The sequence below is a fragment of the Scyliorhinus canicula genome, chromosome 1, assembly GCF_902713615.1.
Source record: "Scyliorhinus canicula chromosome 1, sScyCan1.1, whole genome shotgun sequence".
NCBI lineage: Eukaryota > Metazoa > Chordata > Chondrichthyes > Carcharhiniformes > Scyliorhinidae > Scyliorhinus > Scyliorhinus canicula.
The window spans coordinates 50,570,832-50,642,920 of record NC_052146.1 but is presented as its reverse complement, the minus strand read 5'-3'; the positions used below and the strand labels follow the sequence as shown (position 1 = coordinate 50,642,920).

Genomic DNA, 72,089 nt, shown 5'->3' with positions numbered 1-72,089 from the left:
GTGCCAATCGGTGCCACGGTTACCCAGAACGGCACTTTGCGGCCGTTTTCACGAACGGTGAGAGCAGGTGTGTTGCCGTTCGTGAAAACGGCCGTAAAGGCCTGGGAAATCGGCCCATCGGCTAGGGGAGAATCGCTGCTCGCCGTAAAAAAACGGCGAGCAGCGATTCGTGTCGGGGGGGCGGGCGTGAGGGGGGGAGAATAGCGGGAGGTCGGGAAAAATGTCGGGAAGGCCCTCCCGCTATTCTCCGACCCGTCGTGGGGGGGCGGAGAATCGCGCTCACCACATTTACCGGTTCCCCATTGTCCAACATGCTTGTAATGTCCTCAAAGAATTCCAATAAAATTAGTTAAGCATGACTTGCCTTTCATGAACACATGCTGTGTCTGTCCAATGGGACAATTTCTATCCCAATGTCTTGGTATTTCTTCCTTAATGATAGATTCAAGCATTTTCCCCACAGCAGAAGTTAAGCTAACCGGCCTATAGTGACCCGTCTTTTGTCTACCTCCTTTTTTTTTCTTTGTTTTAATAAATTTTGAGTACCCAATTTATTTTTTCCAATTAAGGGGCAATTTAGGGTGTCCAATCCACCTACCCTGCACATCTTTGGGTTGTGGAGGCAAAACCCCCGCAAACACGGGGAGAATGTGCAAACACAGTGTCCCAGTGCCGGAATTGAATCTGGGACCTCGGCCCCATGAGGCAGCAGTGCTAACCACTGCACCACTGTGCTGCTCTCCCTTTTTTAAACAGTGGCATCACATTTGCTGTTTTCCAATCAGCCTCCCCGTATCAGCCTCCCTGTACAGGCGCCGGAATATGGAGACTAGGGGCTTTTCACAGTAACTTCATTTGAAGCCTACTTGTGACAATAAGCGATTTTCAATTTTTCAATTTCAATCTGTTGGAAGTGCCCCAGAGTCCAGCGAATTTTTGTAAATGACCACGAGCGCATTTGCTATTTCCCGCGCCATCTCTTTTAGTACCCTGGGATGCATTCCATCAGGCCTGGAGACTTGTCCAACTTTAGTCCCATTAGTTTGCACACCACCACCTCCTTAGTGATAATAATCGTTTTTAGATCCTCACCTGCATAGCCTCCTTGCTATCAATTATGGGCATGTTATTTGTGTCTTCCACTGTGAAGACTGACACAAAACAGTTGTTCAATGCCTGAGCCACTTCCTCATTTCCCTTGGAAACCAGTGCTGAATGGGACTCACCCCGATCTCTGAGACGAAGGGGATGAATCCCAAACCCTCAGGTCCATCAGGAATCTGCACATTAGAGTGAGACCAATTGGCTCGCTCTCGAATACAGATTTGCCAAAAGGTGATCCCGTCCACAATAGGCGGGATTTACATTGCAACGTCTCGCAAGATCACGTTAGAGCTCACGAGGTGTTGGGAGCCGGGTAGATCTCAGGAACGGGGTTCTCCCAGCTTTCATCGGTAGCGCTGTGCCATGGTGAGCCGGCCCTTGGATCGCGCCTGAAGAGTTATTTTAGTGTTTCTTGCCGGCATGTTGTGTGAGAACCCGACCTGTATTTACCCACACTTAGAGCGCGATTCTCCGGCCTCGTTACGCTCTCGCTCAAGCGAAATGAGGCCGATGAATATTGGGAAAGGCCAAAAATGAGAACCGCACCAGGTGCCAAACAGTTTGCGATGCAACCGGCCCGCTCCTGTAGGCGAAATCGGGATCTCACGGTAGCGTGGCTGGAAACCAATTATCACCACTTAAGCCCTATTTCCATGCAATTAACGAGAGCCACCCCATATCCTACGGACTCCTGTTATTCAGCGGCCTCCCTAGCAAATGGTCACAATGCCGCTGATTAGTACTCCTTTTGAAAAATGTGAAACTGGTGGAAGGGCTTCAGTGGTGAGCCGAAGAGGTGAGTAGCCATCTTTGCTCACAGATAAAGAGCCCGGGATGCTGGGCTTGCTGTCCCTGTGCTCGGCTGGGGGTGGCCCTCCACAGGGGTGGGCCGCCATAGGAGGGTGGGAGGGAGGTGCTGGGGTGGCAACCGGGAACAACCGTTGGCGGCACCAGCATGCCGAGCACCGGGAAGCAAGCGGCAATTCCTGCTCGATGCAACACTTAGCAATCTTTCTGGAGAATCATGCCCTGATGTCATTTTGGGCACGTTTGGCGTGGTGTTTTGCACTGGCTGTAATGGCGTGATCACAATCTATATTCAATCGCACTTAGTGCAAAAAACGAGGCCCCACGAGAAACCCAGCATGCCTGACTCCCTCGCTGTCTGATTTGCCCGACTCACAACTCAGCTGGATTCCGCCAACTTCCACATGCCAAACGAAAATTTTAAAAAAATTATTCTTTCACCTTCTGTGACTTCAAACTCACTTTATACAGTAAAGTATCCTTTTAATGGAATTAACAGCTTCATGACAAACCAAAGTTTAAAAAAATATAAATATATCTTCCTTTCATTTTAAACAGATTTATAAATGCTAAGCACTAATAATATCAAATGTTAACCACCAAAAAAATGCCTCCCAATGTCTCCTGCCTCTGCTGGACTGAAAACTATCTGTATAAATAAAAAGATGTAAAAACTCACCAAAACTCCAGTTAAGTGACCCAAGTTAGCGTTGCAGCTGCATTTTTCATTCAGCAGCGCAGGGGAAAAGAAACTGGCTGGGAGTTTGAACGCCATGCACTGTAGCGCGTGTGCCTGAACACCCGCACTTTCAAGTCGTCACACCGCTCATGCACTGTGTACCAGCGACTTAAGTCACAAATACTGCAGGAGGTTATGGGCCATTACTTTTTTTATTTAAACACAGTGTGGGAGCACAGAGGCAAGCCTTGGGCCCAGCCCATCTCTGCACCCGAAAAGCTCCACATTAATTTCTGGGGCCCCGACTTTCTATTTCAGGCTGATCTCGCCTCTTGTAACCCCCACCCCGCCAACCAACTGACCAAATCTGAGATATGGGCGAAATTTTTAAAGGTCGGATTCACTGAGCCTGGAAGTCTCCCAAGACTGCAAATCTGACCCAGGGATGAACACTGGGACCTCTAGTCTGGTTCCGGTTTATACTGTCTTAACTAGATGAGCCTTTGATGGATTGGATATTTTCAGTTCTTTATCTTTGAGCAACCCAGCTAATAGTCAAAGAAACATATTTTTTGCAAGCCTTCTCTGGGAGAATTTATTCAACAATGATGTTTAGCTCTGAGAAGAGTAAAGTTACAATGTCCTGTAACTTTGTCAGTCCAGCAGAAATTGCAAAGTATTTTTGTCGTGTTTCAACCAAAGGTATCACCCGAAATGACACGTTAGTGTGGTTAGCACTGTTGTTTCACAGCACCAGAAACCGGGTTCAATTCCCAGCTTGGGTCACTGTCTGTGTGGAGTCTGCATGTTCCCCAGTGTGTATGTGGTTATCGTCCGGGTGCTCCGGTTTCCTCCCACAAGTCTCAAAAGACGTGCTTGCTAGGTGAATTGGACATTCTGAATTCGCCCTCAGTGTACCAAACAGGTGCCGGAGTGTAGCGACTTGGGGATTTTCACAGTAACTTCATTGCAGTGTAATGTAAGCCTACTTGTGACAATAATAAAGATTATTATAAAATATTTACTTGGGAAATGCACACAAGGGATGCGAATGGATTTGGAAAAAATCCTGACAAATCACCAATATCATTGCTGTGTTGGGGTTTCGTTCGCCACTCATTGAATGGCTTATGTATTCAATTGCTTCTTCACTAAATATTGTGCTATCAGCACCAAAGTACAGAAGGTAATGCTGTTCAGCACCCCAGGAATGCTAAATTCAACATAAAAATCATTTGTCTGAACCAGAAGCAATCTGTTATTCAGAAAAGGTGTGCTGTAAATAAGGTTTCAGAGTATTGAAGTAATTGATTCAGGGTTTTTTTTTAGTGATACATGCTGGATAAATAATAGCTATATATAATAGATAGGCTGACAATTGTGTAGGAGTGTCTGTAAAATGTTGCCATAAAACCCAAGAAAGAAATTTCAACAGTTTGAACATATCACCTGAATCCGAGATTGTGTCAGAAAGTGGGAAGCAGTTCAGTACACTATGTCATTTTATTTTTTTTATTTAAAAAAAAAACACATTTTATTCAAACTTGTATAAAAGTAGGTTACAGCAAATAAACACCCGGGAAACATTCTTCCCAACAATCAACTATACAGTTTGTACAGATTTTTCTCCTTTTCCACATCCCCCCTCCCCATCACCCACCTCCCCCCCCCCCCCCCCCCCCCCCCCCCCCCCCCCCCGCGACGAACAGCTCCTCAAACACAGTCACAAGCATACCCCACCTTTTCTCAAACTCACCTGCTGAGCCCCTTAACTCATACTTTATCTTCTCCAACCACTGGAAGTCATACAGGTCACCCAACCAAGGTGCTACCCCCGGTGGCGATGCCGACCGCCACTCCAGCAAAATTAGTTGCCGTGCAATCAGAGAGGCGAAGGCCAAGACATCAGCCTTCCTCCTCTCCATGAGCTCCGGCTTCTCTGAAACCCCAAATATCGCCACCAAAGGGTCCGGGTCCACTCCCTCCTCCACTATCCTGGCTAAGACCGCGAACACGCCCGCCCAGAATCTTGCCAATTTTTCACAACCCCAAAACATGTGCGCATGACTCGCTGGCCCCAGCCCACACCTCTCACACTCATCCGCTACCCCCTGAAAGAACTCTCTCATTCTCGCCCTGTCATATGCACCCTGTGTACCAACTTAAACTGTATCAGGCTCATCCTTGCACAAGAGGTGGTCCCGTTTATCCTTCGCAGTGCCTCACTCCATAATCCCCAATTGATCTCCATTCCCAACTCCGCTTCCCATTTCTCCTTGATCTTCACCACCCGCTCGCCTCCCTGCTCCCCCAGCCACTTATATATATCCCCAATTCTTCCCTCCCCTTCCACATCCAGAAGCAGCAGTCGCTCCAGCAGGGTGTATCCCGGCAATCTAGGGACGCCTTCCAGACCTTTTGTGCAAAGTCCCTAACCTGTAGATACCTGAACTCACTGACCCTCGGCAGCTCTACCCTCTCCCTTAGCTCCTCAAGAAAGGCGAACCCTTCCTCCAAATACAAATCCCTCACCTTGACCAGTCCCACTTCCCTCCACCTCCTGTATACACTATCCATCCCCTACGGCTCAAACACATGATTCTCGCACAGCAGCATTAGCACCGGCATCCCTTCCACTCTAAAATGCCTCCTCAGCTGATTCTAAACCGTCACCGTGGACTGCACCACTGGGCTCCCTGAATACCTACTCAGAGCCATTGGCAATGCTGCCATTACCATCGCCCTCAAACTAGACCCCTTACAAGATTCCTCCTCCATCCTAACCCACTCTACCCCTTCTCCTTCCCACTACCGTCACACCTTGTCCACATTCGCCGCCCAATAATAATGAAGCAAGTTTGGCAATGCCAACCTCCCCCCCCCGGGTTGCCTCTGTCTCTGTAGCAGGGTGCTCCCACCCTCGGCACCTTCCCCGCCCATACAACGTCAGAGATGATTGTGTCCACTTTCCGAAAAAAGGACTTTGGTATAAAGATCGGGAGAGCCTGAAAGATAAACAAGAACCTCGGCCTAAGGTTTTCACCTCTTGGACCCTCCCTGCCAACGTTAAATGCAGTGTATCCCATCTCTTAAGATCCTCCCTGGCATCCTCCACCAGCTTCGGTAAATTTCACTAATGGAGCCCCGTCTATTCCCTCGCTACCTGAATCCCCAAGTATCTAAACCTATCCCTCGCTACCGGAAATTGCATCCCCCCTAAATTAGCCCGCTGTGCCAGCTCATTCACTGGGAATATCTCACTTTTCCCTACATTCAGCTTGTACCCCGAGAACCCTCCAAACCTCCCCAACAGGCCCATAATCCTTCCCATACTCTCCAACGGATCCGAGACATACAGCAAGAGGTCATCAGCATAGAGCGACATTCGATGCTCCCTCTGTCCCCTCATTATCCCCTGCCACTCTGCCAACCCCCTGAGAGCCATCGCCAATGGCTCTATGGCCAGCACAAACAGCAGCGGCGACAGCGGGCACCCCTGCCTCGTACCCCTGTATAAGTCAAAGCTTTGTGAGCTCATATCATTCATCCTCACTCTCGCTCTTGGCGCCACATGCAGCAACTGCACCCATGCCACAAATCTCGGCCCAAACCCAAACCTTCCCAAAACCTCGAACAAGTACCGCCACTCCACCCGATCAAATGCTTTCTCCGCGTCCATGGACACCAGCACTTCCGGTACAGAGCTCTCGATGGATTCATCACCACATTCAACAGCCGTCTTATATTACTCACGAGCTGCCTGCCCTTCACGAAGCCTGTATGAACTTCTGCAACCACCCCCAGTACACAATCCTCCATCCTCCCTGCCAACAGGGGCAGCACGGTAGCATTATGGATAGCACAATTGCTTCACAGCTCCAGAGTCCCAGGTTCAATTCCGGCTTGGGTCACTGTCTGTGTGGAGTCTGCACATCCTCCCCGTGTGTGCGTGGGTTTCCTCCGGGTGCTCCGGTTTCCTCCCACAGTCCAAAGGTGTGCAGGTTAGGCGGATTGGCCATGCTAAATTGCCCTTAGTGTTCCAAATTGCCCTAAGTGTTGGGTGGGGTTACTGGGTTATGGGGATAGGGTGGAGGTGTGGACCTTGGGTAGGGTGCTCCTTCCAAGAGCCGGTGCAGACTCGATGGACCGAATGGCCTCCATCTGCACTGTAAATTCTATGAAATAACAACTTAGCCAATACTTTCACATCCGTGTTCAATAGTGATATGGGTCAATATGACCCACATTCCACCAGATCCTCCCTTTTTTTGGGATTAGTGTGATTACTGCCTGCTTCATCGTCTCCGGGAACTCCTCCTTCTCCAGTGCTTCATTAAACGCCCCCAACAGATGTGCTGCCAGGTCCTCCACAAATTCCTTATAAAATTCTGCCGGGTACCCATCCGGCCCAGGTACCTTCCCGACTTCATAACCCTGATACTATCCAGCACCTCCTTCAGCCCCAGGGGCTCCTCCAACGCCTGCCTCTTTGAGTGGGGTTGCACCTCCAATCCCCTCTACCACCCGTCATCTTCCCCATTTAACTCCTGCCTCTTTAATTCCACTCTGTACCTAGCCCATCCCAGATGGCCCCTTTCTTCGCCCTCCACCCAAACAAGGACTTCTCCTGAACTCCAGGTAGCCTTCTCCAAAAGCAAACAAACAGATGTTAAACACAAACAGTCCCATAAAACAGGAGGGGGGATGGGAACTATGTCATTTTATAATTATATGTTGTCTGTAACATACTCTAATGAAAAACCTGGCATCATCACCACTCACAGAAACTCATCTAAAGTCAGCTCAATGTCACTAAGAGTTTTGCTACATTGATTTATGCCCATTGTGATTGGCAATAATGAAAGTAATATGGAAGGAAAACTCACATTTGTATATCACAAAGCATGGCAAATGTTTATCAGCAAGTCATTCAATTGTTGGTTTCATGAAGATTCAAGCATTTCTCTTGTCATTTATAACATAATTGGAACTACTCAATTGAATAACCACCTCATAACTCACTGCTAACCATCTCTTAACCTATATATATAGTTTTCTGCATATAGATGAGATATTTACAGCTAGATATATTTGAAAGTGCTTATCCTGAAAACTACCTGAAAAATCAGTGCTGAAATGGTTAATGTCTGTATAAATCCTACATGGAAAACAACACTTGCTCAAAAGTCTTCAGTTGTCCACATGCTCTTTTGAATAGGAGATGATCTGGAAGTCAAGCTGTCTACTGATCAATCAAATACGATTCCCGAGGCTTGTCACTGCTTTATTGTCTTCTGTCGATGGTTTCACCCCTCACCCACCCCCTCCTGTTTCCAGACTTCCCTTAATAGCATCCTTTTCACTGAAACAAATTGTCCAGCCGTTAGCTGCACCTGAGGGCTTTTAGCGTTTAACAAATAGTCTTTTAATTTTCAGCAGAAGCACCAGGGACCACACCAATCAGGCATCCATCATCATCAGGACCCTTTTGGCTCTCTCTCCCAGGAGTCCTTTCACCGTGAAGCCTATGCAAACAGCTCACCACAGATGATGAGTAAAACCGGTTCAGAAGTAAATATGGTAAATGATAGGGTGACTTTAACTGTGAGACACAGTGCAAATTGCAAGTTCAGAAATCAAGCAACTATTCTTAATTATTAGTTAAAGAACATCATGCCATTTTTACTCCATATTTCAATTCTGCTATGAAATTGGAAACAAATCCTTTTCAAAAATTATTCAAGGTTAAAAATACCGACAGAAAATATATTGGACAAAATGTTTCCTTTTATTATTCATCCTGTAGCCTGGTACCAGATCTTTGATTCTACAATTTAACAGAAAATCCCTTTCTCCTTTCAAAAAACCTCGGTTTAAAAATAAAAGGTAGTAAAATCACAAATAAATTAAAGCTAGTTTCAGTGAACCAAAACAATGCAAATCGAAAAGAGGAATTAGTTAGCTTATTAAACATCCAGAAACATGGCTGGATAAAAGCGCACTACAATGGCTTAACAACAGAAAAATGTGCGTATCAATAGCAAGAGGAATAATAAGGACGGCAAGAGATGTTTATATTCATGCTATACTTTACATGCCACAGGACATTTTCATTTGTCCTGCACACGGTTTACATCATCATTTTTTGTGTGTACAAGCTGGGGCTCACTCCAATGCAGAGTTGAATATGGTGGGCGCGATTATCCCCTACCCAGCAGGGCGGACGGTCTTTTGGAGAAGGCTACCTGGAGTTCAGGAGAAGTCCTTGTTTGGATGGAGGAGTGGGGGGAGAGGTCATTAGGATGTGCCTTTGGGCAGGGGCAGCCGCGCCAACAGGTTATGCTGGTGTACGGAAGTGAGGTGCTGGGGCAGAAGGCCAAGAGGCATGGACCACTCCGGCGTTGGGCCACCCGGAAGGTGCGGAATCTTCCACACCTTCAGGGGCTAGGCCGGCACTGGCGGAGTTGGCGCCATGCCAGTTGACGTTAAAGGGCTTGGCGCCGCGCCAACCGATGCCGAAGGCCCTCCGTCGCAGCGTGGGTTGGCGAATGCACGGGAGCGCCAGCATGTTCTGGTGTCATCCCAGCGCATGCGCAGGGGGGTTCATCTTCGCACCAGCCATGGCGGAGGTCCCCAGCAGCCGGTGTGGAGGGAAAGAGTGCCCCCACAGCACAGGCCCGCCCAAGGATCGGTGGGCCCCGATCGCGGGCCAGGCAACCGTGGGGTCATCCCCGCGGCCAGATCCCCTTGCGCCCCCCCCCCCCGAGGACCCCGGAGGCTGCCTGCAGAGCCAGATACCATCGGTAAGTACCAGGTTTAATTTACGCCGGCAGGACCTGCCTAAAACGGGCGGCCGCTCGTCCCATCGTGTGCCGGAGTATCGCTGGAGGGGTGGGGGCGCTGCTAGCGGCCTCCGACCGGCGCAGTGCGATTCCCGTCTCGGCCAAAACCCCAGCACCAGACAATTTGGCAGGGGTGGGATTACCACAGCCCCCCCCCAGCGATTCTCTGGCCTGCCGGTGGATCGGAGAATCCCGCCTGGTATCTCAGTAGATGGCCAAATGGTTTCAAATCGCGGGCTTGCTTTGGAACCACATAATGAATGTGTAAATGGTGTTATATCAATAACTACATAATAGTCAATGAGTGTTAACTTTTTGAATTCAATGCCGTAACACCTGTTGATTAATAAAGAAGTGGCGTGTCACGTACATTAATTTAAAAAAATTATTATAACATGCAAGTGACACCATTTTCATGAAAAGTACTTTGCCAGGTTTGCAAAGATAGGATATGCTTGCAATTGGTTCGCACTGGCAGTCTGGAGAAAATTAGGCACCAGTGGCAATCCTTGCACCAGAAATCACAGGCAGGAGGCCCACATGATATTGGTTCTCCAGTCTCAGGAGATGAGTGAGTAGTTCACCAGTGAAGAGTATTTCTTTTTCAATAAAAATTTAGAGTACCAAATCCTTTTTTTCCAATTAAGGGGCAATTTAGTGTGGCCAATTCACCTGCCTTGCACATCTTTGGGCTGTGAGGGTGAAACCCACACAGACACGGGGAGAATGTGCAAACTCCACTTGGACAGTGACCGAGGGTCGGGATCAAACACTGATCCTTGGTGCTGCGATGCAGTAGTGCTAACCTCTGCACCGCCATGCTGCCCTCCAGTGAAGAGTATTTCAATGTCTCGACAAAGCAGCCCTCAGATAGATCCGGGTGGAAACAAGGAGGTGGAAGGGAGTAACTGGGAGATGAAGAGGGTCGGCGATCAGCAGTGAGGAGGACAATGATCAGGAGAGGGAAGGCAGGTGTCAATCAGGTAGCCTGTCAAACATGCATGAAAATGTTTTACGAGGGTACATTAGTACAAATAGCAATTCTGTTTGCCTCAGAATTTTTGGAAAGTTGCAGGCATTCTTACAAATTTTTGGAGGAGGGGAGCAGGGGGAATTCCAATGTCTCAGTACTCACAGGAAAGTGTTCAACCGCATTTGACGTCAGCATTCCTCCCAAGATGGTAAATTCATGCACTTCAAATCAAATGAACCTCAAGACCTATAGCCTTTAACTTTGCTCTCTGCTACATTTGCACAATCACTGGTCCAGAATCTGCAACAAAAATACTGGTGAATTTAATGACATACATTGCGTGTAAATTATCAGCAGCTTGTAGGAAGAGACATCCGGATGCTCCGGTTTCCTCCTAAAGATGTGCAGGTTAGGTGGATTGGCCATGCTAAATTGCCCTTAATGTCCAAAAAAGGTTAGGTGGGGTTACAGGGATAGGGTGGAGGTGTGGGCTTAAGTAGGGCATTCTTTCCAAGGGCCAGTGCAGACCCGATGGGCCAAATGGCCTCCTTCTGCACTGTAAATTCTATGATCCCATGAATTGCAAATTGTCATCAATTGCTGGATGATTTGGAAGCAAATGTAGCTGGTCTGATCAGTAAGTTTGCAGACGACACAAAAGTTTGGTGGAGTTGCGGATAGTGAAGCGGATTGTCAGAGGATACAGCAGGATATAAACTGGTTGGAGTCTTGGCGGAGAAATGGCACATGGAGTTTAATCCAGACAAGTGTGAGGAATGCACTTTGGAAGGTCCAGTGCATGTAAGAATTACACAATAACTGGTAGAACTCTTGCGAGTACTGACAGGCAGATAGATCTGGGCGTGCATGTCCACCGATCACTGAAAGTGGAATGCAGGTGGATAACATGGTCAAGAAGGCATACAGCAAGCTGCCCTTCATCGGTCGGGGTATGGAATATAAAAATTGGCAAGTCGTGTTGCAGGACCTTAGTTCGGCCTCATTTGGAATACTGTGTACAATTCTGGCCGCCACACTACCAGAAAGATGTGAATGCTTTGGAGAGGGTACAGAAGTGTTTTACTAGGATGTTGCCTGGCATGGAGGGCATTAGCTATGAGGAGAGGTTAGATAAACTCGGTCTGTCCTCACTGGAACAACGGAGGTTGAGAGGCGACCTGATAGAGGTCTACAAGATTATGAGTGGCATGGACAGAGTGGATAGTCAGGTGCTCTTTCCTAGGATAGGAGAGTCAAGTACTAGGGTACATAGGTTTAAAGTGCGTGGGGAAAAGTTTAGAACAGATATGCGAGGCAAGTTATTTTACACAGAGGGTGGTAAATATATGGAACGAGCTGCCTGGGGAGGTGGTGGGGGCAGGTATGATAGTGGCATTTAAAGGACAGCGACACAAATAGATGAATATGGTGGGAATGGAAGGATGCAGACTCCGTAAGTGCAGACGGTTTTAGTTTAGGCCGGTACTATAGTCAGCTTGGAGGGCCGATGGGCCTGTTCCTATGCAGTATTTGTTCTTTGATTTGCACTGTTCTTTGTTCTTTGATTTGCACTGCTTTGCTGTTTCATTTGTCAAAGTAGCAACTCGCCATCTGATTCTTGTGAGTTTCAGGAAGTTATTGCGTTTGCAGATTACTTGTTCAATTAAAGTCATCATGGAATATGCTCCTGCAATCCCAATAACTCTCTTGCGCAGAAAGAGAACAATTTAAACTATGGAATCTCATTCTGACAGGCAGTGCGTTGTTGGTAGAGAATTGAAAAATTTAATATTTTATTTTTTTCTTATCTTTCCTAGTTGCTGCATTTTTCTCTCTCTCCTAACCCGATCATCCTGTCACTCTCTCTGAGGATGAGTTAAAAAAAATTTAAAATTTAGAGTACCCAATTTTTTTTTTCCAATTAAGGGGCAATTTAGCGTGGCCAATCCACCTACCCGGCACATCTTTGGGTTGTGGGGGTGAGACCCACGCACACACCGGGAGAATGTGCAAACTCTGCACGGACAGTGACCTGGGTCCGGGGTCAAACCTGGGTCCTCAGCGCCGTAGGCAGCAGTGATAACCACTGTGCCACCGTGTCGCCCTAGTTTAACATTTTTGACCTCTGGGAGTAGGGGTTGCACGGTAACACCAAGTTTCCCAACATGACAACATGTGTGTGATATCATTGATAGGTTCCTCACCTGGAATTCAGCCTGACAGACAGGTTTGCATTCCAGTCAGGCAGGAAGTGCTGGAGAAGAAAGAGGTCACAAGAACAGGAAGGTACAACTCCCAAACCAAGCAATCCGATCTTGGGCTTGCAGTGGGAAGTCAAATACTAAGAGAGGGTCTGAGCTCGGTGGAGGTGGGGGGAGGGGGGGTGTGATTTAGAGATTGTAGGACAAAGGAGGTCAGGGTTGGGTGTTTGGGCTCAGAGGCCTGAGAGATCAAAAGTAAAAGGGTGATGTAAAGGCCCTAGGGTGAGGGGAGTGGTTGGGAAAGACCAGCAGCCTGGGGGGAGACGTCGGAGGGAGATCAGATGGGTAGGGGGTGGTGTCAAATCACAGGCGATTGGTGGGTTACGTACAATGGACCCAGCGTATAAGTGGAAAAGTATTAAGCCCAACAATGCTCACCTTCCTTCAACTGACAACTTCCCCAAGGCTCAGGAAACGTGGCCAGCTACAGCTATTCTTTCATGGGATGTGGGCATTGCTGGCAAGGCCCTTTAGCTGAGTGCAGTTAGGAGCTAACCACATTGCTGTGGGTCTGAAGTCACATGTAGGCCAGGCTGGGTAAGTATGGCAGATTCCCTTTGTGAACCAGATGGGTGTTTACAACAATCAATAGCAGTTGTCAAGGTCACTATTATTGAGACTGACTATACTGTTCAGATTTTGTAGTTGAACTTCCAGTCCACCAGCTGCCTATGGTGAAATTTGAGCCCATGTGACCAGAACATTAGGCTGGGCCGCTGTATCAGGGTCCCAGGTTCGATTCCCGGCTGGGTCACTGTCTGTGTGGAGTCTGCACGTCCTCCCCGTGTGTGCGTGGGTTTCCTCCGGGTGCTCCGGTTTCCTCCAACAGTCCAAAGATGTGCGGGTTAGGTGGATTGGCCATGCTAAATTGCCCGTAGTGTCCTAAAAAGTAAGGTTAAGGGTTGGGTTACGGGTATAGGGTGGATACGTGGGTTTGAGTAGGGTGATCATTGCTCGGCACAACATCGAGGGCCGAAGGGCCTGTTCTGTGCTGTACTGTTCTATGTTCTATGTTCTATATTACTAGCCCAGTAACAATACCCTACGCCAGCATCTCCCCAAATGGTTCAAATAGCCTCATTATAACATTTAAATTGCCAACCTGCTTCCTTGGAGGGGTTGGCTGACTAGCACCAGAAATAATTGGGATGGAGGGAGGTTGGAGTCAGGACTCATTTTCTAATACTTTAACCTCCCATTCAATCCAAATTTGTTCATTCTGAGGTTAAAATTGCCTCTTCCATTTCTCCCTCTGGACCTAACTTGACTCTTATTTCCTCACTGTTGATCCTCTTTTTATTTCTCAATCCTTAAATGTTCTTGGCTAGAGAGACAGAATGTTGATCCTGTTATTCACAAAGGTCCTGAATGCCCAATTGCCCTTGTCGAACCAGTTATCAGTATCAGAAACTTACAAATCATTTTCGAGTGAAGAGTGAGGGAAAAAATGTAATGAATGGGGTAGGCAACGAGATGCCTCTCTCCAGAAACTTCTGGACCATTGACTGAAGCAATGATTTACTAAAAGCAGGGTTTTAAAAGCTGAAAACGTTCCTGCATATACAGTAATAATAACAATGTTACAAAGAAATTTTGTACACAAGGCATATTTAACAACAATGAATTGAGTAATTAAGACAACAGAAAGTCATGTCCTGCTGATATCACTATGCTACCTTAGCCAGCACGGTAGCATAGTTGTTAACACAGTTTCTTCACAGCTCCAGGGTCCCAGGTTCGATTCCCGGCTTGGGTCACTGTCTGTGCGGAGTCTGCACGTTCTCCCCGTGTTTGCATGGGTTCCCTCCGGCTGCTCCGGTTTCCTCGCACATCCAAAGATGTGCAGGTTAGGTGGATTGGCTATGCTAAATTGCCCTTAGTGTCCAAAAAAGGTTAGGTGGGGTTACGGGGATGGAGTGGAGGTGTGGGCTTGGGTGGGGTGCTCTTTCCGGGGGCCAGTGCAAACTCAATGGGCCGGGTGGCCTCCTTCTGCACTGTAAATTCTATCTCTCTAAAAAGGAAGCTCGTGCCCCATTTCAAGATTATCAAACAATGGTTTGGTTTAGGTGCAAAAGAAAGATTTGGGAAGGTTTAAAGGTCAGTAATAATGTTAAGGATGTTGCTTTGCTGCACAAATGCATTTTGAAAGATGTCTTGTTGAGACAGTGAAACGAGAACAAGCTTACATCTCTCTGCAAAATGCTTACATCTCTCTGCAAACGGCATCATAGCATGCCAAAGAAATACCCTGCAGGTACAGGAATTCTGTCAGCAATTAATGTTTCCATTTTAGAATTATATGAGATGTTTTGAGAAGAATGGCAGGAAGTGTGTGAAAATTCTGACATTTTCTTGAGGCTGATTACTAATGAATTAGTCAATGCATGGCAAGTTACCCTTTGTATTGTTTACCACTACTTCTGAATATTTTAAAAGCATTTTGTTTCCTTATAATACAACTTATAACCTGACTGTACCAGCAGGCAGAAGGAATAATGTGCAGGATGCAAAGTGTTAAGTGGAGGACTGCTTTTATTCTCAAATATTGTAATTTATCCAACCAATTCCAGAGTTAAACAGTAAAGTGACATTCTGGGGTCAGGAGGGTTAATTATTTGTTTACATTCAGCTGTACTCCCCATTTACTAAATTGTGTGTTTGATGGTCTTTTACTCAGTAGCACCCTGTTATTTTATTCTCCTAATTTTGTTTGGTAGGAGGTTGCAGCACTATTTAAATTGTCAAATATCATAATTTTCTCATTGTATGATAGCCTTTAATTAGAGGGTACTTCATTTCCTTTAGCGCTACTTCCCTTGTTTACAAACAGCTTACTGTAAGGTTAGAAAGAGAGTCCCATTACTATACAATCTTTACTTGTAAGACCGTTGTAAAATGCACCATTTCTAATACTATTCAGGAGCAAGGCAGCACAAGCTTAGACTATTGAAAGAAACAAATCTATGTTGCCGTTTTAATTAATGCTTCTGTATTGCATTTCAGGGAATAACAAAGTGGTGAACAACATATCTATGTGCGAAAAGCTTCAATGGAAATACAGTTTTTTTTTAAAGGACATGCTTCTGATTTATCATTAAATATATAAATTCTGACATAAAATTGATAGATTTTTAAAAAATGTAAGTTAGACATCAGCTCACTACTCCAAGAATTAAAACAAATTTAAGATGTTCTGTTTGGAACATCGATGAAAGGATGTTTTCTCCATTAATTCATGACTATGGCTTTCAGTTATTAATTTTCACTGAAAAAAAGCAAAATTGTACAATGCAACCCCAAATTATAGGGAAAAGATACTAAAGGCCAGTGTGAAATACACAAGCTGGACTTATTCCATCATCATAAACCGGCACTCCTAATAACAATAACAATCTTTTCTATATTGTAGGCAAGGCCACGGGTTTTCTCTTTAGAATCACAGAATATCAATACAATTCACAGAACCCTATGCAATAAAAATGTAAGTTTAGTTATTCAGCCACAATAACCAATTTGACCTCCAAATGACCCATTCATAAAGTGGCATTGTCCAAAAGTGCCTGCTTTGAAGCTATACATTGCGACAGGTTTATTTTGTGGGTTGTTCATTATGGAAAAAAACAGGCATTTTCACACTTTTCATTAAAAGAGAAGTTTCCCCAAAAAAGGTATTTCAACAACAAGCTGAAATTTTATAGAATTCGCACTTTGACTTTCACAAGTGCAGGAAGTGGCGTAAACAAATCTGTGTGAAAATTGCTATGAGGATGCTTCACTAATAAACAAAATAAATAAGGGATACGCTGAAGTCATTCTGCTGCTAATAGAAAATTTGTTAAAATTGCAAGAGGACATTTGTCTGTCTGATTAGCACTGGCTGTAAACTCCATTTCTATTCTATTAAAGGTAAATAATTGCCTTATTGTATGTATGCATTGCAAACGCAATTGTTTTATTTAAAGGGAAACCATGGGGTCATTCGCTGCATATTAAAACAGATTTGATAATTAAAATTATTGCTTCACAAATGAGATAAGATTTTATGCCATTGAGCTTATTGTTGTTGAAGGCTTGCAATGCATCTAAATGGCTGTTTCAAATCAAAAGTGTCCAGCTCACCAATTCCCACTCAGAACCTCTATTTGCCTTTTTTTTCCTGAAAGCAGGCAGCAATCAATTATTTCATCAATACATAATTCCATCAATCTGTCAATCTTTTAAACACCCCTGTCAATAAGTCAATCAAAATGTGTTGACAAATTAGAAAAATAAAATTAAATATTTATGGCTTGTTTGAGTCTGAGGGTTTTTTTCTCAAACCATGCCAACACAATTACAATTTTCTGGAAAGGCTACATTAACAAACAGGTCAATTCAGCAGCTCATACTGCACATTCTCGAGAATGATCACTAATGGTTGAAGTCATATCGCCCAAAGGACAAAGTAGTAGTGTTAATATGCCGTAAATGTTAATGGAGACTTTAAACAACCATTAAACTCTTAAATTGATCATAAGAAACGCTTTAAATTGTATGAAGTCAATTAATCTTTTCTGGACCTTGAAAGAATACACATAGTGCAAACAGTACAATTCAATGTACTCATAATAGGCTTTTCCCAGTAATTAGACTTTATTCCTCTTGTGTGTATAATCTAATAATAGATCTTAAGTTTGATACATTTATCAGAAATGTGACCATAACTGGAGTGGTGATAAACATCAGACATATACTGATACTTCAATAGAAATATTTTCTTGTGTACAATGTAATCTCTCACCACCATTTTAAAGAGTTTAAGAGCTTAAAAATACAATCTGCAAACTCAAGAACCCAACCAGTCTAGTTATTGTCCTCAACAGATATTGGTCAGGTAAAAAAAAAAGGGCTTGCATTAATATAGTGCTTTCCATGACTACCGGATGTCTCAAGGTGCTTTACAATCAATGAAGTAGTTTTGAAGTGCAGCCATGAACTTTTACAGCTGGCATGTTTGGGCCTCGCGCAAATAAAAGAGGGAAAAAAATATAAAACCAGCAATTTACCACAGGCAAATGTGTTGCAGAACAAATAATAATTTGAATTAATATATTGCCTTTATAATGGTCAAGGGACTTCACAAGATGGGGAAGGAAAATGTAAAATGCTGTGAGGTGATTAGGGGAGATTACCCAAGATTTAGGGGAGATTACCCAAGACAAGGTCGAAGCACAGTAGCACATCGGTTAGCACTGTGGCTTCACAGCGCCAGGGTCCCAGGTTCGATTCCCGGCTTGGGTTACTGTCTGTGCAGAGTCTGCATATTCTCCCCGCGTCTGCGTGGGTTTCATCCAGTTGCTCTGGTTTCCTCCCACTACTCCCGAAAGACGGCTGTTAGGTAATTTGGACATTCTGAATTCTCCCTCTGTGTAACCGAACAGGCGCCAGAATGTGGCGACTAGGAGCTTTTCACAGTAACTTCATTGCAGTGTAAGCCTACTTGTGACAATAAAGATTATTATTATAAGAAATGCATTTTGAGAAGACTTTTGGAGGTTGTGTCAAATTAAGCAAGTTGGATGTATTTTGGAAGAGAATTCTCAAGTATTGTACCATTCTGGATGGATGCTGTGTCAGTGAAGGTGGGAGAGAATGTTTGAGAAAGTAACAGCAATCCAAACTCCGACGAGTGGAAGACTCAAATGGGAGTGTAAGGATAAAGAAAGTGATGTAAGATATTGTGGACGAAGAACACAGGAATGTGTAAATGAGGACATGATTTTTAAAGTTGATTCTTTGAAGAATGGGGAGCCAACTAAGGCCAGGAAAGAGAGTGATTATAGATAAGAGGGGCTTAATATGGGATACAATGCAAATTTCAAAGTTCTGGATGAGTTGGGGGTTTAAGTAGGCTGGAACTCAGAAGACAAATAAGAGAAATTGAACCATGAGACAATGATGAGATGAAAGAGAGTTTCAAGTGTGGCTAGTTAGGGATGAAGGCAGATGATTGCAGAGCATTTTCCCCTGAATGTGCAAAGTACAATCTCCAACTTCCATTGACTCAAATGTTGTTGTCAATAGTGAACAGTGCTAATCATGAAAATGCCTGGTTAAGTCAAGTGTACCAACAATCTTCTACTCATCATCGGGTTGTAATCCATCGCAAACCACTATCTTCAGGAAAAGAGGATGAAGAAGATTTAGATTTAGAAGATTTAGAACAGTACAGCACAGAACAGGCCCTTCGGCCCTCGATGTTGTGCCGAGCAATGATCACCCTACTTAAACCCACGTAACCCGTATACCCGTAACCCAACAATCCCCCCATTAACCTTACACTACGGGCAATTTAGCATAGCCAATCCACCTAACCCGCACATCTTTGGACTGTGGGAGGAAACCGGAGCACCCGGAGGAAACCCACGCACACACGGGGAGGACGTGCAGACTCCACACAGACAGTGACCCAGCCGGGAATCGAACCTGGGACCCTGGAGCTGTGAAGCATTGATGCTAACCACCATGCTACCGTGAGGCCCCATAGAGAAAATGATTGGGATAGTTGGAGGGGAAATTAGTGTTAAGGGTTCCTGAGGTAATGTGAGGTACAGTTCATTTTGATAGTCTTGTTTTCCTCCAGTTTTCCCTCTTCGCTTGAAGACATTACAGCATTACTAAATTATTGTTCTGTGGACTCCATGGGTGGGATTCTCCGACCCCCCGCCGGGTCAGAGAATCGCCGAGGGGCGACGTGACTCTGGCCCCCGCCGGCTGCCGAATTCTCCGGCGCCGGGTATTTGGCGGGGGCAGGAACCGCGCCGTGCCGGTCAGGGGCTGTTGGCAGCGGCCCCCCCGGCGATTCTCCAGCCTGCGATGGACCAAGTAGCCGCCCGGTTTAGGCCGGTCCTAAAGGTGGCCTGGCCCTCGATCAGAGCCCACCGATCCGCGGGCGGGCCTGTACCGTGGGGGCACTCTATTCTTCCGCGTCGGCCGCTGTAAACATCCACGATGGCCAACGCGGAGAGGAACACCCCTGCGCATCGCTGGATGACGCCAGCACATGCTGGCGCACCCGCACATGCGCCAATTCGCGCCCGCTGGCAGAGGCCCTGCGATGCCGGTTGGCGTGACGCCAAACCCCTTCCGCGCCAGCCGGGCGCGCAATCTACTCCAGCGGCAGCCTAGCCCCTGAAGGTGCGGAGGATTCCGCACTATTGGGGTGGCCTGATGCCGGAGTGGGTCAAGCCACTCCTTTGCGCCGGATGTGCCCGTCCCGCCGATTTTTGAAGAATCACACCCCTCGTGTGAGCCCAGGCATGAATTATCAGCAAACCTTTTGATTGCAGGTGTCAAGTAGGAGGTGAAACCATCAAAGTCTGTCTATGTCCTAACCTAATGTCCACACCCTTGCACTTCCATTACTGAGATCAATTATCATGCCCCACTTGCACCGATTGAACAGTTTAGGCTTATACTCGCTGGAGTTTAGAAAAATGAGAGGGGATTTGATCGAGATATATAAAATACTAGGAGGGATTGATAATGTAAATGCAGACCAAATATTTCCCCTTGTGGGGCAATCTAGAATAAGAGGTCACAGGTATAGGTTGAGAGACAGTAGATTTAGAATTGAAATGAGGAGGAACTACTTCTCGCAGAGAGTGAATCTGTGGAACTCGCTGCCCCAGAGTACGGGTGGAGTCTGAATCATTAAGTGGTTTCAAAAAGGAGATAGATATATTTCTGATTTTTTTTAAATGGGTTAAAGGGATATGAGGAACAGGCAGGGAGGTGAATTTGAGACCAGTAAGCAATCAGCCATGCTCTAATTGAATGGCGGAGCAGGCTGGAAGGTCTTAATTGCCTACTTTTGCTCCTAATTCCTATGTTCCTATATTCCTCTCTAAAAGCTGCCTGATATCAAGCCCTGGCACTGGAGCTGACACTGTACAGCTGTTCCACATGTCTTTCTATGAATGAACTGATGTGACCTCATAATGCAAGATTAGCTCATTTAAAACTTTTCTTGATGATCCCCGCACAAAACAGGTGATGAAGGTGGAGCATCGAAGCCAGTGAATGGGTTTCTCATACTGAAATATGATGGGGTTTTTTGTTGTCTTTATTTTTGCAAACCAAAGACTTCTTTCACATTGGGTTATTCAAGGTCAAAACTATTTCACAAATGGCCTTTCAGTCAACAGAATTACACCATTCAGCCCCTCAAACCTGCTTTACCATTCACTCCGATCATGGGTGATCCATGCCTTAGTTACACATCCCTCAATACGCTGACCTAACAAAAATAGTAGTCCTGTTATGTGGAGGGTCTCTGATTTGAAGATGTTCAATGAGGCCAGGAACTTTGCATAAAGAACATTGAACACATTAAAGATTACGATGCATCTCTGATAATGCAGGGAGCCTGTGTACAATGAATTCTAACATATCGGGCACCAACCTCCCCAAATTCAAGCCATTAGCGAATGCACTACAAAGGTCAGCACATTACTCATTTTGTAATATGTAATGAATACAGAGATTCCATGGAATAAACCACAGATTCTAAACTTGCATTAATGATTTTTCAAGTCTTTTGTGAACATTATGATCTTATCAAGGACATATAGCTGCTGACTGAAAGATTGAAACATTTGGAAATATCCGATATATCCATAAAAGAGCATGTTTAAAGGCTAACAAATCCACGTGAATGAGTTGAGCACTCTAATCAACTGGTTTAAAGGTGTTTAATGATACCACCTGAACTCCTCACTTACATTATAGCTCTCTAACTCACTTCCAGGTATCCATTATTCTCCATTTAATTCCTTTGTTGCGAGTTATTACTGTGCCACAAAACTATCAGTCACAATAATAGTGTGAAGTGGCATTAAACATCATGGGCGGGATTCTGCGCAAATCGTCAGGGCGGGGAAAAGAAAGCGCAAACACTGGCAGGACCTACTCCGGCGTCGAGCCGCACCAAAGGTGCGGTATCCTCGGCACCTTCGTGGGCAAGACGGCTCCGGAGTGGTTTGCACCGCGCCAGATGGCGGGAAGGGGCTTGGCACCATGCCAACCGGAACCGAAGAACCTCTGCCGGCCGGCGCGAGTTGGCGCAAGCGCTGGAGTGCTGGCGTCATCCCCGCGCATGCGCAGGAGGGGTTCATCTCTGCGTCGGCCATCGCGGATCGGTACAAGGCTGACACGGAGGAATAGAGTGCCCCCGCAGCACAAGCCCGCCCACGGATTGGTGCGCCCCCAATCGCAGGCCAGCCCACCGTGGGGGCACCCCCTGGGGCTAGATCGCCCCGCGCCCTCCCCTCCCGAGGACCCCGGAGTCCGCTCATGGAGCTGGGTCCCGCCAGTAGGGACCAACCTTGATTTACGCCGGCGGGACCCTCGTTAAACGGGTGGGACTTTGGCCCATTGCGGCCCGGAGAATTCGGTTGGCTGTGCAGCTAATTTGTGATGCAGAAGCATGGCTACCAGCTCGGGTTTGATTCCTGTGCCAGCTGAGGTTATTCATGAAGGTCCTGCCTTCTCAACTTTGTCCCTTGCTTGAGGTGTGGTGATTCACGGGTTAATTCACCACCAATCAACTCTCCCACTCAAAGGGGAAAGCTGCCTATGGTCATCTGGGACTATGGTGATTTTACAAAGTGGGAGCCCCATATCATGGAATGTCATTTGAAGTGCTCAATACAATAGTTGCTTTATCTTGGCAAGATTCCATTTAAAATCAGCAAAGTACAACAATGGAAGACAGTAGATTTTTAAAATAATTGACCATACCAAAGGTTTATGATAGGAAACAATACAGTTCAGTAGTACATGTACAATGTTGCAAGTTAGACAGAGCAAATACTGTTAGAATGAATGTGAGGATTTTCAGAAAATATCAAGTAATTCTGTAGAAAATTAAAGCAATGTATTTAGAAAATCATAATAATGCTTATGTTTATATTCTTTGTGCTGCAGATTATTATACTTGTTTGTTCTACAATCCTGTCTACATAGATCCCAGTATTCTTCCAACTTTTTTATTATTTTACTAATGTTGTCTCGATTTTGAAAGGGATGATTGCACGATCACTATCAGTTCTCTTTTGAAATCTCCTCCTGTCAATTCAATCCAATTCATCACATAGCAATGATGTATATTCTTGATCCCAAGTAAAATCCTTTTTGAGTACTGGACATCATTCGTTATTTGCATATCTGATTTAAATCCTCACTGCTTCATCTTTGGCCTAGGTTAAAAAAAAAGTAAAAATTTTATTTTAAATTAGTCGGAACAGACTGGCAGAATCTGTATAGATTACATAAATCTTACTATTTTCTGCTTCTTGGACATGCTCAGTTAAAGTTAAGAGAACATGGTTCAAATATCTGTGGTTTGTTAAGCAAACTGCGTTGCTATAACTTACCTTCTCTAACGTATGAGTGCATATGTGATGAAATTTCCCATGGAACGGCTGTAAATTTATGACACTCTCAAAGAGTCTGAACCAGTACTTGTTTTTAGTACTTTCCCCTGTCCTCTACCTCTCCCACATAAGCAGTTGTCCTCCACCCAGTAATCAAGCCCACTGCATGAGTCATGTTCAACTCCCTTTCACTCATTTCCTAAGTTGAGTGTCATTCCCAAATGTCGTCTTGTGGTAGAGACTCCTGAAATAATACCACGAAAAACTGCCACAGTAAATGAACAAAATGCATGTCTGGGCAATCATTTTTTTTTAAATTTAGAGTACCCAATTCTTTTTTTCCAATTAAGGGGCAATTTAGTGTGGCCAATCCACCTAGCCTGCACATCTTTGAGCTGTGGAGATGAGACCCACGCAGACATAGAACATAGAACATAGAACATTACAGCGCAGTACGGGCCCTTCGGCCCTCGATGTTGCGCCGACCTGTGAAACCATCTGAAGCCTATCTGACCTACACTATTCCATTTTCATCCATATGTTTATCCAGTGACCACTTAAATGCCCTTAAAGTTGGCGAGTCTACTACTGTTGCAGGCAGGGCGTTCCACACCCCTACTACTCTCTGAGTAAAGAAACTGCCTCTGATATCTGTCCTATATCTACCACCCCTCAATTTAAAGCTATGTCCCCTCGTGTTGGTCATCACCATCCGAGGAAAGAGACTCTCACTGTCCACCCTATCTAACCCTCTGACTATCTTATATGTCTCTATTAAGTCACCTCTCAGCCTTCTCCTCTCTAACGAAAACAACCTCAAGTCCCTGAGCCTTTCCTCGTAAGACCTTCCCTCCATATCAGGCAACATCCTAGTAAATCTCCTCTGAACCCTTTCCAAAGCTTCCACATCCTTCCTATAATGTGGTGACCAGAACTGCACGCAGTACTCCAGGAGTGGCCGCACCAGAGTTATGTACAGCTGCAGCATGACCTTGTGGCTCCGAAACTCAAAACCCCTACTGATAAAGGCTAGCACACCATATGCCTTCTTAACAGCCCTATTAACCTGGGTGGCAACTTTCAGGGATTTATGTACCTGGATGCCGAGATCTCTCTGTTCATCTACACTACCAAGAATCTTGCCATTAGCCCAGTACTCTGCATTCCTGTTACTCCTTCCAAAGTGAACCACCTCACACTTTTCCGCATTAAACTCCATCTGCCACCTCTCAGCCCAGCTCTGCAGCTTATCTATGTCCCTCTGTGTCCTATAACATCCTTCAGCACTATCCACAACTCCACCGACCTTCGTGTCATCTGCAAATTTACTAACCCATCCTTCTACACCCTCCTCCAGGTCATTTATAAAAATGACAAACAGCAGTGGCCCCAAAACAGATCCTTGCGGTGCACCACTAGTAACTGAACTCCAGGATAAACATTTGCCATCAACCACCACCCTCTGTCTTCTTTCAGCTAGCCAATTACTGATCCAAACCGCTAAATCACCTTCAATCCCATACTTCCTTATTTTCTGCAATAGCCTACCGTGTGGAACCTTATCAAACACCTTACTGAAATCCATATACACCACATCAACCACTTTACCCTCATCCACCTGTTTGGTCACCTTCTCAAAAAACTCAATAAGGTTTGTGAGGCATGACCTACCCTTCACAAAACCGTGTTGACTATCGCTAATCAACTTGTTCTTTTCAAGATGATTATAAACCCTATCTCTTATAACCTTTTCCAACATTTTGCCCACAACCGAAGTAAGGCTCACAGGTCTATAATTACCAGGGTTGTCTCTACTCCCCTTCTTGAACAAGGGGACAACATTTGCTATCCTCCAGTCTTCCGGCACTATTCCTGTCGACAAAGACGACATAAAGATCAAGGACAAAGGCTCTGCAATCTCCTCCCTGGCTTCCCAGAGAATCCTAGGATAAATCCCATCTGGCCCAGGGGACTTATACATGGGGAGAATATGCAAACTCCACATGGACAGTGACCCAGGGCCAGGATCGAACCGGGGTCCTCGGCGCCATGAGGCAGCAGTGCTAACCACTGCACCGCTGTGCTGCCCACATGTCTGGGCAAACATGTTTTTATTTGAGTACTCAATTCATTTTCTCCAATTAAGGAGTAATTTAACATGGCCAATCTACCTACCCTGCACATTTTTGGGTTGTGGGGGCTAAACACATGCAAACACGGGGAGAATGTGCAAACGCCACACGGACAGTGACCCAGAGCCGGGATCGAACCTGGGACCTCGGCGCCGTGAGGCAGCAGTGCTACCCACTGCACCACCATGCTGCCTGTCTAGGCAAACATGTTGAAAAACAATTCTCCTCAAGCAACACTTAGCTCAGTATTTTAATAAGTAAGAAACTAACTACAATAACACCCAGGTAACCATGCTCCCAAAGAATATGTTGGCAGATGAAATGATGTCAGGAGGAGAATTTCCTTGGAGGACAGGATGATTAATTTTCTGAAGGAGGCCAAAATTCTCTTAGTTCGGAATGGAAAGGAAAGGTTTTCAAGGGGCATGAGTAGTGCTGGTTTCCTGGAGGTCAGGGGGATTTCTTTCACTGTGAGTAGCAAGTTTTTCTTAATAGAGCAGGAACAAAATCTACAGATAAATTGGAAGGCAGCTTTATTAAAGATCGACAGAACAGTATTTTGAATATCACACCTCACAGAGGAAAAGGTAGTTGAGCAAGACCTCCAAACAGACAACTTAGTCAGAGTTTCATAAGCAGAATGCGTAAAATAGAGCTCTAAAGAATTGGGAGATAAGAGCATTGGCAGATATATGGAACTGCAGGATAGTAGTGAGTTGGATCGCAAGGTTGGAAAAGAACAAAAGGTTCTGCGCATTGTGTCCAGGTCAATTTCAAATATCTGTAAAAACTGTTAAATCTTTTGGAGTACTTGCCAATTCTTCACACCTCTATGGAGGAAAGTACGACCAATTTTGACACAAAAGATCAATTCTTTTATAGTCTACCATTTTTTTCCATGTTTGAAAGAGGTGGATAACAGATAACAGTCAAATTCTCTTTTGAATAATTCAGTTGAACCTGCCTGCACCACTCTCTTGTGTTGTGCATTCCAAACCCTAACCACTTGCTGTGTAAAAAAGTTTCCCTTCCTGGGCCCTCTTTTTCTCGACCCTTTCACGAGTGAGAACAGTTTCTCCTTAGACACTCTGTCCAAACTCCTCATGATTTTTAACACCTCTATCAAGTCTCCTCTCAATATTTGTTTCTCGAAGGAAAATAGTCCTAACTTCTCCAATCTCTCCGTCGCTGAAGTTCCTCATTCCTGGAACCATTCTCATGTTCAGTAATCAGAAGACTGGTGGAATGAATAATTGGAACCAAATGGTAAATTATCTCTCTGAAAAAAAACTTAACAATTGACAGGCTACACAATATTAGGGAAAGCAAATTTTGAAGAAATTAGGTTGGTAATTGACAGGAAAAAGCCATATTCTTAGTGTGCCTTGACCTCCAGAAACACTGCACAGGAAACTTTGCTGCAATAAAGGTCAGCTGGTAATAAAAGCAAACTGGGTATGGAATAGTAAATAGCTAAAGGGAGGGGCACACTTGAGATTGACATTGGATGATAGTTGACTCATGGTTTAACATGTTCAAATCGCGTGACTTAGCAGAATGCTGGGTTATATTGTGAAATCAGGGCGACAAGGTCTATGTCATTCCCATTGCCATGGAAATGGGCTTTGAGACGGGAAGAGACTAAGATATTCCTGAAAATGTATGGGCAAAGTTAGTCTGCCACGACCTGGGAAACGGAGAGCAGCAGGTGCTGTGGTTCAGCAAGCAGACACATGGGAGGGAGCTCATTCTCAGATTGAGAGACCAAATTCATGAGGAGTTCAAATGAGGCTGGATGATTTGCCTAGCTTTCACTAGAGGAAGGATCTCCAGGGGGAAACATTCACTGTGAAAGGTGTGGTAAACCCCTGTATTGTATTGTACTGTTGTACTGTTACATGCCTGGGCTTATCCCTGCTGGGTTCGAACAACTGTAATATATAATATATGTATTGTGGTAAACTACCACTGTATTATATATAATGTGGTAAACTACTGCCTGCTGGCTCCGCCTCCCCTCGGGCTCGGTATAAAGGTGGCTAGTCTCCACCGCTGCCTCAGTTCGGGATCCGAAGCCAGGAGGCTTTCTGTTTAGTTTATTAAAGCCTTAGTTACATTCACCACTCATCGTGTGTTCATTGATGGCATATCAATTTAATAAACTAAACATCTAAGATGAATTAATCACTCAAGCCTGATCGCCTGGAGCTGGACCCACAGGCAGCCGTCGCCACTGCAACATTCGAGCACGGGCTAAGCTGCTTTGAAGAGTACCTCGGATCCTTCACCGAAGACTTCACCAACCTCCAAAAGAAGCAGATCCTCCACGCACGGGTGAGTCCGCAAGTCTTTCTTCTCATCAGGGATGCCCCCTCGTACACTGAGGCGATAATACTATGTAAAGTCTGCAAACAAGGTGTATGCTAGGCACCTTCTTGCCACGAGACGACAATGCCCTGGGGAATCACTAGCAGAATTCCTGCGTACCTTGCGGGTACTCTGCCGGAACTGTAATTGCCAGGCGGTATCGGCTACCAAACAACCGGAGCTGTTGATCAGGGACGCTTATGTTGCCGGCATGAAATCAAACTACATGAAATGAAATGAAATGAAATGAAAATCACTTATTGTCACAAGTAGGCTTCAAATGAAGTTACTGTGAAAAGCCCCGTGTCGCCACATTCCGCGCCTGTTCAGGGAGGCTGGTATGGATTGCTAAAAGTGGGTACACTCGGCCTCCCAGAGACAGTGCAGCTCTCAAACTCTCTGGAGGTGGCCTTCCAGAACATGGAGGCCTATACCTCCGACCGCGCGGCACCCTCGTGGACCTTGTGGGCGCCGCCATCATCCAACCCGTGTGCAGCGCAAGCCTGTGCTGCACAGCAGCCCGCCAACGCCGGAAGCCCGAAGTACTACTTTTGCGACCATGGTAATCATCCCAGACAACGCTGCCCTGCACGGATCAGTGACTTGCAACAGGTGTGGGAGGAAGGGCCACTTTGCGAAAGCCTGCCAGGCTCGATCTCTCTCGAAAACTCCTAGGTCCAGCAGCGCTGCCTGCTGCCTGTCGGGGCCGCCCTCAGCTGGCGCGCCACCCGCCATGTGCGACCTGTGGGCGCCGCCATCTTCACCGCCATCTTCAATTTCGCCCGCCACGTCCGACCCATGGGGGCCACCATCTTTGATGCTATCTTGCAGTTCATACCACTAAACTCATGAACCTCACCTATAATAAGAAAAAATGCGTTTTCCGCACAGCCTGCTTAGCCATCCTTGGCTACGTTGTGGAAAATGGAGTCCTAGGGTCCGACCCCAACCGCAAGTGCCTCCTCCTGGAACTTACCTTCCCCCACTGCCCCAAGGCCCTGAAGAGGTGCCTGGGGTTCTTCTCTTACTATGCCCAGTGGGTCCCCAATTATGCGACAAGTCCCGTCCACTTATTAAATCCTCCGTTTCTCCCCTGATGGCTGAGGCCCGCCTGGCCTTCAACCACATCAAGGTAGATATTGCCAAAGCCGCGATGCACACTGTGGACGAGTCCATTCCATTCCAGGTGGAGAGCGATGCATCGGACTTTGCTCTGGCCGCTACCCTCAGCCAGGCAGGCAGGCCCGTGGCTTTCTTCTCCCGTACCCTCCATGCCTCTGAAATTCGACACTTCTCCGTCAAAAAGGAAGCCCAAGCCATTGTAGAAGCTGTGCGACATTGGAGGCATTACCTGGCCGGCAGGCGATTCACTCTCCTCACTGACCAACGGTCGGTTGCCTTCATGTTTAACAATACACAGCGGGGCAAAATCAAGAACGTCAAGATTCTGAGGTGGAGGATCGAGCTCTCCACCTTCAACTATAATATCTTGTATCGACCTGGGAAGCTCATTGAGCCCCCAGATGCCCTATCCCACGGTACATGTGCTAGCGCACAAGTAGACCGAATCCGGGCCCTCCACAATGACCTCTGTCACCCGGGGGTAAACCGTTTTTTTCACTTTATCAAGGCTCACAACCTGCCTTACTCCATCGAGAAGGTCAGGACTGTGACCAGGGAATGCCAGCTCTGCGCGGAATGCAAACCGCACTTCTATCGGCCAGACAGAGCGCACCTGGTCAAGGCCTCTCGCCCCTTTGAGCGCCTCAGCATCGATTTCAAAGGGCCCCTCCCCTCCGCTGACCGGAACGTGTACTTCCTCAACATTGTTGACAAATACTCAAGATTCCCCTTTGCCATCCCATGCCCTGACATGACCTCTGCCACCGTCATCAAGGCCCTGCACAGTCTTTTCACCTTGTTCGGGTTCCCCACCTACATCCATAGCAAGAGCGGCGAATTGTGTCAGTTCCTGCTCAGCAAGAGCATCGCCTCCAGCAGGACAACCAGCTACAACTCCCAGGGCAACGGACAGGTGGAGAGGGAGAACGCGACCTGAAACACCATCCTCCTGGCCATACAGTCTAGACGTCTCCCAGTCTCCTGCTGGCAGGAGGTCCTCTCCGATGCGCTCCACTCCATCCAGTCGCTCCTGTGCACTGCCACCAACGAGACCCCTCACCAGCTATGTTTGCCTTCCCCAGGAGGTCCACGTCCGGCGTATCGCTACCGTCCTGGCTGACAGTCCCAGGGCCCGTCCTTCTCTGGAAGCATGCGAGGAGCCATAAAGCAGATCCCCTCGTCGAGAAGGTCATGCTCCTCCATGTCAATCCACAATATGCCTACATGGCTGGCACATCATGACGGGCGGGAGGACACAGTCTTCCTTCAGGACTTGGCACCTGCAGGTTCCCCAGCGACCATCACCACCACCCCCGACCCTACACCATCTCCCTCCACCACTACCCAGCTACTTCAAGGTCTGGCACCCGCAGGCCCACTGGCGACCATCACCATCACCACCACCCTCACCACCACCACCCCCCCCCCCCCCACCCCCCCCCCCCCCCCCCCGCCCCCCACCTCCACCGACTCAAACACTTGGTGAAGAAGAGGACGACACACTCCCGGACACGCTGGTCTTGACACTGGTGCCCACACCACAGCCGGGACTGAGGCGATCACGGCAGAAGGTCAAGGCCCCCAACAGACGTCCACCTCACCCCCGCTGGGCTCTTTTTCAACAGGGGGTGAATGTGGTAAACCACTGTCTTGTATTGTACTGTTGAACTGTTACATGTCTGGGCTTGTCCCTGCTGGGTCAGAACCACTGCAGTATATAATATTTGTATTGTGGTAAGCTGCCACTGTATTAGATGTGATGTGGTAAACTACTGCCTGCTGGCTCCGCCTCCCCTCGGGCTCGGTATAAAGGTGGCTAGTCTCCGCCGCTGCCTCAGTTCGGGATCCGAGGCCAGAAGGCTTTCTATTTAGTTTATTAAAGCCTCAGTTACACTCACCACTCGTCGTGTGTTCATTGATGGCAAATCAGAAGGCAATTATGAGATTAAAAGTTCCCAGGCTGAGAAAGGTAAAGAACAGAAGTAAACCCTTGGGAGGTAATAATCACCTGGGACTGGTTACAAGGAGAATTCAATGTCTAATTAAGGGACAGTGCAGTGTATTTTATGTAGTGTGTTTTCAGTGTACAAAAGAAAAAGGATTCTTTGGTGGGGTTTAATGTAAAAGTTGCCTCTAACAGCTGTGTTTAGTTATGGTGCTTTTCATCTTTTTTATAATCAAAGTCTTGAACCATGAAATCCAAAATCCTTCGTTCAACTATTAACTGGAGTTTCGAACTTGCGATTTTTAAAGTTATCAGTCTCCACAGAGGTTGTAGCAGATTTAATTTATGATTTAATGGCTTTTCCTCTTTGGATTTGAAAATGAATGTTTTTGGCACTGTTGCCTCATTGGTAGTTTAGTTATAAATCAGAACACCAAGATCAGATAGTATCATGATATAAATTAATGAGAACAAGCATTTAAATGTCATAAGCTTAATTTTCACCGAAAGACAGTAAAGAGGGTTTTGGCTTTGTTTTCAGTTCAGAAACCTGCTTCCAATGGGAAACTAATTAAAATTCAGATTTTTACATGGGTGAGCCCTTAACTGAGGATCTATGGAGACTGATTCCTGACTAATGAATGGCATTGGGCAGTTTCTGAAAGCTGGATGGCCAATCAGAGGCCTTTCAGATTCAGAAACACACTTTGCCACGGCACAAGGTAAGTAAGTTGGACGTTGTTTCAACAGGAAGGTTTCAGGAATGTTTTTTAAAATGTTAAAAGAAAAAGGCATGAACTTCCACGCACATTCCTATGGGGGAATCCTTCTACAGGATGGTCTTTGGCTTTCCGCCCAGTCATGCAGACAGGGAGGGCTGGCACCTTGATCTGACACTGGGTGTTCATTGTAAGGCAATTGATCTGCTCCTCTTCACATCAGAAAACTGGACTGGGAGATCGAATCTCCTAAATGTACCATTGACAGGCACTTAATGAGGTTAGATACCTACCTGCCTTACGGGGGCTAGCTTCAAACACACCTCCCTCAAAATAGCCAACACCAGGAACAACATCTGACAACTGACAAGGCAGCCAGCATCGGTATTTTCGGGAGCCCCCTGCCTCTGTTCCTGCCTTCAAGGCCCCAAAGGTTCAGCCTTATATGTTTCCTCAAGGTTCAATGGAACGTATTTACATAGTCATTGAAGATAACAGGCTTGAACACCTTTGTAGTAGAGCTATGGACCAAGCGCAGAACAATCATTACTCTTGGGGAGAACTCTGGTGTAAATAAACATAAATGGAAGGGGGGAGTTTAATTTCCTCTGGTTAATATGTTCATGTAAAATTTCTTTGCACTGTGGCAACACAGTCTGTCTGTTACAAGGCTTATTTATGTGAATACATCCTCCTCCTTCAGGTACCATACCCTCCAACGATGTTGGCGACCATGAACTTCCTTTGATTGGTCTATGATTATGCTTGGCAAAGTAGAGCGGTGGTTGTGAATGCATCAACCAATCCAAAACGAGAAAAAATAAAATTCCCGCAAGGTAAGAAGAGTTCCTAATAATGTATTGTGCACTGACATTACATTGGAGGTAATTTTAATTAGCCTGGTTTAAAAATATATTTACTTACTTAGGCTGCAGTAGGACTATGTCAATGGTTAAGTGTCTATTCTTCTCCGTTATCATGTCTAATATAGCATCCTTACTACTGAGTAAGGTTAACATGGAAACCAGACAACAGTATTGTTACATTTCACAAATTGAGGAGCATATTCATAAATATGAGGAGCTGGTTTAGCTCAGTGGGCTAGACAGCTGGTTTGTGATACAAAACAAGGCCAGCAGGCCAACAGTAACTTTATTGCAGTGTTAATGTAAGCCTACTTGTGACAATAAAGATTATGATTATTATTATTAATTGTAATACCAATGCAGTGATGTGACTGGTCTTCGATCTAGCATAGATAGTAGTGCTTTGATAACAGTGGGCAATGATATCCTATTCTGTTTGTACCATTATTACCTCAAGACTAATGTTTATCAACTGGAGCTGACCTCTGAGTCAGATGGTAAATTCATTTAAAATGCCCAGCTGAATCCTATAACATACATAGGGCCCAGTTGCCATATTGGAGCTAAATTGTATGAACTGGCTGTCTGGCCTTAGGTAATGTTCTTTAATTTTGTTGGACTGAGGAGAAGCAGGCATTCTCACGGAGATTCCACAACAGCTGCCTCAGCTATTATCTCTCCCCATCCCCAAGATACCAGGGCCTTCCCCACAGGCCCACCTTCTTTTGGTCCACAGGCCAATATTGCAATAGCCCAGAACAGGCCAGTCACCCAAAGTCTGCACAGGGGGCTATCTATTCCAAAATGTTTTGGAAAACAAATGCCATATGAATGAGCTGTTTTACATTTCTAATTAACTAACAATGAGAACAAAAGTCAACTTGAAACAAAAGGTCCCCCTGGTCCCAACCAGTTTATTTCACAACTTCAATCATGCTCGTCTTACTTTCAATAATAAGTTAAAAGCAGCCATATGAACAAGATGTTATTTTAGCAGCTTTGTACTCATTTTCCTATAAATCTGAAAGCAAGTTGGTCCTATAAAAATAGGGTGCATCTCTTCTTTGAAAAATAATACTCACAATGTCCTTCTTGTTACACCCTCCGTAAATGTTTTCTTACTGCCTTCATTTTAAAGCAGTTTGTACAATGTGGATGGAGTCCAATTAACCTTATTACCTCCAACACAAAAACCAGCAGACTAGTGCATTATTGAGATTGAGTTGTGTGCACCTGGGAAAATGAACAACAGGCAAACAGACACATTAAGAGAAACTTGAGGCACAAACAAGTCAGTACTGTTTAAAAGCTATTTCATTCACTTGGCATCCACGTTGTTAAATTATTCTTGGGGCATTGGATTAATCACCTTGAAAGTTGCAGTTAGCATTTCCTCTTTAATCTACAAATAAAAAATTCACAGATCATGACAGCCAACAAGAGGTGTTATGAAAGCATGAATGACCAAAACGTAGTTGTAGTAACTTGATGTGATGATGGATGAACATAAATGCACTTGGATGTTTGCAATCCTCCCTCAATCCCAACATGACATCTCAGTCGATAATCTGTTATTCTAAATTGTTGAAGTGATAATATTAAAACTGATTACTGTATGCTAACTGATCTGTTAGCTTTGCTGGTGAAAGCAGAGATTAATAAAAAGACCATTAATACTTAATAAGAGATTAATGTTGAATATTTTATAGGCCTTTATTATATCCACTTATAAATGGTATATTTTTTTCAAATAACTGCTCTGATCTAAGCAGATTGCAAAAATTACAGAAAAGCATATTTTGTAATACCATAGAGGAAAAATGATTGCAGATATTTCATTTTATTCTCAGTTATACAAAGCTATCAACTATACCAAGTCTCCAAGGTACCTAATTCCAGGGTTTATGAAGTAAACCCATTAGATTCTGCCATTAGCTCCACCTGTACTAAATTCAACGCTTCACCATAGCAAAGTTCACAGTAGCACAACTGAAATACAGCAATTTAATAATATGATCAAACCAAACATTGGTAGGTTTACACACTTGCATTGATTTAAGTATTATATTGGTTCACTTATTAACATCCACTAACTTCAGTTTGAATTTTTAAACATTCATGATACAAATTACGCATGTGTGACTGCTTTTGTGCAAATTTATGTGCACTTATCTTTGCCTCATTAAAATTTGGTTTTGTTTGAAAAGAGCGTGTGCCCAAATTAAAAGGAAAACCAGGAAGTATGTTGTTCAGAACAGTCATTATACATCAATTGAAGGCACACAATGCTTGTATTCGCAAGGACTACTCATAAAAAATGAGCCTTGGATGTATTGGTTCTCATACTATTGCCAAAACAACAGAGTACTCACTGAACAGCAAAAGACAGACCTGGGTGTAAGTAATTACCCTGTCAATTGAATGTGCTTCTAGATTCATTGTACTCCTATTCTGTGTAAATTTTGTGGATCCATTATGCCTACTGTCATTTTATGCCTTTGTCACCCTATTTCTATAATTTATTTTGCACATGGGTAAATGTTTTAATATGTTGCTGTCCACAGAGATTCATGAAATTTACCAATTCTAGTTTCATTTCAACATATAAAGCACCATAGCAACATTTTCAGATTAACATAAAAATGTGAGACAGTTGGAATTTATTTGAGTTGCAGAGATAGCAAATTGTCATTTGAAAACATGTGAAGTATACTCTGGCAGTCTTCATCAATGCATGCTGATAATTTAGATATGATTATTCTGAATTGCATATTTATAGTACATACATCTCAAAAATGGTGTGGTAATGTAGTTTATAGTTGAATACAAGAATCTATTTATTTTAAAAATGAAAGCTCAAAGTGGACTTACATTTTCAATTATTGCATAGCTTTAGTTGCCGCGTTTTGCCCAGACCTATAAAGAGCTGTATTTACCAATTAAAACATGGATTCATAAAGTCATTCAGTAGAAGACACATAGGCAATTCCTACCAACTGTGGCGTGAAACTGAGGAAAGCATAAAAGCTGAAACATAAGAAACCCATGACATTACACGATTAAAGTAAAATATATTGGACTAGATCCATTTAGAATTCTTAGCACACCAACTTCAGTTTGAATTTTTAAAGATTAATTCTTCCTCAGGGAAAATATTTCAGCACTTGATGCTTTTCCCAAATAAGTTGGAGATATCTGTATATCTTGGCTACATGCTTTGGAAAAAAGAAGGATGGGTTTAAAATTAATCTTTTACACCCTTTTCAGTTAAAGTCTGATGGGTTTTCTAAACTATTTGAGTTTGTTAATCAAAAATGAGGGCAGCACATGGCACAATGGTTAGCATTGCTACCTATGGTACTGAGGGCCCGGGTTCAATTCCTGGCCCTGGGTCACTGTCAGTGTGGAGTTTGTACATTCTCCCCATGTCTGCATGGGTTTCACCCCCACAACCCAAAGATGTGCAGGTTAGGTGGATTGGCCATGTTAAATTGCCCCTTAATTGGAAAAAAAGAATTGGACACTCTAAATCTTTTTTAAAAATATAACTTTGATCTCTGTTGTTAAAACAGTGAAAACAGTCAGCAGGTCTGGCAGCATCTGTGGAGAGCAAAACAGAGTTAATATTTCAGGCTGATGACCTTTTCTAATGAGACGTCATCAAGCTGAAATGTTTCTCGCTCCACAGATGCTGTCAGAATTGCTGAGTATTTCCAGAATTTTCTGTATTTTGTTTTCTTTTTGATATCCAGCATTTTGGAATATTTCGCTCCTTGCAGACAATGCAAAGAATTGTCTTGAGCTTAATCACTGACAGTCCCCACTTGTAATTCAAATAATTTTACCAATTCACAGTCACAAATTGTTTAGTTCGCTTATTTTATAAAGAGTCCATTACCTTTTAACTTTAGCACATATTTCTTGAATATTTCCATTTCCTGTGTTGGCAATATAGGCAAAGCTTCTCAACCAAGGTCAATAATATGATCCAAGTGCCTTGGTACACAAGTCTACTTCTACTCACAGCACCATGAGCATAATTTTGATTTGACACCTTGATAACTGTATCAGTGCTTGGACACTGATTGAATTAAAAATACAACCAAATGTGAGCATTATTTTTACATAAAAACTTAGAATGTAATATAATCATGGTGTGCCTAAGGACATTATATGTCAAACACTAAATTGGAAAACTTGTCCAAATACAGGTGTACCAAAGCAAAAATGAAGACTCAATCAGCATCTGAGTAAATCCCATCTGGCCAGATGGAGAACACATTGAACTAGAGATATAAACAAGAGTTTCAGCTGGAAAGAGAGATACTGAAACATTATTCTGCAACCACATTTTAAGAATATCACTTTCAGAATGTCATGAAAATACTCTGGAAGATCACCCTATTGAGAAAGTACACCCACCAAACAGAAAGACAAGCAGGCATATTTAAAAGGGAGGCTTTAAACAGTGAACCTTGTCAGTTCTACGACAGCTATCACATGCATTCCAAACTTTGTCCTACTCTTTTCACTGCAGTTCCATTACAGATCATGGGTGGTACTAACTCAAGTACTGGGGCAGATTTGAACTTGCCAATTGCGCATGAAATTGGCAATGCAGTTGGTCCAGCAACTACACAGACTGGCTGATCTTTATTTCCATTCCTAATATCATTTTTTATGCCAAAATGGTAAATTAAAAAATGATTCAAACATTATACAACTTACATTACCAACAACATAGATTCAAAAGCGAAGAAGAAGCATTACCAAAAACAAAATGTACCATTTTAACATTGATGCAGTGGAGTTTAAGATCCCTTTACCTATGAAATTGGCTCTATAACTTGGCAGTTAGTTCCTGATCAGAATCAAATGTGTGGTAATGTCAAATGATGGTGAGTCCTTGCCAAGCGGCCATTTCACATTAATCTGCGTTTACACGTGATGCAGTATAACTCCAGCCAACACAAAGCTGCAATCTTTTAAAGTATCTAGGTGATCCTATTTGCATTTTGATGCTCTTAATGAGAGGAGAAGTGAATTCGGCCACCTGTGTTCACCTAACATTAAAATTAACTGCGCAGTGACCACTGCAAGATGCATACCAAAATATCTTTTGTCTCGGATCTCAGTGCAACCTGCTGTCAGTGGTATAATGCTGCTTTGTAAACTCTGCTTCACATTCTACGGATTAGATGGCTTGTTCAAGTATAAATGCCTTGCTATACCATAGTATACCATAGTTTGATCTCAGTGTGACTGTATGTGAGTTAGAGCCTCGATAATAATCTATTCATGCCCTCATGTGTCCATTGCAATCTGTTTGAGTTACCAGCAGCTAGTTATAAAATGTGTGCATGGGAGCATCTGTTCTTCTGTAACATTAAAAAAGGTTTTGTATTAAGTTTTGAAAGTTCCTAAGTAGCCTTTTGGACCCTGTAGGCATATTTAAAATGAAGCTTCACACTGGATTTGAGTTTTCCTGCAGATGGTGCAAGTTTGACATGGCTTCCTGGAGAAGGTTTAGCGTCATCTCAGTGCAGTCATGCTGAATTTTACAACAATGTTATTCTTCTTTGTGTACCTGAAACTACATTACATCAGCACAAAAAGAGATTATATAAGTGTACCCCAAAGAGGGCCAAACATTAAGAATCAATGGAGATCTTACTTATCATAGAATTTACAGTGCAGAAGTAGGCCATTTGGCCCATTGAGTCTGCACAGGCCCTTGGAAAGACCACCCTACTTAAGCCCACACCTCCACCCTATCTACCCAACCCAGTTCACCACCTAACCTTTTGGACACTAAGGGGAAATTTACTATGGTCAATCCACCTAACCAGCACATCTTTAGACAGTGGGAGGAAACTGGAGCACCCGGAGGAACCCCACGCAGACACAGGGAGAAAGTGCAAGCTCCACACGGACAGTCACCCAAGGCTGGAATTGAACCTGGGACCCTGGAGCGGTGAAGCAGCAGTGCTAACCACTGCGCCGCAGTGCCGCCCAAATATGGTTCCACCTTTTTCAGGACTAAACAATAGACAATGCAAACTCGTGAAACAGTCTAAATTAATAAAGGGGACAGTAGCATTGCTGGTATTGAAACTATTAAAAGTTTCTGTACATGGAATGTACAGTGGAAACCCTTAAATTATTAAAATGTGTAATATTGATCAATTTTCTTGTGAAAGTTGAAACTACTTTCCCATAGTTACGCTGTTCAGTTTTATTTTGAAATCACAACCTTTGTAAGAACAGCACTGCATGAACAAACACAAACAACTCAGCATATATAACTATTTGCACATTGTCTAAATTTTGTTGCATTTGAAAGCATTGTTAGATGAATAATGATACGTTACTGGAATTTACACCAAAAAAAAGCCGTTCAAAAAGGCTGTTCAATCAAACTCCTGATTATAGTGTCATCTCGGTAAATGTTGAAAACAACAGTGATGCAGTTTAAGCCATCATAACAACCTGACACACTGAATGTGTGGCCCAAAGTGATTTTCCTTTTTGCTTCTGCCCTGGTGGTGTGTCAATGGAGACTTACATTAATAAAAGCAGTTTACGATACACGTTTGATTTAGGTATCTTCTATGATCTTTTACAGAACCACGCAAAACATTTTTTCAATGAAGTCAGATGAATGAGATACATATAATTATTGCCAGCGATCTGTGCATCTTCAGGTTTGGCCCATATTGCATTCCGTCAGTATAGTATTTAGTGAACTGTTAACAGGTGCAGGTACGTATATAGGCGCAATTAAGTGCCCGTTCTACCGTGCATTTTAAATAATAGTTTTTTTTCATAATAAAACGAATTAATCACATCCAGAACTAAATCACCAGAACAAAAAACTTCGATATACACGTATTCATTTTTTTTAAAAACCTGGAGGCATTCTTTGACAATCTAACTAAATATGTTATTAATGAAAGCCGATTTCAGGTAAAATCCGCACAAGGTCAAAATCGGCTGTTTAATAATTTGTGCTGTTGATGATAGCGTTGCTGGCTGTTGAGATTCCGTGGTTAAACAAGATCGACTCCTTTGGTATTCACTCTGTTATGGGTCAGTGCTTCAGTCAAAAAATGCTGCACTAGTCATAAGTGGAATTTGCATAGGTGAAAGCAAAGTGCTGATGCAAGCCAGAGCAGTCAAGTATTGTTAATGACAAACACAGTACATGAGCAGAATGCATATTTAATTTACAAAATGTGGAAATGGGGACGAAATTGTGGCTCTGCATCACAGCAGCGATTTTTTAAAAAAATGTAAACCTCACAGAAAGGAAGGTACAGTACTTGCACATAAGTACCACACAATAATTTTAATCCCAAGCAATTGTAAAGCTAATTGGCGGCAATGTGTTAGAATTTCAGCCACACTGAATACTTCACAAATGTTGCCTTACAATTGCATGCTTCTGCTTAATTGTGTGCGCGTGTGGCTGGTCATCCAGTTCTTCCTATTTTATATATCTTGTTAAAGAATAATTTGATCACATTGCGAATGATGTTACTTTAATGTGACTTAGTCTCGAAATGTGCAATTATACTTAAAGTGAACTTGATTTCAGTGGGATGTGTGAGAGTGAGAGATTGCAAGTATTCTGCGCCTGCCTTTATGTATGTGATCTATGTGATACCCTGTATTGTGTGGGAGAATGTGTATATGTGTGTAATGTATTTCCCAGCTATGAGTGGGGGGGGGGGGGGGGGGCATACGCGCACACGCGCTATAGAGCAAGATTTATGTCTGACTGAGGTGTCTCTGAGTTTGAAAGAAACCTCTGCTTTTGTGCGCCATCTCATTAGCGGTCAGCCCGTATCATCCCCACTCTCTGGGCGTGTTCTGAAGGACAACTCCTGGAAATCTATTGATGTTTCTGGTGCACATATATATAGGCATTTCGTGTGACTCGGTAGACAAGAGTCTTCTTCTCTTCAGGGCTGACTTCCCTACAATTAGATTGTTATCTTTGACTCCTAAGGCAATACCAAATGGTATTCAAATGAAGGTCGTAAATGCATGTCGAAGTGCAACTTTAGATGGCATGCAACTAGAGAGAAAGTGTGTTAATCTGCACTGCACATCACTGCATCTTTTTGACTTTCCGTGTTGAAATGTGGGCCAATGATTTGGGGTGGTTAAAGGAGTGGTTGAGAATTTTCAGGGGGAATGCATTATAAATAGAATGCTAATTGGGGTGCTGTTAAGCAATACGGGAGGCTCATTGTTGCTGAATTATGCACAGACGATTAGTTTTTACATTACATGGTGGAGAAACTAGTCCTCAATAATATAGTCATTTTCTTTTTAGATACATGAAAAGAACAAGAACGGGAGGATGAAATCATCACTTCATTTGCATTCGCACATATTCACGGTGATTAGTACACCTTTATCTTCACAGTGCATTCTGTGGCATTATTCCAACCACCGATCCCAATGTTGTCTCATTAGACCCAGGAGGGAGAGAGAAAAACACATAAGTATGCAGGCAAATTAATAATGTAGGATAGCTTCAACACAAAAAAATGAATGTAGGTTGATGCATGTAGAGAAGTTGGTACATTAACGGGATTGGTGGGGTTGGTTAACGCAGAGGCAACTGAATGGTATTGGAAACAAACAAAAAAAAATACATTCCAGTGAGCCACTGGTTCACACAAGACTGGAATACAGTACAACACCATCAGCAATAGTCGCCCATTAAAATAGTGAACCCAGCATATGTTATATTTAGTTTTACAAGGTGATACTTGTTAAAATTATAATTGTATGTTTAATTCCATTTTGCTAAAGGGCACTGGGTAAAGCGTTCCCATTTCATATTTAAAATGTAAATTTTTTAACACGTACGCGTGTACTGAAAACCGGTCATACATTTTCACATCATGTGCTATATTGTACAAAATATGATAGCAAGACGCGGGCGGGCGGGTGGGGGTGGGGGGGGGGAGATTAATTGAGGCATCTTTTACTGGTTCAACGCTGAGATTTTTCACCGTTATAAACTGCATTTACGACGAAAACTTTCTATTCGCTATTGCTGTCTGGTTACCAGTAATCCCAGAAGCTATTTGCATAAATATATGGTGTAAATATTTGGGGTTGTTTGTGTTTTGATGCGCCGTTGAACAGTTCACAGTGCTGAAACGCACAGGCTTGGAAATGCTCCTGGAGGTCACTTGGCAGGATGGACACTTGAGGCCTTAATCTTTGTCACCAACTCTCATTGTAAATTCCAAATAAATCACGATCACACCTATTGGTGCCAATTAACACATTTTATATTAATTCGCTGAGCCTGTGTGTGTGTGTGTGTGTGGTTGCGGGGGGGGGGGGGGGGGGGGAGGAGAGAACTAACATCTTAATGTCTAATTAGCATAGGAAGTGTGCACCAAATTACAGCGATTCTGCCGTGGTCCAAAATACAGAAGAAATACCGCCACACTCAATCTGTGATCTCTGGAATCCCCGTAAATTGCGGCTTTCGTGAGCTCCAACGGTTCACTTCGGTTGCTTGGATCGAAGTTTTCCGAGGGAAATTTGACTGGAAATTTGGAACAGCCCAAAAGTTCTACAAATAACCTGATAACTACTTACGAGCTGATTTATAACAACGATATTGTGGTTGTGCAGGAAATTACACCAGTTGTGTACAAGTGTGTACCAATGTGACGACTTTTTTTTTCGTTGCTAGCGAAACAATACAGCGCAGTAAACGCAATAAACTGAGGATTTAAACTGAACTGGTGTTCAGGCCTAGATTCCTGCCCCGCATTCTGTAATGACAGATGTCTGCTTCATGGGCTGGGGTGACTTCTTCAATGGACTGATTCTTTACCAGCGCACTAACAGGATTAACAAATAACACCATGTTAACCAAAAGCCATGGTCACTTTAATTTCCGCGTGCTTGACATTTATTAGGTTATTTTCTTCCTGACAAATTCTCATTCCGTGCCCTGGCAGTACTGATTTGGAGGCCAAACCCCTAATGTCGTCAACGCCCAAGGCACTCGCGGTGTGATGGTTCTAATCTCCCTGTCGTTAGACAATAGTTAACGACCTTGCCTCTTGGCTATTGATTGCATGTTCTATCACTAGAGAAGATCACTTTTGGCGGGTTTTTGGTTTTTGGAGGGGGGGGGTGGAATTTGGATAAATGAAACGCAGATCATGCGTGCTGGGAAATTTCTCAAACTTATTTTGAAGGCAATTTATTGCATTTTAAAAGCTGGTTTGGTAGCTGTGCTCCAGAGAGTTCCCAAAGCGTTTTTTAAAAAAGATATTAATTAATTCTGCATGCTGCATACAAATGCGTCTCGGATTTTAAAACAAATAGCGTTCGCATCAGTTCAGTGAGCTTCAGAAGCAGATTTAAAGATTCGGGAAAGGATTTAAGGATATAAATTGGTCGGTTAATCTGAAAGGAAGGTGCTAGGGGCGGTATGAACGTACAGAAGCAACGGCATCGTACTGATTGATAACAGACAACCCCCCCTCCCACCATCTCCTTGCCGTTTTCCCCGCAGAAGGCCAGTGCTCAGGGTTTCTGCCGGTCTGGTGCCAGCTTTCTGTTCAGACACATGACTCTTCTCATTTTCCTTGCGTGGCTGCTTCACTTTCAGGGGCAATCCTGATTCCGCGTCATTTTCGTGTGTGCACTCCCTGTTCTAGGGGGGCGAACAACGTGTGATGGCCAATGAAGCTTTCAAATTATCATTGGCAAACACAATAGGGTTGTGCCGCGTTGTTCTTAGGCAACATTAGGCTGACGGTCTCTGTAATGTGACTCAATAATTATTGCTCATTCCCTTCTTTTGTTTAGTTACATGTTTATTTTCAATTACATTTAGATTACATTTCTAGCAGTAGTGCAGAGTGCTGTATCTGCAACCAATTACTCTACTCGGTACTTTTATTTTGACAGAAACTATTGTTACAGGATTAGACCCATTTAACAAAAACGCCTATTTATTGTTTACGTTCAAATATGTAGTGTATACAATTCGAAATAAGGGGCGTTTCGTATTTAACAAAAGCATTGTTCGTTTGTTTTATTTAGCTTTCAAATTGTGCCTCTCTTTCATAAGCATTCTCCATTAACAGAAATCATGAAAAACTAATAAAGGCTTACATTTGCCTTTATGTTTCCGATGTCAACTGGGTGCTGTGATTATTAAAATACATGACCTAAAATGCCGTTTTCAATAGCCTAATCAGACACATCAGGTTCAGATGATGTTTGTCATCGCCGAAGGTTTCCCTCCAAAGCTGTATCTTTTACTAACTGTGGGAAAAATACATGTTTACACGATAAAGCTTTACTATTGTGTTACTTCTTAATGCATTGCCGCCTGGTATTCTAGCCACTTACTGACTCTATGACAATGCTAAAATGTTTATAATATTGCAAAAGCGAAAACTATTTCACTAATTCATGTAAACCTTCGAAAACGTACGTGCTACATTGTTACCTTCGAGGGTGGTGGGGCCTTTGTGTTATCTGTTCAGTTCGTCTTTGATTTGACAGGCTTCTGTGCTGTGAAATTAAAACGTGTGTGTTTGCCTTTGTTTTGTTCAATGTTCTGTGACAAAATGCTCCTCTGCCAAACTCCTTCACACATTACAAGCCTTTGGGGATATCAAGGGCAGCTATAGAAGGGCTACCTGGAGAAAGGTTGCTAAGGCAACCCTTTTAGCCCACAACTAGATTAGCATATTCATGAGGTTGTAATTTAAACCAGAATTGTCCACACTTGCATAGTGGCCAGGATTTACTATGCAAATAGACTGGTTTTACAGGCTGCTGCTTAATTAACTCGTCAAGGCCATCTTCTCACTAAAAGGCAATCTAACTACAGATTAATCTGCCTTTGTTTGCTGCCGTTCCTTCCTTTTGTGGTAAACATCAGGATTTGTAAAGAGAAGCAAGAGTCATTGCTATACAGTTATTCACAGTTATTTTCAGCTAAGCCTTTCCTTAAAACTAGCTACATGACCTTAATTGTTTTTTTCCTTAACGTAACATTGTTATCCGGCCATGAACTTCTAGTGGAACTACATTTCCTTTTTTGCTGCTTAATTTTCAGCATAATTGATAAATCAGTTATCATCGTGCTCCTTATAACCCATCAGCGATATTTTTGCCTTCCATTGCAGATTGTTGTAGCCTTTGTTTCCATGTGAGGTCGGCTTCATGGATTCAAAATACATTTGTTTTGTCTTGCGTCTGTTTTATCTTTTATACGACCAAAGTATTGTGTCTATTGCCTCTCAATATTAAGTAAATTGCATAGTTTGTGTTGTTTGCATAACCTGTTCTTGCATTGAAAGTGTACCGTGCCTTTAGACAAAGCTTTTTAAAAAGGGAACAGTCAAAAAGTGTGATAAAGTAAAATAAATTACAGAAATGTCCGTCCTTTGTCCAGATCAAATTATCTGTACAATGATGAGTAACCTTGTTGTCAAAGCGTTTGACGATTTCTTACATTAGGAACTCGTATGTCCCAACCATCTTTCCGTTTCTGTTCCAGAAAGACTCCATGTCAAAGCTGAGTCATCTGGCGCTGTGACATGGGATTCCCTCCCTGATGTAAGTCAGTCGAGGCTTTGGCTTTGTAAATATATTATTGAGCGAGATTGGAATAATTTAAAGTTTTTGTTTTGCATATTGGTCTCTTAATGTTCGATTTTTAAAAATGCATTTTTATGTAACAAGTGATACATGTGCCTCGAAGTCTCCTCTCCACCCTCACCACCGCCATGGGATGAAAAGGAATTAAGTAGTGGGCAATAATGTATCGAATTCGTTAATGTGCTGGAAGTAATTGCTTGATTCTGCACTTGTCAAAATATGGGCTTGCTGTGGAATTTATGCCGAAACGTTTAAGCCTCATTAACGGGTATGATCCAATAAATATTCCGATGGAGGGCAGCGCAAACTGTGAGGAAGGAGAGGCAATAACGTTGAGTGTCCCTTTGGCAGATGGGGGAGAGAGAGAGAGGCAGCGCGCGGTGGAGAGAAGCCCCCTCTCTTGTTCCCTCCTCGGCGTCCTGCCCGGGGAGTGCCGCCCTGCCGCCCAGCAAAGCAGAGCCGAGCTGGCGGGAAGCTAATGAGCCGCGCGCCTCTGCAGCCCGCAAGCCAGCCAATCAGGTGGTCCCCTCGGCTGGCGCCAGCTCCTCTCACCTGCCCTCTCCCGCGAGCGCCTCTCGAGCCTGGGCTTCCAGCTGGCCTCGAGGCTCTCCCCCGCGTGCCGCTCCCGCCTTCCCACCTGGTGAATAGTTACCGCGAACCAGCAGCTGCTCGCCGTCCTTAAAGGCGCAGCGCCCCTGCAAAAAGCCGTGCAACAATTGCCCATTGATCAGCTATTGACTCGAGCCCAGGTTCTAGGAAAACGTGTTTTATGCTTCACACATAATAGCATCGAGCTGAACATCCAGACAGTGAACCTATTGCATTGGTCACTTACAACAAAGGGAAAGTCCTATCGTGCAATTTGCTGTTGAAAGCTATAGCTTCGGCTATAGTGATAACATGTACGCACTAAAAATATCGTTTTACTTACATTTTCTAAATGTAATCAAGAAAAGTGTCATCCCCAGTGTTCTTTCTGTTCATTTTGCACTCCCTATTAAATAGTTAACACATCTGGCTATAATCCCTGTAACCCACTTGATGTCATCAGATCAGGAATTACAGGAAAGAATGAACTTTTCATTTAGGAGCTCCGAGTCTTTTTTCGGGGAATTATGCAATCTATAATGGAATGCTACAATGTCATATATGGTTTCGGTATGCATTGAAACATTATTGGTTCCTTTGCATAATAAAGCAATGAGCAAAACCGAAAATGGATTTTAATATTGCATTATAAATAAATCAAATGCAGGTGTACGAAATCTCCCCCTGTTTGGATCAGAATTTCTGTAATTACTTTATCTACCCAGCCTAATTAGCAGAGTTACTATTATGGAAATGAAACATTATTGGGGATTGTATAATTAATACATTCCGGCAATAATCCAATATAACTAAATATCAAACTTGAGAAATGTAACTTACGGCATGTTGCATTTGCCTGGTTTTACAATTTTTTTGCTGTGTTTAATATGATTTTTGAAGTTTAAATAAAAATGATCAGAAGACAAGAACTGTGACATTCCGCCTCATGGTTCCTGAAATAAGAAATTTGGGGGATAACATTTTAATAATTGCAAATAATAAACGCTCAGCATTATACTGCGTCAGAATATGTTTGGAATTGATTAAACCCCTGATGCTTGCAGTTCCCGAAGTTTGTTATTGCTATTAAACCTCAGGACTTCTTCAAACTCAATCTTTTTCCATTTTGGGTGGATAAAACCTAATTGATTTTCAACGAAAATTGACAAATGACCGAGAGAACAACAGTATTCGGAATGTGTAAACATGTGAATACTTTAGAGACATTTCTTATCATATGATCAGTTTGGTGTAAACTTTTAAAATATTAAAGGTCTAAACCATGTTAATCAGTATTAGTCTGGCACTGATCTAATGATGTTTCTGATATCAGATGACTGGCGAAAACGTGCGGAATCAGACAGGTAGTCCGGTGTTGCAATATAATAATGATCCCGAGTCCAGTGGTCGGATTTGATTCTCTAATTCTCGAAGCAAAGGTTGAAGGTTCCACATATTATTTTCTTCACTGCAACAGTTCAATAAAGTACTGGTTGGGCGTTAGAGCACTTTAGGAACCATATATAAATGCAAGAGAACAAAAAAATTCAAAAAATACTCACCATGTCAGGCAGCATCTGTGGAGAGAGACACATCAGGTCCTGTTCAACTCTTGTTTCTCTCTTCATCGACGCTACCAGACCTGCTGAGCGTTTCGAGCATTTTCTAATTTTGTTTCAGGTTTTCAGCATCCGCGGTATTTTGCTATTCTCCTACTATATAAAGGCAAGTCTTTTTTTGTATCTGTATCTGCAAGCTTAATGAATCCCTAGATCCTGGTTCAGCCCCTGAAATACTGTTTCTGTTGTGCTTTTAATTATACCATGCATTGTGGCATACATTATGATGCCAGGTTTAGCTCACTGCTCGTCCTGCTTTGTTTTAATCATTGAAAAATATAATTGGAAACAAGATCCCAAGTTAATGAACGCTTCAGGTTCTCCAATGCACATGTTGGAGTGTCTCGGGGGACTCTGAACAATTAAAATCAAGAATCTTAGATTCATTCTTCCACACTGTTGGTGCGGGTACCATATATTAAAGCCATACAGATACAGAGATTTCCAAAGGAGCAGATTAACCTGAAACACAATTGTTTTCGAAACCATATCGGCAAATGTGTTTGGAGCATTTTGCAAGTTACCTCTACTCCATTCAGTTGTCTTTCTCCCTTCCTTTCCTCGCACAATCCTTTTCTGAATCATAATGTGAGGAGATACCTTCCCCCCAGGGCTGTGCCAATGTTACTGTTGGCCAAAGTATTAAACGGGCAGGGGAATTGCCTAGGTTTGCTGACCCTCCAGTGACGCACCTTAAATGAAGCTGCGTGAATCCCACCCAGAGATAAACAGCTCACGATATGGATGCTTGGTGATCAAATAAATACTGCACAGAACAGTCTGGCCACTGTACCAATTCACAACATTAAAATTAGAATTAAAGGAAATGTCTTGGTGTTTTTCAAGTTGATAACTTAGCAACATGGCGTCTCCTTGACTTTACTTTTATTAACTGATTTTGTTTTTAATTCTTGTGGTTGTCGCATAGTTAACGAAGTAATTGTGCATTTCATTGAGCCAACTGGGCGTTGTAACCTGTTTCTGGAGCCAGGGGGTTCTTTATGAAATGAAAACGACAAAACTGGACCATATTTAAAGTAACTCCAAGCAGTGGATATTGGACCATGTGATTACGAAGAGAATCGTTTGTTTTTGCATTTGTTCGAGGCTTTTGGTGAAACAATTCATAGTCGAATATACAAAAACAAAATAATACAGTGTAGATGCTGGAATTTGATATATAAGGAAGAAAATGCAGAAATTCCAGGCGGACCAGGCAGCATCTGGGCTAGGCGGAAGGCGGGGTTAATTCAACGTCACCTCCTGGCAACGATAACCTCGCCATCCTCCCTTCACAGACGCTGCCGACCAACTGAGTGTTTCCAGCAATTTCTGTTTTCCTTTTGTAAACAAATTATGTTACTGTGTAAGGTTCTAGACAAAAAAAACTGTTTTAATTCACATTTAAGCTCACAGTTGAGGCCGAAAATGTGAAAGGCCTTAAAGACATGTATTTGTCAAAACGTACTGAAAATTGAATTTTATCAATTATAAGAACATTCCAATACTTTACACAATCAAATACGGTCAAATATGACATGAAATACTCAATATTTACAAAAACGGATGGGGGATTATAGTTAGAAACAGTAGCCCTATACTATTCCAACTTAGAGGAGTAGTAACTCTACTAATATCAATTCAAATGCTACAGTATCATCACGAGTTCCGTATCTCACCGTAAGCTATCACAACTGTTCGACTTATTTTAGAACTTTTAGGGATCTTAATGAATTGAATATAGTAAATTTCTGCGCAATTTTACCATAGCAGTGTTGTTGGAAGGACTGTGCAATCAAAAGTTTTAACATTGATAGCTAAAAGCAATCTTTATACCTCACTTTGTCACTCTTGAGTTATAAGATCTTCATTCAAGAAATATACTCGTCCCGATGCCTTAATACACTACTTCCTGCTTATAAGGACCCAATGCCTTTTCTTGTAGCCTTTATGGTGTCTGGAATGAAGCAATTGACAAGTAATTATTGATCAGACAATAATGTACTTGTTCTCTGAACGATTTGCGAAATAGACCCTTTTTCTGATAGGTTACTTTATACACTTCAATGATTTCTACCTTAAGACTTAAATCATTACTATAAACCCTACCATAATAAATAGTTAGAACGAACCAAACATATATTGATACCGACTAACTAAACATATGGCCCGATAGAGTCTGGAATACTTTCACTGCAGTCTCTAAATTGACGTGTTTTTTAAAAATAAAAAAATGATACTATTACGGAGATTACATTGTAAATCCCCTGCTGGGGGTTCCCAGTGACACCATGTAGCTGCAACTATTATCTACATCTTTCACAAAGTTCCAGTTCCTCGACAAATGAGATGACAGAGAGATCTGAGGACCATGAAATATGGTCTACAACTTTCACTGGAACATGCCTATTTACTGAGAGGCAATGTTACATATTGTCTTGAATCACAATTCTGTGCTAAATAAAAGTCAGTCGGTTCACTGTTGCAGTAATAACAATTCACCTCATGTAGACCCCCAAGGAAAAGCATCTCTACTTTTGGCTCCTGTAAGTGCATTTACATAACAAGTGACTTATTAAATCTTCATAAACATTCTCACGGGAGTTCCTTCCATATTCGACAGTCAGCGGTTACTGTCCCTGAAAATAAAGAAGCTATTTTAAATGATAGTGTTGTGTCAAGCTTAATAAATAATCTTCATATACCAGTTTAGGATGATGTGACCTCAAGGTCCTTTTATTTGAACGATTGATATAGGTTTACAAGGAAGCGCTCTCTCTTTAAGAATTCAATCTCCATATATTTTAGATGCAAGCATATAGATTTTTCTATATGAATAATTATGCATAAAGAAATCCTAGTACCGCTGCAGTATTCAAATCTCCATCGCGTGTCCTTTGTTCCTGCATAATAAGTTAAAAGAAATGTTCCATGCATGTTAAAGTAGATGGCATTTATATATCTCATCCTTATTCAAAGGAAGATAATGACCTTTTCTTCATTGAGAAACATTTGAAAGCTATAGTTCAGTTGGCTGACAAGAAAACGGAGGATCTCCTGTTCCAAGGATCTGGTGCCTGGCACTGTGCTGACCGATAATCTCGGAGATCTTTACCTCTACCCTCCTGTTTGCCTGTTTTTACATTTCATAACACTTTTACCTGAATTCGAGTGAAAGGGCGCATGAACAAGGATCAGGAAACATAAATTAGCATACAGGATAAAGAGGCATCTTCAAGCAATCACGTGTTTCTCTTCTAAAAGCAAAGAGTTTTCAATGTAAAACTGATTCCCAAACTCTATTTAACTCTATTTAAGATTCATCTAACTAACCACAACCCCCTCTCCAAAAACATATATAGCGCAATCATAAAATGTGATAGGAAAGATTTAAATGAAATCTGAACATATTTAGGTCCCAAACACATAATCCTAATTTCCAAATAGTTTTATTTGTCATACGAGGCAGTTTCTTAGTTTAAATATTTAGCATTCGCCCCCAACTCGATACATTATGATAATCCATCGTCTCCTATGGTGTAGTATTAACCACCACTGTGCTTTCTCAATGTACCATGGTTAGTCAGTATTTTCTATGACTTGTCTATTTAATAACTATGACCAAGAAACCAAGGTGATTGTAAAACGCGGCGAGGGCTGGTGTTGACGAAGCAACGAAAGGTCGTCCGGATCAAAACGCAAAGTCATTTGGGTTTAGGTGACTGGGTTAAAATCAGCAGGTATTTGCATTTCCTGACAGACGGCAGGATCTCCTGACATCCATTCCAAACTCTTTGTAAACTTTAGGATGAAGATTGTCTATGAAAGAAAATCAATAATCACAGCATATTTGCAGATAAGGTAAGTGCATCGATTCTTTACAGGCGGGGTGTGTGTAAGGCACTAACCGCATTTTTAAAATAATTATGTTTTTAAAAATATAGTTCCAGACTCTGTGGCTGTAAATCACGGCGGCGCGGGGGTGGGGGGGGGGGGGGGGGCTGCTTTTGAGGTGTCGAAAAACTTCTAATAAAACACTGAGCATGAATCAAGTGCGCAGCATCCATTGCTGAATTTATACGACCAATAGAATGACAATTACTCTGGCTAATTGTTGCTTGTCGGCTTTCCACACAACATTGTTTGGAAATACTGGGTTGCAAAGAAAACTAAAATGGTGTTGGGGGGGGGGGGGGGGTTGCATTGCTGTTAAGAAGCAACTGGAGGAGGGGACGAACGTTCAAAATGGCATCTGAATTGATACAAAATAAAGATCTTTCTCTTGTAATCCCTGGAAGCAAATTCTTCTGATACCATCTGAGTGTGCGCTGCTTGCCCGAGGCGAGCAGCTCCTGCACTTGACTTCGATCGCTCTAAGCTCCGAGCGGGTGCCAGCCAGTTTAATGGTGCGCTTCAGCGTCTCCCAACACCTCGCAAACAATAGCAAATGGGGTAGTAACGCTGTATCACCTTCATTAACAGCGAATTCCAAAATAGCAGGTAAACACAAATTGATCAGTCTCTATCACCACTGAAAGCACGTCTGAAATGCGTAACTATTTGAAGCTTTGTTTGACTGCATGCATATTTACTCTGCATATTCCTCATAAATCAAGCGAAAGTAAATAAGGTATAGTAAATACTTGACCTGGTTAGGATCGTATTGTAATTTCAAGCAATTGCCCCCCCCTCCCCCTCCCCCACCCCCAGCAATGTTACTTAATATCTGCGGGTATTACCTTACGCTGTTTTCCAGTTACATCATTAGGGAATACTGGAAAAATCCTATTCACTTCTGCTCTGCGATATGACTGCACACACTCACAGTGCCTCTGTTTGTCTTTCTCATGCTTTCATAATGAGACAAGTAATTGATTGATTTTAATATACATGACTGATTGTTTCTCCCTTGTTTTTCTGTGAGTGAAAAGATTTCTGGGTAAACTGACGTTCCTACCGCAAAGTGGGACGAGCTAATTATATCTGACCACATAAAAATAAATGTTATATGTTTTAAAGGAGTCGGCGCTCTCCCAACAGAGCTGGTCTGTTTACTATAACATTACTTAAGGGAATTGCATTTTTTTTAAGGGATGCTGGCAGGACGGGCAACAAATGCACTGATCACTTGCATATCCAGAAACATCATTGTTAATGGATACATTCTCAAACGATGCAATTTACGATTAACGCAGAGGCAGTAGTTTGTCTCCCCTTGGCGAGGGATTCAGATTTCGATTGTCCTCAGCTCTCGGTTGAAGCAGGAGTGCTATATGCAATTTCTCACGCTTCGCTGATATCAAAGCGGCGATAATGAGTGCTGAGAACTATTTAAATTTATCATTTGAAAAGCAGTCACTTATAAAAGCCTAGACGATTTACAAGGGCCATGCTGGGTTTGTTTAACTTTAAAATCGCACCACACAGAGCAAAATACCCTCCCCTAATCGCGTTGCTGGTGAGGTTTAAAAAAAAAAAGATTATTTAAGAAAAAGAATTACGTTCATACTCTTGTAATAAAATCAATCCGCCAAGGTTTTAGAATACACCCCATCCCCGAATATTTTGTCTGTAGATTTGTGCCTGCTATTGGGAGACCATTCTCTGGTGTGTGTGTGTGTGTTGGGAAGTATTGATTAATAAGCATTTGTGGACTCTATTGTCCTGAATGTTACTCAATAAAACTGCTTCAAAAATAGGGCTGATTTACACTTTCTTCCCATTACAAATCCTTTTTTTGGTCTGGTTATCAAAACCTTTAGGAGATATCGCTTTGTGCGGGTGTTGTTGAAAGGCGTGCAGCGGTAACCGCAATGGGCACGGGGCATAAAGGTTTAACTAAACATATATTAAGTTGATCCATTAGGATGGGGAACTAAAGGCATCACAATGTATTAAAGTGTTCTTGGGGATACGGTTCTGGCCTTGAGTTGCTAGCCAAGGCGCTTGTCTGTTATTAATAGGGCAAGGGAGACGGCTGCTTTATTTTAATAATGTACACCTTTATGTCTGAACTTGCTTTCCTTAGCTACAATGTGGGGGACATTGAGTGTACTCTATACATTTGCTGCACAATCTGGATGGCGTTTCCCCGGCGATGTTCTTTTATGGCCGAGATGGTGAGCCAGATTACTCCTCAAATGTACAAATAGTTGGTACCGGAATTTGTTACACGGCATCTTTGCTCTTTTATGCCAAGGAAATGCAAGTTTTGTCTTTCACAAATAGTATTGCCCGGGTCAGGGGATGTGGGGGGGGGGGGGGGGGGGGGTGGAGTTGGAAGCAAGTTCACCTCAAAAAATAACTTGACAATGGTTTCACCGCCCAAAGGCTCAAAGAGATCTGGGTCTCTGCCTCTCACAAAATGCACATACATATATGTCGCGCTCTGATCTTGCAGCTAAACTAACCCCTTTCAGACTTTTGTTCTCCTCTGAAACGTCACAGAAACGTGACCTCGGGTTCATTACACTGCAGGTTTGAAGCGACTCGGGGTTCCATGTCAAAATAATCACTACCCACTACACATGAATTAACACGAATGGAAACGGAACAGTTTGCTGGGAACACCAGCATCAAATTGTCTTGAGTTGTGTTATGTAGATGAGGTGCGATTCCAATGCCTGGTTGTTTTAATCGCCCCTATTAAATAAATCCTCCTACCAATTTCGGAAGGGTGGTTGGCGGGGGGCGGGGGAGGGGGGGGGGGTGGAAAACGAAGCACCATTCATATCTTCAATCTGTATCGGCAACTAGAAGGAGGAACATATTGTGAAACAATTGCGATGCCTTGTGCTTTGAAAATAACAATTCGAAGATTATCTATCCGGTAGGTACTGCACTCCAAACGAAACACGCAAATTAGAAGAAAACATGTCCTTATTTGCGAGCATAACACTTCTAGACATGTCTCAAAAATGCACTTCGAAGTTTATTTTAATTTTAAAATATCTGGCACCGGTGTGTGACTTGCCCAGGATGGGTTAATGTTTCCACTCCGCATTGCCATGCCTACATACAATTGCCTAATCCACGATAAATCGATGAGTTGTAATCCATAACATATGCATAATGAGAACAACTCGTGCTGTTTTGTACCCTGGCGTGAATATTTTGTTTTGAATCGTGATTAAAGAGCTTGATCCATGCTTATTTGAACATGCACAGTGGCGTTTATGGCGTCGAGAAATGGCATCTGCGTATTACGCCTAGTAAATGTAAATTGCATGTATTTATCGGTAATCAGGTGTAACGTGCTGTTACCAAGAGCAAGTCAGCCAAGGTCTGGTGAGCAGGCCGAATATCTGCACGCATTAAATACAATGGAGAAAACTGCTGTGACTATCATATATCACGGGAGCTAATATTACAGATCCTGCGTATTACTGGCCTAATGAAACATGTATATGCGCGCCAGTTCTATATTCCATGCCTCGGAGTGCCAGAGCTAACAACATGTACAAAACCGATGTATTGTATTCTAACCAAAAGTTGCAGTGATGGATGGTACTTTATATTTAGTCATTTCAAAAGTTCCCATCGTTGTCCAAGAGTTGGTTCACTTCCAGTTACCGAAATTCCACTCAGGAAAGTGCAACAGTTCAAGTTTCAGATGTTATATCAACACCCTAAATGCCTAAGCTGTTAATAACTTAATAACCCCACAGCGTCAATTTATACGTGGCCTCGGATTTCTGATTTAAAACCGAAGTTATTACAGCACGGGCTGTAAGGAACTATGGAAGCATAGGTAAAGTTAACAACTGTGAGTAAATACACCATGTTTAGTTTGTTACCCTGTAAAGGTGATAAAGCCAAGTTAGTAAATGAAATGACTAATTAAACAGCTTCATTCTGTTCCCATTAGCAGTTGCTTTGTCAGGCACTTGTCAGCCACCCTTTTAACTGTGAACTTAAGTCTACAAAGTTAATCCACCCTGTATATCTTTCTAATTACCCTACAAGAGGATATGTATGGAAATCGCTGCTCCCTCCAAAAATGAACCACATATTTTAGTTCGTCAGCACATCCAAAAAGCGAAGGTCCACGTTAATGAGGCAATGACGTGCGATTTCCAGAAACCATTTCAGTCTACGCGAAAAAAAAAGATTCTATGATTTCGGATGTTTCTGATTTTATTTAACATGTAATAAAACTAACACAATATACTAGTAAAGAAACACAGAATGCGCCTCTCAAATGTGCGTGTTGGAAAATCATGCTGTCGATTGAACGCAAACAAAAACAATTCACTTTCCAGGAAAGTTTTAAGAGGTCCTTACATGCGGATTATTTTTTTTCTTCCAAATACATATTTAACTCTGTAGTCTACGACAAACCACATTCCACTTCATCGATTACATCGCAATTTATAAGCATTGGCACCAATCAGATTAAAAGTTCCCTTTACAGAGAAAGCGACATTCGGAGCCGACCCCAGGCTAGCAGCTAGACCTAACGTTTACTGTACTTCGCGTCTAAATTCTGTATCTCACTTGACAAAGAGCGCGGATTCTGATCTTATGCAGAGAGACCTTTACCTATTAATTGGCTTTTTTATTTGGGCGCCTAGTTTCTGATTCTGTTTCTGGCGAGGCTGAAAACGCATGTTCACAAAGGTGACCCGACCTAGAAGATATTAACTTACCAAAAACCACGTCCTTTAGTTGGACAAAAGAAACATCTTCATATCAGAAAGAGGGTGGGGAAGAGGGGAAAGGAGGGGAGGGGGGCGGGGGGCGTCAGGAGGAAATTCTTACTTTAGATATTAGGCACCGAGTGAATCTCGCACCCACAATGGTAATGGGCTGTTTTCCTCTGTGCGGGCACAATGTTGCATTCAATTTAGATATGCTATAAATTAAGCGTTTCTATGGTAGCGTGTCTCTGATTGGGCGGCACATGCCGTACGTGGCGGCAAACGTCACCAAATCTGAATAAGGATGCGCGAATTACAGCCCCGTACACAAAGATGATGGAGACAGCACGAGCGCCGAAAAAAGTGCCAAGCAGCCCAGATAGGAGGATTTTGAGTTGATTGCTGGATGTGTGAGGATAGCTTCAAGAAGCAGGATGAGCTGCTAGCAGGCGCTTTTGAGAGTAAAAGAGGATTATTTTGCTTTCTCCAGCTCCTTCAAACTTCAGGGAGAGAGAGAGAGGGGGAGGAAAAACACCGGACCCAGAGCGGCAGCTTCGGCACCAAATGGTAAAGTAGCGAATCTGACAAACAGGAACTTGGACGGAGCAACTGGATTTCGGAAGTACAGTCTGCAGTCACTTGAAGTTACGGCCCCCACCCCCCACACCCCACACCACCCCCCACCCCCTCTAAAAGGAAAAGACAAGATTGTGTGCCTGAAGCAGACCACGATGGTACACTGTGCTGGTTGTGAGAGGCCTATTTTAGATAGATTCCTCCTCAACGTGCTGGACAGAGCCTGGCACATCAAGTGCGTCCAATGTTGTGACTGCAAGTGCAACTTGACTGAAAAATGCTTTTCGAGAGAAGGGAAGCTTTACTGTAAAAACGATTTCTTCAGGTGAGTTCGACGTAGTTCCGTGCTCATTTTAAAGCGGCTTTAAACAAACCCTCGGCACACACAATTGTGTTTCTGTTTTAGCACATCTGGCAAGATGAAAGCCACCCGGCCGGTGAACACTGTCGCCTGTACGTGTTTGGACCAATTTGCACACATTATCGAGCTGGCTTTGAGTAACTCTTAAAAGATTCTTTAACGCTCACAATTAAATAATTGCAACATCAACAACACCCAAGGAAATACATTTCGCTTTTGATCCAGGTACAAAGGGCCCTACAAAGGGCTTATCCGGGGCTGTAGAACTTTAATGCTGTTTTTGGATGTTCCACGCAACAGTCCAAATTGTTTTTTTTTGTTTTGACCGGGATTGCAATGCCGCAATTTGCGATATAAATCCATTTAGCTAAACATCCGTAACTACCCTTCCCTACCAGCCTGATGATAACGCTCAGTGGATGTAATTGTTTCCGGGTTTACTCAACCTTCCGTCCATCTTCCAAACACACGCAGCCAGCACGGAGGGGCCTCCAGGTACATGCCAAGCTACAGTGTGGCCCGTTCACAGTCGCAATGGGAACATGTCGAAAGTTTGGAAACTTTTAAAAGGTTTTAGGAGTTCCAGTCAATAGGACGTTCCAGTCCAAGTTTAAATGAAATATCAAGGATGCATTATGTTTTTTTAACCCCCCCTCTCTGTAAATGGTGGACATGTTATTTAAAAATGATCATACACTGAAGGTGTCTGCAAACAATACTTTGGTGACTGGGCCTAATCGACGTGCGCTTCCATGGGCAGGATAGGACTGTTGTTCCCTAGCTGACCCTTGCCAAGTGCAAACAGCGCTTTCTCTAAGGTGCCTAATGCAGCAACACGTTAAACGTATCTAATGATTCTGTAAGCTGCAGATGAACCAATTACACCTGGCGGATAAGACAAGGGTGACTTATGATCTCTAATCCTTTTACTAAATCAACGTCATTGTCATAAAATTGGTGTGTGCGGCAGCTGTGCTTTTGGGGATGCGGGCAGGACAACCAGGGGCAGAGTGTCGGGCCAGTACCTGACATTTGGTCTTCTAGCTTCAGGGATACACAGTTAGAGGCTATTGGCCTCTCCCATCTCCTCTCCCTGACTCCCCTGCATTTTGTTCTGACCCCGAAGCGGTCATCTTAAAATGGCAATAATTGGAAAACAAACTTTGGCCCAAGTTAAACATCAAAGGATTATATTCACGTGTATCTTCTAATCTCTTAATTTCCCCAGTCAGTAAATACGTGGTGCATGTTGCAGCCCTATCGTGCAACCTAATGCGCCCATCTCTAAGGGCAATGTCACTTTGATATTCTAACTAAATATTGCAATTTTGTGATTTTAAACTGTTTCGTGATCCAGTCTCACTTATGGCTCGCTATCACGTTTCCATTCTCTATTAATTCTAAAGAGTATTAGAATCTATTCATAATCCAAAATGAGGTTTTTTTGTTCTTCAAATAAGGACAGAGGGATACATTCACAACAAGCATTAAACAGTGAGGTGCAAGTGAAGACAATTTAAATGCAAATGAGAGCCCTCTTCAAGTCTTCTTGAAACCTATTTAATTCATCACAGAAGGAATAAACTGGCCCGTTGCTGAAGACACTTTGTTCGCTCTCCACAAGCGAAGCGGCTCTGTCAGTTTCCAAGAACTGTTTAGAATTATTAGGTCCTCGCGACTGTCCTAATTACACAATTTTCTCAATGAGATGGTAAAGGCTTATTTAATTATGGAGGTGATATATATTTACATGGCGCCCATTTGTGTTTACAGGCGGTTCGGTACGAAATGTGCGGGATGTTGTCAAGGTATCTCTCCCAGTGACCTCGTAAGAAAAGCAAGAAATAAAGTCTTTCACCTCAATTGCTTTACTTGTATGGTTTGCAATAAGCAACTGTCGACTGGAGAGGAACTGTATATTATCGACGAAAACAAATTTGTGTGCAAAGAAGACTATTTGAGCACCAACAGTTTAAAAGATACCAACTTAAATTCAGGTAAGGCCCGGACTTGTATCAACACCTTATTGTTAAGTTATTGACACAAGATGTCACTAATTTACAACGCCTCAATACATTTCCCCACTTGGTCTCTCTCTTCCCTGGTCTGTGTAAACGGGGAACTTGATGCAATCTTCCAGGCCTCTTTCGGGGGTAATGCAACAAATCCTATACGCTTTGACCACATGCCGCGGGTTCGATGTCTACACCTCTATTTGCAAGAAGATTTTGAGATCATTTATTGCATTGGGCATCCTGCACCGGAAGCATCTCTCAGGGTTTCCCATTTGAACTCGGGGTGGCCGAAAACTCAAAAATCCAGGACCACTATATTGTACACAGTATCTTTTCCTGGGCGTTCCAAATCCGCGTGGGGATTGCAACTGCGTGGTACGAAATTACAGCAGTAGAATATTTCGTTGAAAACGAAAGTAACCTCTCAAAGCTTTTCAAATGAGAAACTAAAGACAAAATGAAAACATTAAACACGTGTTTCGGGGAAGCGCATCCGCTCGTATCCAATTGGAGATATGTTCAAATTGTAGCTAATGACTTGGATTATTACGCTGTGCTTGTTGGAAAGCCATCTCCCTCCTCGGGTAGCACTGGCCGAGTTTGCCCAGTTGGTCTTTTTTCCCCTGCTGGTGGGGATGTCAAGAGCAGCTTTCACGGAAGCTTGCTTCTGACGGGTTAATATACATATATATTTAAAAACCGTTTATGTCTTTCAGTATCTTCGTGTACAGATCGGAGCTTATCACCCGATATCCAAGATCAGAATCTGGATGACACAAAGGAAACAGACAATTCCACCTCGTCAGACAAAGAGACGCAGAATAACGAGAACGAGGAGCAGAGTATGGGTACCAAGCGAAGAGGACCCCGAACCACCATCAAAGCAAAGCAGTTAGAAACATTAAAAGCCGCTTTCGCCGCCACGCCGAAGCCCACCCGGCACATAAGGGAGCAACTTGCTCAGGAAACAGGCCTCAACATGCGGGTTATCCAGGTACCACAACACTGTTCCTTTATCGGACCCTGGCCATTGTATCTGAACAATGGGCTTTATTTATGGGGGGATGGGGGAGGGGGGGGGGAGGCTTTAGACATTTAAGCAAAGAGGCAAATATTTTGGATCATATATACTTTATTGAAAATGTTTGGTTTAGAGGAAGAACATTTAGATCCACGAAGTATTTTCGTTAAATTTTGGCCCAGGATATCTTTCAAGAAGTCACATGAAACTTTAAATGTCTAGTTGAGTGATGTCCGTGCACCACTGAGAGAGTGCGGGCACGAGACGAATACAAGGCCACTGTGCCCAATGCCCGGACAATTCTCAGCACACTTAGAATCAATCGGATGCTTTTTGCTTTTATCCAGAGTGTTTACACTTTAAAGTTTTCTTTTCTTTTCAAAAGATCCTCCTTGACGCCATCGATTTCCTCCAGAATAGTTGGAAAATTTCTGTCATCTAACTTCTAAACAAAATTGAACTAAAAAAAAAAGGATTTGGGTTATAATCCCGTTTAGATGTGACAAGACTGAGTTGATTTTCTGTACACAATGGGGAGGTATTGGTTTAATCCAAGAGAGACAGGAAGACAGTGGTTTGCGTGAGGGGCTCCATCACTGTTGACATGGGTAGGTGATTATTAAACGGCATTTGCTGTGTTGCCATTAAAGAAGGGGCCATTGTTTTTGGCAGGTCTGGTTTCAGAACCGAAGATCTAAGGAGAGGCGGATGAAACAGTTGAGCGCTCTGGGTGCAAGGCGACACGCTTTCTTCCGAAGTCCCAGGCGCATGCGTCCTTTGGGAGGGCGCCTGGACGAATCGGAAATGATGGGCTCTGCTCCCTACAATTACTACGGAGGTACTTTCACAACATTCAACTTCCAAATAAAAAAAGAGTTGGTCTACTGTTAACACAGGCAGCGCCCGGACGGGGCGCTTTATTTTGCCAGTGATATAATCTAGTGTTTTTTTAAATATGTGCTCCCCTCCCCCCCCCCCCCCCCCCCCCCCCCCCCCGCCCTACCACCTCACTCCCCACCACAATCTACTCCGACCATCTTTCCAAATCGGAAGGTTAGGCAAGAAAGCTCCTTGGACAGGGCCCTTTTGTCCTGGAGAGGGAAGCTCCTGCGTTTCCACAGAATCCCATCCACTGCTTTATAGGGCGATTCACATTTGCTGAGCACAGGGTTGTCTCCTCTCTCAGGATCCTATCCCGTGTCCAACCGCAAGGCTACCAGAGTGTCAGCCCCCATTTGTTCGAAAATACCATCGTCTATTTTTTAAGCTTTAAAATTAAAACCAGATACAAGATTTCGGGGAGTGAGAGTTCGGATTTGCGTTTGTCACTGTCATTTGTTTGTACCCCCATTCCCCGCAGACACATTTTTTTTGCACCCCTCGCTATTATCGAGATATTTCACTCGAATCTTTAAGCGGAAGCGATTATTGTTGATTTATTCACGAACCGTCCAGATTGAGGCCGCGAGTCCATTTGCTAAACCGCCCAGTTTTACGTTTCGTTACGTTCGGACGATGCGAGTGGTGTAAGGTGCTCGGTTGCTATGACTTTCTCACTCGTTTTGTGGCATCTGCACGGGTATTATTGAGTGAATGATCGCAGCCTGTTGAGCTCTTTAATCCCCCCCTGTAAGAGATTCCGCTCCGGCGCTGGCCAAGTTGCGCCCGATAAAGCAATGCATTGTGATGAAGCTGTCTTTTTGAAGAGAAGTCTAGCCCATTCAGCGGGCACTTTCTCTTGTGTTTCGGCGAACAAAGCTACAGCTGCAGTCTTTTGTCGGATATTCACCCAGGATTTGTTCCAATTACCTCGAACTCTTGGAGCATATGGAGGGTCACTCGCAGAACGCCACGACTCTGCGTTTTACCGTTTGCTGCAACCTTCTGCTTCTGCATTTATAACGGTACCTTCACAAAATTAACATATTTCATCCCGAGCCAATAAAATATAATATCCGAAATTTATACCCTGCGCCCCCACTAGAAGAGATTCCCAAATGCATCCATCCCTGTTAAATACAGTAGGAATTCGAGACACATGTAGTCGCGGTATTAGTTTCCATTGCTTTATGGTTTAACATATAAATCCTAATGTGATACCGGTATACTGAATCATACATTATAATTCACCACCCCTTGCTGAATTGAGTCAGTGTTAAGAATCCTTTAGATAGAAAGGTGTCACATATTGCCACCCAAAATAGCCAACACCCGATAGAACTCACAGATATGGAATGACTTTTAATCACATTTAGACATCAAGAAAATTATTGACACTCTTACGAAATAAAAACTTACCAGAAGTTGGCACTATTTATCTATTAAATTGGGATTATAAATTGGCTGTCACCTAATCTCAAACATTGCGGCTGGGAGATCAACAAAGGATTAGTGTCAACAGGTTTCAAAAATCAATTCTGCAGGTTGCGTTTATTGTACATTTATATACATTTGGAATCTATGGTATCATACTTTACATTTTCATGCACAAGGATCAGATTTCACTCAAACCAATATTTCACTTAACCAATATAGCTTTTGTTGCCAGGTTGATGTAGTCAGTCACAGGACCAGGAAGTAGTCAATGAACTGCTGGATTTCGAGTTCCCGCCTTTTGACGTTTACCATTCAGAATAATAGGTCCTTCTAAAACTATGCATCCAGATACAGCTAGCGTTATGTACTTCAGTGATTTTTTTTTTAACCAGCCGTCCAAACATTGAAAAAAAAAACTTTAGTTTGTAACCGAGAAGTGAATGGATTCACATTTCCGATTCGGTCATTCATATTCATTATCAAACGATAGTAAATCACAAATCGTATTTGTTCTGTGAGATAATCGGGTTTGCTGAGGGAGGGAGGAGTGACATTCTAATCATGTCCACATCTGATTCTAAAATCCCCAAGGTAGAAATGTTGCCTTTTAACAATGTATGCGAAAACATGTCGTGTACGAATTTGGGAGTTCACGCGGTTGGCCCTGCATTGTATACGTGGGCCAAAAAAGGAGAAATTTAAGTCTGCAGCAAAGTTCCCAAACATGTCAGCGCCATACTTCTTAGTTGCGTTTTACAATAGCTCCACACTCCTCCCGGAGTGTGCCGTTGATGACAGTTACTTGTGATTCTGGTGGATGGGGAGCAACAAGTCTTCACTGGAGACCAGACTCAGGCCATTTTAATATCACTTCTGGCAATGTTTTAAATTAAATGTATTTTTTCATCACATGTTTTGAGCTAAATGTTAACGAATGGTGGCGGTGAGGAGGGGGGGGTTGAGTTGGGAAGATGTTTTCCTGGAATGCCATCTGAAATGGTGCCTTTCTTTGAAGTACCCAAACAATCGATTACTGTGACTGAATTAAACTGGAATCTAACTGCAAAGGTGAACACGTTTCTCTTTTTAATCCCATGCAGATTATCAGGGAGACTATTACGGGCCGGCTGCAAATTATGACTTTTTCCCGCACGGCCCGCCGTCCTCGCAAGCACATTCGCCGGCGGATTCCGGCTACATGCAGTCCTCAGGACCTGGGGTAACCTCACTCGGAGTACTTGAACCTCCCTTACCCGGTCACCACCCTCCCACTATCGGTGGCAGCGAAAACCAAAGGTATACGGACATGATTTCCCACCCTGACACCCCGAGCCCTGAGCCAGGTATGACCGGCCCGCTGCACCCGATCCCGGGCGAAGTGTTCAGCGGAGGACCCAGCCCGCCTTTCTCCATGTCCAGCAACAGTGGCTACAGCGGGCCGCTCTCACATCCGAGCCAGGAGATGAATGAGACTGCGGTCTGGTGAGGAGGCGTGGGGGTTGGGGGGGGGGGGGGGGGGGGGAGGTTTGCGGGGGGGACTCCACTCGGCTCAGGCAACAGGGAATGATCACAGCGGCTCTGGCATTAAAGTTACTGGACTTTCAACTCTCTCCACTTTGTCACAGCCCCCACACCCCAGGAGGAGCAGTAAAGTAAGGGGTGTGGTGGTGGGGGGGAGATACCCTTTCCCTCCCCCACCCAACCTCCCACTCAAACCCCTCCTCCTCCCTCCTTCCCCCCACCCCCACCCAAGTGACCTCATTAGCACGGGAGGGAGGAGGAAGTCAGCACTGCGCATGCGCCCCGGGTGCAGCCAAAGATGGCGGCACATCCGGCGGGCGCAGGGGACTCTGGGAGAGGCGCTGTCTGCTGGGAAACCAGGAGCTGCCACTTTTGTTTTGCACCGCCCCGCAGTGAGAGTGGGCAGGAAGGCACTGGATATTAATAGAGTTACTGGTTCTGTTGTTAATGTGAATAAAGATCGTTTTAGTTCCCACTCACCCTCATCTGACAATCCATGTTTCCATCAGTCATAGAAAATCTGGCATCGATGATGACAATCACTTTTAGTGCTTTGGATAGTTAGTTCCCATCCCACGATCTTGGAGTTCCCTACGTGACACCTTTTTAAATTTCTTTAATTAACTGTAAAATTGTCACCATTGATGTTTAAAAAAAGTAAACACTTGAATAAATATCCTTTTTTTTTACAAACAGCGATTAGAAAGCTTTATTTCGGGAATTCTCTATTATAAGTGTGTGCTCAACCACCAAGGGGGAAAACTCAGAATACCTCACACTAACTTTGGTTCATTGCTGCACTGCCAGAACTAATACTGGATTGAAAGGTTGTGACTCCCCCTGTCGCAATGTGCCATCCATTAAGCTAGAATTTAAAGACAAATAGATTTGAAGAATGATGCAGTAACTATCCCGCCTCACTCAGGCACTCTACGTTGACCGTGTACACACAATGCTGGATACCTCAGTGGACATTAATCATAAAATTACAGTTTGACCCTTGGCGGTATATTTACACAAGGTCTTATTCCGTAATCCATTACAATATTTCCATGGCGGCCCCTTTGGCCGTCTCCTACCAAATTCGTTGTGTACGTTATTGGATGTGGACGAATATATCGCTTTCGGCCATTAAATGTGAATGATTGTCGTTTTGTCCCTGTAAGCCTAAATATATACATGGTTTGAAAGGTGTTACAGGCACCATTTATAAAATGGACATGGCCTCAGTTTCCGAGGCGTTTTGCTAAATTGAAGACCAGCAGAAGGTATGGGTGACTGAAACGATGGAAGTGGCTAAAATCTCCAATATATTTTTCGCTAACCAAGCACTGTGATTCCAGCAACTTCTAAGGATGCATCTTGCATTTATTGTATCAATGAAATTATTAGATTGTGTTAAATGTTAGATTGTTCTTCTGGACTGAACGCAATTAAAAAAAAATCTCCTGTGTGTTGCAGCTCTCCTGAAGCACATTTTTGATACGCCTAGTAAAAAAAACAATAGGTGACGAAGGGCATAATTATCGGTTAATATTAGCACGGATCGCCAGTAAGGGTTGGAAATAGCACCGGGAAAGAGGGCAAATCCAGACTGATGATTGTTGGGGTACGATGAGTGACATGCTGTACGATCAATTCTCGATGTTATTTTTTTTGTTTCAGATACTTTACCAAAATTGAGATGTGATATTGAACCTATTAGTAATTTACTCGATAAAAATACGCGAATGCACCACATGCATCCATTCCTTTTAGTCAAGTGCAGCCCAAGATCATGTTTAAAGATGCAGTTCAGGGGCAAACTGCCAACATCGGTTTGTTGTCAGTATTGCCGTAAACGTTTTTCACCGATACTTCTTCACAGGAAGTATATTAAATATTGTACTGTAATTTCCTTCGGCATCTTTGCAACCCACATTCTAGTTGGGCATATTCATTGTGAGAGTGTTTAAGCTGTGTTGGGTTTATCATCAATGAGCCATCAATCAAATGAACCCCAATGGTGTGCACGGAAAGGGAATAGGCGAGAAGCTTTATGAAGACTAATGACTTAAATGTACATCATCCAAGTGTCGCGTGCAAGATTTAACCCCAAGTTTACATTGAGACACCCCAGCCTTGTAATGGCATTCCCCTGACTACACGGTGATTTCTGTTAGCTTCTTGGGTATTTCCGTAAATCATCTGTTCACCAAGGCTTGAATCAGTAGATTTATGCAAATCTGTTTTCCACAAGCCAAACCCGAACATTCCATCTGTGAATGTACCTAAAACAATGAAAATGGTATGACCATGTTTTGGTCTGAAGGGGGAGCGTTGTGGCTCACTCTGCGCTTCAAATGCTTAAAGTTGAAATCTAACAGTCCAATTTAAAATCAATTATGTTAATATCACTCGCATGCACAGATTCCGGTGTGTGAAAGTACAGTATAAAATACTTTACGTCCATTGCATGACAAATCTAAAACAGATGTTGACACGAACATTATTGTGTCCCACTTTGTTCTCCGAAATGGTGTTCCATTGAAGAAATGGGTTCCGTTTTCAGGAACACCCGTTTGTGCAGGTCTTCTGCTGTCGATTTGAAGTTCGTTTGCCAGTATCTCGCCTGGATTTAGGCTGAAAACTTGTCTTTCGACAGTGGCCAACGCGGTGAGGTAGATGGTGCCAATGAAACCATCTTGTGTTTGGTTCGGCCTTGATTGCTTTCCTTGCAAACTTTACAAAGGTTGGACTATATACGTCTCATATGTGTCTGCGGGGTGGCGTGGGGGTGCATGTGAGTGAGCAAATCTGTGAACGAGATAGAGCGTGTGTATGAAATGGATAGTATGTGTGGGTGTGTGCACTCAGGGTGTGTTCTGTGTGAGTGCTTTCATTTATGTCAGTCTTTGAAAAAGAGTCCGCGTGTAAATTGCATGTACTGGTACACATGTATGTCTGTATGCTATGAATGGGCGGACTGGCATGTATGTTCGTGTGTGTGTGTGTCTGCGATCTGTGCCCTCGCGTGTGCGTTTTACTTTGAAGAGGTTACCGTACACATTTTTCAAGCTTTCGGTGAAAAATAGCAAGATTCAGTTTTGTCGACTTTCTATAATTAATGACCTCAGTTGTAATAGGATTTTGCAGCCTTTGGCACTGACTGGAAACACCTTTTTGCATAAGATGTAGCATACAATAGGGAGCAGCCTCTTGATTTATGGGTTCCTACTCAGGAATGAATCTCCCGGGTAGCTGGCCAGCAAAATTCATCAGAAGAGACACAGCCGGCTTTTGTGTGGATGTGTTTTTTCTCTCTCTCTCTCCCTAGCAGTACCTGAAAATTGATACCTACTTGAAGTAGAAACGTAAATTGAGAAAGTGATTTAAAAAAAACAAAAGCATTTGCCGGTGTTAATGGCAATGTAGTTTTATTGTACCCGGTATTGCAAGCTACTGTCTTAAAACAGGAGACGGTAATCACCTGAACCTGTCCTGTCAAGCAGTCGCTACTGTTTTTTTTGTTCCAGCTATTACACCACAAAGCATTAATCAAATGCAAATCCAAAAAAGGTCATTTGTAAAGCCTAAGGGCTGGTTTAAATTCCCCAATATCCCTACTTCTGGGGTAGAGATAGAACTGTATGGAAATTTGCAGCAAATAAAACGATCTTCTCTCCTACTTGGAATTCTGTAATTATTGTTCTGACGTTTCTTTTCCAAAGTTTATGCTGTTTGATTACACATCGTGAAAAGAAATGACAGCTTTGCCTGCTTGCTTGAATTTGAATATATGCAGCGGGCCTGGATTAACTGACGTTTGGTTCGAGGAGGAAATTGAAGCTACACCACTGAGGGAAGCGTTTGTCGAGTGTCAGCGCTTCAGCCGTTTAACATAAGGAGTTTGCTGCATATCTGGGGAGGTGGACAACCTGAAGTTGCTGTAGACAAGGCCCACCTGATACTTCTGAACAATTTGGTTTGTGTCATTGTCCAAATCATCTGTACAGCAACGAAAGTCTACCAATATACAGTTCTTGCCCATACAGGCAACCTTATATTTGCAGGCAACACCATTGTAATTATGCCGTTGTAATTTTGCACATATTTATGTTTTCAAGTACTGTAAACAAGATAACTTGTTGTCTTGCGCGTTCTGCATTTAAACAACTGGTGGAACTGGTCCCAGACTTACTGTATGCGGTTATTTATAAAATGTTTATTCAATGGTCACACATTGGTGTTAGCAATACATCAACCAACGGGAGACCTTCTCCTGATATTCACCCGGGTCATGGAGACCACGCCTGAGCCTGTGTGTGATGGTGCAGACAGCCCATGGGTTGGCTGTGCCGAGTATCCATGGTGTTTTGAGACGTAGGAAGCAGAGTTTTCACTGTTTCTGCAGTGGTGCCTTGTGGCCCAATTGACGTGATTAGAGGTTTTGTTTTGATAGAGTTAGGTCTCGTTATTCAACCATGTTACAGCAAAGAGTCTTTTGTGCGCCTATGGTGCAGGGGCCGACCTCGCTAATCGTCAAAAGTGGGCCAGTGAAAAAGTTGCAGTTTGGGAATGAAGCTCCGCCCCAACCCCGGTCAATAAAGGGATAAATATGTGAAATTCCAACCCACTGGTTGGGGGGGGGGGGTCATTTCATGTTTGTTTGGGGTATTTGCGATATGTTCATTGATTTGATTCCTGCAGGTCAGCACAAAGCACTGTAGATAATAAATCATGTAATTATGGCGGGTTTCATGGTGAAGCATGTACCAGGAACCTCCATTAATCACTAGTAATTGTTAACTCAGAAAGTTAATGCTTGGATAACCGGGCAGTCGGCGTACTTCAGTTAGAATTATTCCCTCATCTTCACAGTATTTAGTCCATACCGTGGAGCTTCATTTCGTCAAATAACCATCGTTTTTTTTGGTAAAGTTCAATTATAGAAAATTATAACCCAGAAGTGAGAACAAGGTTCTAATTAAAATGCACAAGGGGTTGAGAAAATGTGTTCCTCGAGAATGCTCTGACCCACTAACTATAATGCGAGCCTTTCCAATTGCTTCTTTTGACAGAAGACTTTGAGGGAAACGCGCCTTTAAACAACCTTTGTGTGATATGTGAACGTGTAAATGAAACGAAGCGCTGGGAAGTGCAGAGAAACCCAATTTATTATGGGTTTCTTAATAAAAACGTATGATGGGGATAGATTAAACCGAGCATTATTTATGACACACGAGATGGTCCTCCACTGTTTTATTAGGCAATGTATAATGTCAAAAACAGTACATCATTGGTCTGAACAGTAAGTGGCTGCTTTGAAAAAATATCGGCGTTATTTTCCCTTTTGACAATCAACTCACAAGATTATCCTAATCTATAGAGTGAAATCTATAGAGGTAGACCAGAAGGCGAATCAAGATACAGCTGGAAGCTTTAACGAATAAGCACATGATAGAATAAGTGGAAATAAATTGTGGTTGTTTATGTTTTACAGGACGTACAGGATCACGTCAGGATTTTTTATTGATCTGACTTTCAACAAATACTATGTACCACAGTCCCCAGCAGCGTCCATGGTTTTGGTTGCTTTACAAAGCGCGCACTTTGCTTAGTCCAGATGTAGAGGTGGACTGTAAATTGTGCAGGTTGGTCAACCGGCCAGCAAAGGTATGCTAGTCGTACCCCAGCATCTGAGAGATTGCGTGTGTCTGTCTCCTGAGGATATGCGCTGCAGGACCATAGACAGCTCCCGCAAAGACAGCTCCCGCAAAGACCCATGTGGTCTAATCACATCCAGCAGCCGCTGGGAATGGAAGTCGCTACAGTCCCAGAGGACCATAAGCTGCTCTCCCCTTTTGAGAGAGAGAGAGAGTGAGAGAGAGCTGATTGGTGGCGATTTAACCTTGAGGGTCACCACACCTCAGACGAGGGGCAAGGTTGAGAAGTCGGGACCTTCCTGGACAACCACAACTGGTACAGGGATTGACCCCGGATCACGCACCAGCCGTCCAGCCAGCTGAGTTAGCCGGGTCATGGCGCTCTCCATTCAATTCAAGTACGATTCTCTTCCAAAGTACAATTTTTAACCAGTCTCCTTCGTCGGAATTCGGTTGTGGCTGAATTTGGCGAAATCTCTCGCACTTTTTCTTTTGCTTACATTTTAGAAGAATATTTACAATATTTCCAAATAAAGGTCGCAATTCGTTGCATGGTGCAGGGTAACTAAATCCTCGGCATCAGTAATGGACTTCTAGAGGAGAGCTGACAACCCGAGTGTCAGAAAATACAGTTTATGAACCCCCCCCCCCCCCCCCCCCCCACCCCGCCAATATTTTGACTCGATGGTCAATCAGCATAAATTACAGGGAATATTGCAAAGGCTCCGCAGCATATTACTGCTGTCGATATTTGGGCGAACTAATACGGTAAATGCTGAATCTTGAGGTTTCTTGTAACACATCTGCCTTTCGATTCACAGCTGTTCCCTGACCCAGGGATTGGTGAAGGCGGGGAAATGGAGTGGAGACACGGGTCAGCCTTGAGCGAATAGAATAGCACCACAGGTTCGAGGGGCTGAAGTGCCTCCTCTTGTTCATGTCTTCCTCTGCACATTACTGCAAGAAATCGAGTTATGCAGGTCTCAGTCCGAAATTACGGTGCTGGGATGGATTGAGATTTAATGATCAAAAATAATGAGCAGTTTCCCCAGGAACCTGGACCATCCTGTGATATGTGGCCGTGTCCTGCGCATTCATTTCACCATTTAACAGTGACAAAATCAACAGATAGTAGCAGGGCTGTGACCTTCTCTCCGCTCCTGCAGGTTTCTTTTCTCTGTTAGGGTATCAGCTCCTCCTAAAGTATAACTTCAATCTTGCCAATGGCTGTCCCAAGCTTCACTGTGGATTATGGAGCAGTCAGCTGGGAGAAGGTGGCAGTTCACAGTTGTATCTACTTTTCCAGCAAGCCCAAATAAATCACTTCACAGGTCCTTGGGGAGGAAGTACGCGGTGTTTTATGGCCCTTCGAGACCGGTGGGCACCGCGGGGGAGTTGGGGTTCATCATCACCCCCGCAATAATATCTGAACTTTGATTAGTTAGTTCCTTTGACGTTTTGTTTTATTATAGTGCCCCAAGGGCCGACTTTTATTTGTTCATTTTACTGACCATTTGTTCTGCTCAAAATAGCATACCCTCAAAGTTAGTGAGGGCCTTTATAAAGGAACGGGGGGAAGAAAGCGACCCTTTTAAGGTGTTGAAGTGTTTAAGGAATGACATTTGCTATGTCGAGTTAAAACACTCCACAAATCAAATCTTACGACATCTTCAAATAACTGCTATGTTATTTGAATCAGTGGCTAAACTGAAGTTAATGGACAAACTGACACTGGTTTCAGACATCTATTAGATTTGTGGAAATGAAAATGTTGCACAACATCATTACCCTGTATGCCGTTGCCTTATTGTATAAGTGGTGCGTTAAATCACAGGTATTTCCTCAGCCGGTTGCCAGAAGCTTCACAAAATGCTGATTATAAATTAAATTGGTATCACTCAAAGAGAGTGCAGATTGGAGATTGGACAATTGCATTAGATGTAAGCACACCTGGGTGGTCTTTAAAATACGATCAATAGAGAAATGTCGATCATTTATCACTATCCATTGAGATTTTATTTCTTCGAGGTTTGGTGATGTGAAATAAACAGTAAAGGTCCAAGAAACGGGATCCTGTGGGGCTCATCTTACAGATGCAAACCTGGCGCCGAACGGATCAAAGCACCTTGTGGCCGAAGCCAGCAAAACCGATAAACCACGATAAACAATCCAGACCCCAAGCCGCAAGGGCTAAACCATGCCCGTTATAACATTTAAATAAGAGTCCTCTACTGAGTGTTGGGGCCCGTTTTGTGAACTTGGTTTGTCCCAATTCCTGAATCACCATGTGACAAACTCGCTCAGCAAATCATGGTAAAAGCAGCGACCCGCCCCCTTTCATGGCAAGGACAAGATGCTCCTGCCCCCAGCAGCATTCTCGTTGGTTTATCCTTTTAGGGGGCTGAGCAACATCAGGTATTTTATTTCGTTTTATTTGGGGCATTAGAACTGATTTATAACTTCTACCCACAACATTGTTTCTGGTGCTGAGCTCCTATCGTCTGCCTTCAAATTTGCTTTATTCCAGGCAGGGCAGCTTTGGCAAGTCTGCCCCTTGGTTGGAAACTGGGAAAGCAAAGAAAGACTTGCATTTATGCAGCACCTTTGACAACCTCAGGGCATGCCAACGTACATACAGTCAATGTGTAGACATTGTTGTAATGGGGGAAATATGGCTGCAGATTTGTGCACAATGAATTCTCACAATGAATTGTAGTATGATAATAGCCAAGTAATCTGTTTTTATGCAGTTGGTTGGGGAATAAAGGTTGGTCAAGTCACTGGGAATAACGTACCTACTCTTCTTTGAACAGTACCTTGGGATCTTTTATATCTACTTTAAAGAACAGGCATAGTCTTGGTTTAATGTCTAATCCAAAAAATGGATGAG

The 72,089-nt window shown here is 43.4% G+C and overlaps 1 protein-coding gene and 1 long non-coding RNA gene across 3 annotated transcripts; one reads left to right on the top strand and one right to left on the bottom strand.

Annotated features, from left to right (window-relative positions):
• Window positions 1-22,452: 22,452 nt before the first annotated feature.
• On the bottom strand, window positions 22,453-55,828 carry LOC119977339. Of its 2 annotated transcripts, none has more exons than XR_005463177.1 (3): window positions 55,754-55,828; window positions 33,315-33,465; window positions 22,453-22,904 (listed from the first exon to the last, which is right to left on the bottom strand). It is a non-coding gene; the product is annotated as an uncharacterized LOC119977339 (long non-coding RNA). The 2 variants fall into 2 exon arrangements; XR_005463176.1 differs by lacking the exon at window positions 55,754-55,828 and adding an exon at window positions 51,845-51,944.
• A 621-nt stretch (window positions 55,829-56,449) lies between these two features.
• Window positions 56,450-63,525, top strand: lhx5 (LIM homeobox 5). The gene is made up of 5 exons (XM_038818119.1): window positions 56,450-56,645; window positions 58,455-58,678; window positions 59,413-59,690; window positions 60,390-60,555; window positions 63,134-63,525. The coding sequence occupies exons 1-5, from the start codon at window positions 56,476-56,478 to the stop codon at window positions 63,517-63,519; spliced, it is 1,224 nt and encodes a 407-aa protein (XP_038674047.1). The 5' UTR covers window positions 56,450-56,475; the 3' UTR covers window positions 63,520-63,525.
• The last annotated feature ends 8,564 nt before the right edge of the window (window positions 63,526-72,089 follow it).

Excerpts from the sequence above, each read along its gene's own strand:
- lhx5 (XM_038818119.1), top strand. The coding sequence starts at position 56,476 with ATGGTACACTGTGCTGGTTGTGAGAGGCCTATTTTAGATAGATTCCTC. Across the intron at positions 56,646-58,454 it reads TGTAAAAACGATTTCTTCAG|GCGGTTCGGTACGAAATGTG; the intron begins GTGAGTTCGACG and ends TTGTGTTTACAG. Across the intron at positions 59,691-60,389 it reads TCAACATGCGGGTTATCCAG|GTCTGGTTTCAGAACCGAAG; the intron begins GTACCACAACAC and ends TGTTTTTGGCAG.